At 41.8% G+C, this 72,089-nt stretch overlaps 2 protein-coding genes across 3 annotated transcripts in view; both read left to right on the top strand.

Annotated features, from left to right (window-relative positions):
- Positions 1-296, top strand: part of LOC144025847 (uncharacterized) — a 3,932-nt gene extending 3,636 nt beyond the window's left edge. Inside the window, exon 7 of the mRNA XM_077532210.1 lies at positions 1-296. This exon is cut by the window's left edge and continues 120 nt beyond it. Coding sequence (XP_077388336.1) covers positions 1-16 — 16 coding nt within the window. The 3' untranslated portion in view covers positions 17-296.
- An 18,064-nt stretch (positions 297-18,360) lies between these two features.
- Positions 18,361-50,406, top strand: ankrd50 (ankyrin repeat domain 50). Of its 2 annotated transcripts, none has more exons than XM_077532155.1 (4): positions 18,361-18,680; positions 21,397-22,359; positions 32,742-32,974; positions 45,519-50,406. In XM_077532155.1, exons 2-4 carry the CDS (start codon positions 21,821-21,823, stop codon positions 49,019-49,021), a joined length of 4,275 nt encoding a protein of 1,424 aa, XP_077388281.1. In that variant the 5' UTR covers positions 18,361-18,680; positions 21,397-21,820; the 3' UTR covers positions 49,022-50,406. The 2 variants fall into 2 exon arrangements, with proteins under 2 accessions (XP_077388281.1, XP_077388282.1); XM_077532156.1 differs by lacking the exon at positions 18,361-18,680 and adding an exon at positions 20,164-20,488.
- Positions 50,407-72,089: the final 21,683 nt, after the last annotated feature.

Raw genomic sequence — 72,089 nt, 5'->3', positions numbered from 1 at the left:
GATTTGCGAGAACTGATGATGATTTGTGGCTTTACACCTAACCCATTAGACTTAATGGATACCTCCTGAATGAGTGCATCTTCTCTTTGTGTTGAATTCTTTCAGACTGAATGCAAAATGATGAAACTTTCTTGGACTTTTTCCCCAGTTCTATTTTAAAGATTTGTATGTGACAATTGAAACCTGTTTTGTTTGCGCAAATCACCCTCCTTAGAGGCTTTTGCTGGCGTTTGAAAACCATACTCTGTTTACCATGGATGTAAATAAATGTATACAAGGTCTAGGACTGAAACACAGGGTTGAATCTTGATGATTTACTTTTAATTGGAGTTGATTCATAGAGTAGCTGGCTATTACCATTTAGAAATGAATCCTAAACATTAGAGTTATAGCCTGTACTCTATATGTACAGGTGCATAATATCCAGGTGACTTATTCATTATTAAAAAAAAATTAATTTTTTTTTTTAATTTAACACTGACAAACAAAGAAAAAATGGGCTTCAACAGAAAGGGAAGTTTTCACTTCCGGAGAAAAAGGGCAGGTGCTTGATCACTACCAGGGCTCCAACTGTGCACGATCACCAATATGGTTGGATGGTTCAAAAATATTCTCCCGTGAGGGTCATTTCGGGTGTGGTGGCTGTCAACCAATAATTGGACTGAGCCTTTTCATTAAGTGCAGTCCAACGCGTCACTCCCCCACAACCGCCTTCTATCTCCAACCTTGAGATGAGAGCCAGTGGGTCCCCGAGGACACAGCAGAGGAGGGCTCCTTATCTTTCTTTCTTTTTTTTTTTTTGGCACCGCTCCGTGCAAAGCGCAAAAAGGCTCCTCCATATTCATCAGTGGTGATTATATGCTGACCTCTGTCTGCCATCAATCCCAAGCTACCGGGCAGGCAGGCAGGCATGGAGGAGGGAGCGCATACGGATCTGACACAGCAGTCAGTGAGGTGACACCAGAGGTGGAAAGTAACAAAATACAAATTTGAGCTTAAGTAGATTTTTTTTAAGGTATCTGTTATTTATTTATTTATTTATTTATTTATTTATTTATTTATTTATTTATTTATTTTTAAGCTTTGACTTTACTTCCTGCATTTTAAATCAGGCATCTGTACTTCCTATACTTAGTCTCTGGGAGCCTGTTAGCTTGTGAGCTAGCTTGTGCGCTTACTAGTGGCTAGCGCATGTCTATAGGACTTGGTAAGCCCAGCGACGAGTATGTAGGATATATTCCAACCACCGGAGGCTTTAAGCAAATTTATTTTTGCGGCTCAAATGTAGGGATGTGTAGGCATTAAAAGAAAGATTTGTGGCATTTGAGTGACATTTTAGTGGGGAGTTTAAGGCGTTTTAGTGCATCCAGCAGACACCACAGCATTCGAGAGCAGAGAATGTCTTGATTTTCCCCCTTTTGAAACCTCGCTTTACATACTTTTGAGATTTGAGCATACTAATTTGGTAGACTTGTTAACAGCATTCTTCTCTGTGATGTGAGACATTTACAAGACATTTTTATTTTCGCTTTACAGGGACTTTTAAGTCAAGGGGTTGAAGCAGTACTTTTGCCAGATTTTTCTTTTTTTTTTTTAAACAAACATCTATACTTCTTCTAAAGTACACTGTGAGTACTTTTGCCACCTCTGTGTTTCACGTCGGTTGAGTGAGGCGGACATTGAATATAAAAATCCACAACGCAAATATGCACAAACAACTATGTGGGCGTCCAATTCCTAATTTTGGAAGCTACACCGTGTTAGCGCAAGGGGGAGGTCTCATTCTGTATTAAATTACACAAGGCGGCTGCAGCGTCGATGCGGCCGCCGCGCGACGAGATCAATTATGGTGATGTGAAAGGGCGTAATTAGTGGTGTTGCTTTAGAAGGTGCCACTTAAACACATTGCCAATGTTCTTCAGACTGTCAGTCAAAAGTACAAACGGGTCATGGTTATCGCCATGGATTGAAAATGGAAAGCAGATGTCAAATATCATTTTATATTCAGCAGTTTAAAAAAAAAATCCATGATAAAGCCATGCTTACTTGCTTGTTTCTAGCCAATCATCTTGTCAGCCTCCCCCTTGTATATTGTGGTTCTCTCCCTGAAGGTTTAAATAAGTGACAAGAAACCAGCACTCATCCAGTTAAATCAATCATTCACTTTAAATCGATACATTTCTTGCCTTTTACATTAATTATTTACTGGTAAGAAAGAAACAGGGAAGGCTTAAAATGCATCACGTATCTGTTTTTTTTAAGTTTTTTTTTTGTTTTGTTTTTTAGTTTGTTTGAAGAAAAAAAAAAAAAAGATTCAGCACCATAAAATAATTCAACAGCATCTATGCCATATACATCATCTGGATCAGTTCGTAATTAATATGTAGATAATACCAAGATGAAAATATCCATCTATTCATTTTATAAAACAATTCAATAAAATAGAGTGGTGCTTTGAGATAGGAGTGCCTTGACTTCTGAATCTCTCAAGGTAAAAGCCATTGTTTGTTTGATTTCTTCGTCTTGAGATAAGAACATAAAAACCTGAGATATGAGTACACTTAAGACCCCCACCACTAGATGGCGGCAGCAACCTTCACAACATCCAGCCACCATCAGTTCAGATTGGCTTCTTTGCAGTGGAAAGACAATTCGAGTTGTCGGTGGTCATGCACCATTACGTTAGTTCGCCAGATACACACAGTTAACCTTGTTTTAATTCCCGTGCTATCATCACCGTTCCGCACGCCTGACTTTCTCTCCAGTTTAGCAGTTACGGAAAAAGCCGACCTGTGTCTCCGTGCTGATGCAATCTGACCCTCGTTTAGTCAAAACAAACAAGCAAACCCAGCGAGAAGAGAACGAGATGGCAATCACTGGTGCAGCAGACCGCCGCATCACTTAGCCACAGCGAGAGTTCGTATCAGCTTCCGACACGTCGCACTGTTGCCATTGACAACATGAACCACTCATCTTGTTGAACGAGCACTAGAGGGACACTTGGGCTGGATTCACAAGAGATGGCCAAAGTACTCACAATCTGTCCTTAAGTATAAGTACAGATTTAAAAAAAAAAATACTGTGGTAAATAATTGTATTGGGAAAATTGGCCAACCTACCTTGAGTGATATTTCTCTTTCACTTTTATGAATGGAAAATGAATGGACGGACATATATGTAGGTAAGCATAGAGAAGGCGTTTGGGTCTGTGGTACGAAATAGTTGAAACTAAATTCTCGCACCACAATGTGTTGGAATGATCATAAAAGTAATAGCCCAATCAATGCAGGGGGGATGAATATTTTGCCAGAGTTTCATGTTGCTGCATGCAATAGTTTGAGAGTAGAAGAGAGCATATGAAGAGGAACCATCTGTAACAATGAGGAAAGCCAGCGATGATGGACGACCATAAGCATGCCTTGTCGTGCGGTCCAATTTTGACACATTTTCCATCGGAGCTTTTGTTCGTGTCCTTTTCCACCGCATGTGCTTATGTTTCACTTCAAACTGCAGAAAATTGTTCCAAGGTGGTAAGTCTTCCGTAAAGCTGAGGATTTGGAGACTGATCGCTTCTTTGGCAAGCGCGACGACGACGACGACTGAAAGGTTGCAGTAGCACGGAACGTGTGCCTCACAGTTCTAAAGTTCAGGGTTCGACTCTTCGCTCTGGTCTTCCTGTGTGGATTTTGAGAGTTCTCCTCATTCTTCCTGGCTGTTCTCACTCTCTTGATGTCAAGAAATTGGAGGTTAGTAGGGGAGTAACAAAAACCGGTTTGAATCGAAAAACTCATTTCTTTTTTTAAATTTAAAACAAGCGCGTGCATCAAACCAAAACAAATTATTCTTATACTTTGAAATATGTCGAGATACATATTGAATCGTCTTTTATTGGAGAGGTGTGTCTTAGAAGGAAATGACACAGTACTCATTCAATACTACGTAAAACAAAAAACTAATTGCATCATACCCCTCTCAAACTGAGCCGTACCGCATCAAATTGAATCAAAATTCCACGTGTATACCGTGCTGCCATGGTTTACGTATTAAATGAATCCGTCATTGTCTCTTCTGCAGCAGCGCTTCTCTACGGCATGAGAAGGCCTTCATACATTTGCTTTCCAGTCCATTTGTAACTAACGTGATTTAACTTGGGTTTCCCAATAATCCAGTTATGCCAGTATGTTCTGACATAATTGCAATATGTCGCCCGTATCGTCTTCATCCAATGTCCTCACAGCACGCGTTTTCCACTCGCTCTTCCTCGCTGCTGTTTGTGGTCGCTAAACCGCGCACGTCACGTTTGAAGAAATAACAGCTCTCTTAATTGTATCGCGTCAAAAAATATACAGCACTCGGATCATTTTCTCCGTCTCGGGAGCCGGGTAGAAAACTCCGGTTTCGGTTTGACAATCATCGCCACGAATTAAGAGGATGGGAGAGTCTGCCAGGTCGGTTTCTGTTTCCTCTGACGCACATGGCGAGTCGCTGGAACCTGGCTGGTTTTCGCTTAGCATACGCGGCCCAACGGATTAGTGCACGGATGCAGAATTGCTGCTAAAGCAGTGATGTGAAGAAGATGTGTCAAAGAGACTGTGGGAGCAGATACACGATAGAAAATACAAGTTTTCATAAAAGTCTTACAGATTTTTACTTTTTGTATTTTTACACCTGTAGGGTGAAGAAGGCCAGAGATCCAGATATTCTTATAAACCTTTTCATCAACTTTTGAGTGACGAAAGATGAAGCCTTCTCTGGTGGCACCATTAGTACAAACAAACCCTTCCATGTCCTTTGACCAAGGCAGAGTAATTTAGAAAATAGGATAAACAGCTTGAATGAATGATGATTCTAACCTTCTATTCTACCACCGTAGTCGGAATGTGTGACATGCCAGTTGAAAAGAAGATGTTACGTGAGGTAAATACCTTGGCAGGAGACAGAACACCAGCCATAATTTCTAGTTCAACTAATAGATGGATTCAAAAATAGATATGGTGAAAATTCTGTCATAGTTAGTCATTTTAGAGACGAGAGTTACTTTTCATTTGCTATTAATAGCATAGATATGCTATTTTGATGGTGAAATGGACAGCGCTGACGTTAGCTATCAGGTTTGCCACAATGCGGTGCTAAATTACTCAAAGACCCAAATTAACATTTTATACAAACCTGTGAGAAATACTGTATGTTTCATAAACTAGATGATGGAAATTTGGTTCCCAGTCTGCCCTTTAGAATTGGCTGCTATCTCACCATATTCTCCTTCCAACCAATTGGTTCTGATGAACTAATTACTTTTTTTTTTTTTTTTTTTTTTTTTTAAGGGAAATTGGGGGGAAAAAATTATTTTGGGCAGCAGTAGTTAATCACTTTTCTACCAACTGGAACTACCCTGAAGCCTGTTGTTTAGAAACTAGTTATCAAATGGTCTATCCAAGCCATTAAAAAGTGCAATATCCTCTTTCTTTAGCTTTGTAATGCTGATGGCATCATCCTAGAATCTTCTACCAAAGTTGTACTCCAGACAACCTTTCCCAAACTACCGGATGCACTCAGAATAACCGCGTTGTGCTAAACAAGTACTGGTACAATTTCGTCAACATTGATTTCCACACGTCAGCCCTTTTTCAGATATTTTGACAGCATTTTTTTTTCTTCTTCGGCTTTTCCTCCTCCTCCTACACAACCGCACCGGCGGCAACATAAAACAGTTTGCTCGGCGATAGATGATGTTTTGTTACACTGCTCGACAGCTAGAAGAACGAGACGAGGACGAGGCCGGGAAACGAGCACCAAGACGAATTTGCACTGCGAACGTGGCCTAGAAAACACTCAATCACACGGACGAGATGCATCGGCTCCAAGTTTGTTTTTTTTTCAGCAACCCAACCAGACACATTATGTCTGGCGTGCATGGATGTTTGCAAAACAGCGTCTCTTCCAGCTGCCCCACTTTAAATTGGCTAAGTTAAGAAAGAGGCACAAACATACGGAAGACTCAGTTTGCTTAACTTTCCAAATTAGGGTATGGGGTTTAATTTTTCTGAATCTAGAGCCTCTGTCAGACTGTCACATTTCTCATAAAAAAATTCTTCACCCCATTAATTTAGCTTTTTTTCCAGCAAAACCACACAGTACTGATATTTATCATTTTTGTTCACTAGTTAAAGATAAAAAAAAATATATATATATATATATATATATATATATATATATATATATATATATATATATATATATATATATATATATATATATATATATATATATATATATATATATAATTTAAATTAACCAAAGGGCAGCTCACACCAAATTGAAAATAAAAGAGTTTAAATGTTGAGCTCCTCTCACATGTTCACTGGATGATATCAAATCCAAATTGCGGTCTACAAATAAAATGAAGAAATTAATCTCAGTATTCCAATGCTTATTGAGTATATTGTAATAGAGAATGCGGTGGAAATTTAGAATAAGTGAGTTGGAAGTCGAACGGTGGGTGACTGGTTAGCACGTCCACCTCCCAGTGCAGAGGACGTATGCTTGAGTTCCCAAGTTTGCATGTTTTCCCTGTGCCTGCCTAGGTTTTCTCCGGGTTCTTAGGTTTCCTCCCACATTCCAAAGACATATGCATGTTAATTGATCACTCTAAAATTGTTCCTGGGTGTGATTGTAAATGGTTGCTTGTCTCTGTGTTCCCTGGATTGGCTGGCAACCAGTTTGGGGTGTATGAGCTGGTATAGCCCCCCCCCCCAAAAAAAAACAACAACAAAAAACGCCACGCGACCCTTGTGAGGAATAAGTGGTTCAGAAAATGGATGGATGGATGGAGTTGGAAGTCTTAAATTTCATGGTTTCCAGGAATGTGGCACAAGTCATCGCGGTAACTCAAGAATCACTAAAAGACAAAACAGCAGGGGATGACCCGCCAAGTCTTGGGGGGTTCATCTGATTCCATCAACATCGTTTACGCTGTAATCCCCAAAATTGCCCCCACAGAAGATCTGGCATTGCACGCCACCCGGTGAAGTGGGATATGCCACAACTGAGTGTGTTTTCACTCAACAACAAGGCATCCCACAATTAGCTAATTAGATGACGACATCAGATGAAAACAATATTGAAACACATCCACAGGCCATGCCACCTCAAACCACAAGTAACTTGGTCACTTTACAACACTACAGTTGATGTATTATCATATATCATATTATTTACAACGATAAAGCCCAAAAGTCCCAAATGAGGAGTGCCACAGGGGTCTCTGCTAGGTCCACTTTGATTTACCGTCAAAAATCCTTCATATCTGCATCATTTACATTTGTCACCCCAAAGCACAACTGACTTGGTCACATAACACTAGCAAGGATGTTGATTTTAGCAGTTGACGTCAATAGCATCACAGTCACGACAATAAAGAGGCAAAAGTCCTTTGAGGAGTACCACAGGTGTGTGTGCTAGATCCGCTACAGTTTCATCGTCCACTATCCCCCACGTCTGTATAATTAATTTTATACAAAAAAAAGTTCATTGGATGACATGATGGACTCTCAAATTTGATGCATCTGATGTGGTTTGTCACACAGTGAAAATTGCGTGTTGATAGTCACATCCATGTCCCGGTATTGCAGCATTTCTCATACACAATACCAGGTTGAATTCTTCCCCCAGTTTTATGTCGGTGGCATTTATTAAAAACTGCGACATTAGAAAAAAAAAGCGGAAAAATCTTGCCTTGAATTTATAGTCTGCCTTTTCCAGACATCTGCTAACGTTTTAAAATGTTTGAGTTCTTTGGCGCTCATGTTTGGCTTTGGTTTCAACATTGAATCAAACACCACTTTCTCTTTTTGACATTAACATGCATCATATTTTCAGCACCAATTCATTGCCAGTTGTTTGTAAGGCTCCAGCTGACCAATTGTTTCAGTCAAGCCGACTTTGCACAGTGTCAAACCAAGCGCGAACATGCCTGTCATTTTCGTTAAAACCACTAAACACATCACAACTTCACGCTGACCTGTGCAGGCATAAAGGGAATTTTGATACAGCACTATAAACGCGTAACAGCGCCATTTGTCTCACCTCCGCCGCCGCGGCACATTCATCGACTGCTGCGCAAGGCTCGGCCACAAACGTAATTAACTCGCATCCGCGGGAAATGGACACGTTTGGTGCATCGGCAGTCGGAGATTTGAAGAGGCTTTGGCGGCGTCACCGCCAGGCATTCTGAGGAAAGATGCACCTGTCGCAGGAGACCGGACAGCTTGCTGCAACCCGGCAGCAGCAGGCCAATGATACACTTGACTTCCTGTCTATCGGAGGATGAAGCCTGGGGAAAGCTTCACAGTGGCCATAATGCTCCCCTTTAAGGCTGCTGCATCGACTTTATTTGTCCTTTCGTCGACAAACTTGTTGAATCCTCAGACACGAAAACTTCCGCATCAATAACATACTGCCTTTGACCCAACATTTGAATTGTGCGTGATATAGTATGATACAGCATGTCTGTCAGGCAAGTAGTTTTATGCTATTTTGTTTTATTATATAGCAGTTAACCTTTGTTAACACTTACAGCATATACACAATAAAGGTTTCCTGAAAGCAAATAGTAAGTAGAGCTGAGTAGGTACCATGCAGTGGAAAAAGTGGCATAAACTGCAAGAAAATAAATAAAAGAGGGTGATCCAGGACATTGTCATGGCAACAACAAGCCCATACACAAGATGTCAACGAAGGAAGCAAAAGATGATGACGATTCGGAATTTGCACATTCAACACTGACAGCCCGCTAACACTGCCCCCATCTTGTTCTGCGAGAAGGTTCACAGGCCATATGTCCTGCTTCTGCCTCCACCTACACACACACATACATATACGCACACGCACACACACCAGCAGATGGTGTTTGGAAGTGGCAGCTCTTCCATGACTTCCACGCTCGCCTTGCAGCCTTTTCCACCCGAGCAAATCCTCATGCATGTGTCAATACACCAGAATACATTTATGATTACAACCCTGCTGATTGACATGTCAGAAAGGTAATCATTTGGCAATACTTTTTTTTTTTCCTGAAAATGTTTGTAGTTGGCGTGCCAATGTCGAGCTTCATTCTACCCTTCCATTTTAAGGCAGCATAAGGGCCCGATTGATTGCCGGGTGTCTCAGAAACATTATCCTTAGCAGGGATCGTGTGGGGTGTGTCGAAAGTAATTTTTGCGATCAAAGTCAGGAAAGGCCCAATTGCCTGATGTCTCTGAATGATTCATTTATCAATGATTGTGTGGTGTGTACTAAGAACTAGGGCCGATTTGGAGCCCAATTTCACCTTTTGGTGTGGAGTGTGTTAAGAGTAATTTTTCTGATTAAAATCAACAAAGGCCTGATTGACGGATGTCTCTAAAAGATTATCCTGTGTGATTATCCTTTGCTGTAAGGTGTGTTGAGTGATGTCTTTCCGTGAAAAGTTAACAAAGACCAGGTTGACGGACGTCTCAGAAAGAATATCCTGAGTGATTATCAAATCACCAAAGGCCAAGAAAGAGTGGGATTAGCCTGAAAGATTATCATTTGGTGTGAGGTGAGTGATGAGGTTTTTTTTTGGCTTCTGATCTAACTTAGCAAAGGGCTGATCATGGAATGTAACTCAAAGATTATCCTGAGTGATTATCTTTTGGTGTGCTGTGTGTAAAGCTAAAGAGTGATTTTTCCAATCGAAACCAACATTGTCTCAAAGGATTTTCCTCAGTGATTATTGTTTGTTGTTAAGACTAATTTTTCTGGTGAAAATCAACAAAGGCACGATTGACGGATGTCTCGGAAAGATTATCCTGAGCGATTATCCTTTGGTGTGGGGTGTGTTACGGGTGATTTTTAAAATCAAAGTCAGCAAAAACAAAAGTATCGGTATGTGTGTACCCCGCTTTATCTAACCGTTGACACCAACCACACAAGCATTTTGCTCTAACATACTGTAGAATCATCGCTTTGGATAACTTGAATTAGGACTACTTTGGAAACTAAAAGACATATCCGGGACTGTCCGATGTTAGTCCCGTTGCCATGGTAACCACCACCTAAACTGCTTCTACTCTTCCAAGGCACAGGAGACTTTATTGGCTCACAAAATACGAATGTCAGCCATCAGTTATGCTCAGCTTTGTGGGGGAGACTTTATTAAAACATCCTATAAATCTTGAGCAAACCATTAGATTGCTTTTCCAGTTCTACTGTGTGAAATGTGCAAAACGACCCAACATGGCGGTCTCTTGAGAGCCTTTCATTTGCATGCTATAAACATTTACAGTGCTGTGAAAAAGTACGTTGGCTCTTCCTGATTTGTTGCTAGCATATGTATCACAAACTAATGTTTCCAATCAGCAAACCAATTTCAAAAAGTCCAACTTTTGCCTCATCAGTCATGAACGCTGAGCTTAATTGAGACGGGTGTTTGCAATTGTTGAGGCCGAGCTGACGCAACACATTTTCGCACCGTGTTGCTTTTGTCTGGCTTCAATGTAGCGCGAAAAGAAGCTTTATGATGCATTTTTACGGCACCTGTATGCTGAGCGCTTAGCCATCTTTTCACCCCCGCGGCGGTCGTTAAGCCACCAAATTGAAGGGAAAAAAAATAACAGCCCCAGCGCTGTGTGCGGTGAACTTTGACCCCTACAGCCAGTGCACACTTAAGTGTGTGTGCGTGTGCGTGCGTGTGTGTCAGCATGAAGGGTTAAACAAGGAATGCGTGCAGCCTGCTGCTATACCTCACATAATTGGACCATTTGTTGCAAGGTCACGCAGAGCAGAAGCAACAACACCCCCCAAATAAAAACCTTGACCAGGGGACACTGGCAAAAAGGCTTGATTTTGACCTCTCTCATATTCTTTGTTTAAAGGAGAATGATGTTTTTTTTTTTTTGTGTTTTTGTTTTTAAATAACGGGCTTTATAGCTACATTACATTGAGACAAAATCTTCATCAGTGAAAAATAACAAAAAAAAGCTTTTTTATTTATGAAAATCTGTTAAAACTAAAAATACATTTTTTTAAATTATTTTATTCATAATGTATTTTTATTTTTGTATTTGGTGTTTTTAATCATGCAAAATTAATATAGGTAATCAAAATAATGGAATGAAATGAAAAACAAAATACTACAAATAAATCAAATAAAAAATGAACTGAATAAATAATTCAAATGTTAATGAAATAAAAACTTGAAATATATCATAAATTAGCTGGATTGAAACTACTTCTTTATTACTGATTCCATTTATCATTTTAAGAAGTAACCAATTTATTCCACAACATGTTTCTTTTATTTCCTAATTATTTAATCAATTAAGATTGTTTCAATCAATATTTAATTCAGGACCTATTAATCAATGTGTTTGTATTCCATTCCAAATAAAATGAATGTATTTATTCATTTTATGGCCAATTTATTTATTACTTGAATGATTTTTAAATTTGTAAGTAACTAATGACTTTATTTCATCATTAATTTCATGACTGATTTCATTTTGCCGGAAAGTGATTGAAAGTTTAATGGCTGCAATAAAATATGTGGCCTTTATGTACAGACCCCTTCATGGCCTACGTCACAATGACGTCACGGTGTTTACTGGAGGCAAAAACAACCGCTGGAGGCAACGAAGTGCAGCTAGAAGTAAACAACGCTGGTTGTCGTTTATTCTATTCTATTTTTATCAGTTTACTCACATATTAACTCAAATGGCCATTTTGCGCGTCCTTTCCGATGTGAACTTTCTGTGAAAATATGCTGACCGGTGTTAGAACCACACACCACTGAGGTGTTTTTGCCTCCAGCTAAGCCCCGCCCTTTAAATTACATCACATTGTTTACAAACTTTTAAGGGGTCTATATCTTGGTGATCAACATGGCAATGCTTACTTCCTCAGAATAGCAACACTTAATGCGATGCCAGTTCTTGAAGATTACTGCCAAACTAAACATAAAACAAGGTTTTCGTTAAATTCCTAGTTACTGTAGTTTACTAAGTACAGTAGATGTGTAAGTCTTCTTTTTCGTGTCATCTTGACTGTATTATACTGCCTCCCAGTGGCCAAGCTGTGCACCCTAGAAGGAGACACAATGAATGACTATCATGCACAAATGGTTTAATTATTTTAATTCTATTTATTTAGTCATGCCACTTTTATATTTTATCAAGTAAATATTGTATAGCATTAACAAAAATATATGGATTTTTGTAGCGACTGGAACGGATTCATGGGATTTCCATTCATTTCAATGGGGAAAGTTGATTTGCTGCTAATAAGTTGAGGGCACGTGCTTATATTTTGGATGTGTTCATATATGTATTTCTTGATCACTTGACATTTTGGGTCATCCAGGAATCTATTTGTTGACTGAAGAAGGCGGGCGTGCATGAATAATGCAACAGGGAGGCCCCACCGAGAGGAAGTAGGAGCTGCAGGGAGGATGGACGTGGCCCTTCGCCGACTTTATGGCTTTATGCAAACACAAAGTGTGTCCTCAGCTGAGTTGCTCTTGTTCTTAAACAAGCTTCTTGGCCATAAAAGCACAGGAGGGAGCTGGGCCGCCAAACAACAGGAAGCAATTTTGATTGCAGCTCCGCAAATGTGAAAAACAAATACTATCATCCATCTAGCCATCCATCCCCCAAAAAATAAAAACAAAATAAAATAAAATAAAATAAAATAAAATAAAATAAAATAAAATAAAATAAAATAAAATAAAATAAAATATTTGTAACATGTACCTTCCTTAAAGTATGTGTATTTTTACTTAAGTGTGAGTGCTTTTGTCATCTCTGCACGCACGCACGCACACACACACACACACACACACACACACACACTTCACCTCATGGGACATAAATATTTCAGAGTTGTTGTTAGTTCCAGTCTGCTGGCTTTCGTCAAGCCTGCAGCTGAGCAACAAACAACACCTTCCGGACTACAATGTCACAAGTTCACAACTTGTTAAGACTAAATACTTGAAACTGATCTGACTTCTGCGTGAAATCTGCGGATACATGCTTTGCACGCTAACCTTGTTACTCATCCTCCAAAAATATTAGCGTGAAGCTTCCCTGGAGCAGTTTGAACTCGAAATGCACACCTACACCAGTATTTATCTTCCCATTGCAAAGTCCAAAAGGAAATAATAAATAAAAACACAAAATATAATTAAATATGTAAATTTGCTATATTACAGTTATTTTGAACTTGACAGATATAGTGCCTTAGAACTGAATAGAACATTAAATATAATACATTTGATGTAGCTATTGTGCATTAGAGTTGTACAGAACATACAATCTGATGTATTACAGATGTATAGAATTCCATGTAGACAGAATTAAATGGGCTTTTGCACCTGCAGCGTAAATGCAACTAAAGTGTCACTAAACTTTAGATGTCTAATACAACACATGGCCCAAAAAAATTACACGGCTGATGACAAACACTCAAGATGTGAACACTTTGATTTGTTTGTTGCCACATTTCATTTGATCCGCTGTCAAGTGCTGACAACCATTAGGAAATATTCCATTCATCAATTAGGCTGGTGAGAGCAATCCATCAAGCAAAAATAAGAGGGCGTATGAGTTTGACGAAAGGGAAGACAGTTGGCTGTGGCAGTGCCATTTGTCAACGAGTCATAAAAGTGTCTAAAATTCAATGAAAGGATCTCCAATTTCTTGCAAGTTTTTGCCCGGCATCACATTCCCAGCATTCGAATTCTGCGCAGTCACTCATTTTCGTCTGAATTAGCAAATGCTCCCCATTTGTCCCGAGGATACCGAAGAGCGAGGGCTTGTCAAATGTGACACGAGGAACAAAAATAAAGAAAATTGCAGGACTTTGGGCTCTTGGCGAGGCAATTTGGTAAATGGCACAAGCGGGGAAACCAAATAGCCTAAGCTCGTGTCACGACTCGTCATTGACTTGAGAAGGAAAAAAAAAAATGTCCTAAAGCATGCCTTCCCACGCTTTTTGAACCCTTGACACCCCCCTTCAACATCCCGACAGATATGTCGACTTCCCTCAGCACTTCGTGGTTTTTGACATTATAGAAAACAGTGCTCATATTTAAACATAAAAGAATCAAATCTTCTTCCCCCATTGAAATTAATGACAATGCTATTATTCTGTCCCAACCCCCACGAAAAACAATAAATGTTCTTACCTGTTTGTTTGTTTTTAAAGAAAATAAACCTTCATGTTATTTATTGTACAGAAGCACTGAGAAGAGACTTGTATGTTAGCTTCCTGTGTTATCCTCTTGTGCTAGCCAACAGCTATTTCAGCTTGATAGAACTCTCAGCCGAACCTGGTATACAAGCAGATCAGTTTTTGTATCATGATCTCATGCATTAATCCAATAGACCATATATGTTAGCTTCTTGTGTTAGCCTCTTGTGCTAGCTGCTAGCTAGTTTGGCTTGATAGGACACTCAGCCAAACCTAGGTACATCCTGGACTGGTTGCCAGCCAATTGCAGGGCACGCAGAGACAAACAACCATCCACACTCACAAGCACACCTAGGGACAATTTGGAGCGCCCAATTAACCTGCCATGCATGTCTTTGGAATGTGGGAGGAGACCGGAGTACCTGGAGAAGACCCACACAGGCACGGGGAGAACATGCAAACTCCACCCAGGAAGGCCGGAGCCTGGACTCAAACCCAAGTCCTCAGTACTGGGAGGCAGACATGCTAACCAGTCATCACCGTTCCGCCGTATTTGGATCATGATTTCATGAATTACTTCAATGGGCCTCCTGTCGTGAGCGCCCACTGATCTGAATATATGACTGGATAGCTGATAGACCAAAAACACTCGTGCCAAATCTGTTGAAGTCACCAGGCGGCCATCTTGCTCCTCCCATCTCGCGAGCCTACTACTGTATAAAGTTATAAACTATACGGTATACGTACAGATTAGATATATACAGCTCACAGGCAGTTAGTATAGGGCAAAAAAATAAAAAAGACCATCACATTAAACTGAGACTGCCCCCTCAAAACAGGTTAATAATTTAGTTAGGCTTGAGAAGAGGATGGAAAAAGGTGCCATAATTCCTGATTTATGTGGCAAAAGCATGTTATAGACATGTTCATAAGATATCTTGTGGCAGGAGTGAAGGCAAAGTGAGGGCAGATTTTCATTTATTCAGGCCACACCATTGTCAAATAGGATAAAGATTATTTGTCGCCATCTTGTGATATCTACAGGCAGCTTTAAAAAGCTGTTGCGGGAGTACAGTATCAATCACTTAGATTTTCAGTATACATCCAATTAGCCTATAGCGAGTGAAGTTTCAACTGAAAATGAAGACTTCAGTCATGCGAAACTTTTTTTTTTTTCTTCAAATGTACTGAGCTGCCAAGTTTCATTTTGTTTCCCCGCAGCTTATCGTCACACGAATGGGAATTTTTGGAGGGGAATTCTCACAAGTGAGAAAGTCGAAACATTCACGGATTCTTGAGGCGCAACCAGCGGTGTCTCATGATTGCAGGAAAAAAAAACAAAAAAAAACAAAAAACGAGCGCCTGCCAGCCCATGGCGTTGCAGTTCCGTGATTACCAATTATGCTCAGCCTCCGTTGGAGTGTGGCGTCGGGATTTATCAGCCGGCGTCCTCATTGTTTATTATTACTCCATTATCATTGTGGCTGGTGGAATATTGATTTTTTTTTTTGTGCTTGTCATTGTGTAGAAGTCATTCTATAATGGGACACTTTGATTCCTCTGGGATGCTGGGAAGATCCACAAACTAGTCAACATCATACACCATGTATGCACACACACCCGAATAGTCAAAATAATCTAAAGCCTTGTGAACAACTGCAATATTGGTATTCATATTAAATTACAATAATTAGTGAAATAAGACCTGCCACAAATAGTTAAAAATCATAAAGATACCCACCCTAAAAATGTTGTTCATTAATAGTGAAGACCTTAAAGGCCCAGTATGCCGGTTTCACTCAGGAAAATGCACTTTTTAAATACAGGATGTACACATTTTCTCTGAGTCTACACATCTGGGTTTATGTTAATCTTTGGTGGTGATTTTGTCCTAAAACCCCACCTAAAGCCTGTATTTTGTCATTTTGTGTTTGTTTTGTAACCAGCGGGACGTTTCTGTTGAAAGACAGTATTTACACCCCTCAAGCCAATCGCAGAACGGGGGGGGGATCGTAAACGGGGCCGGGCGAACGTGTCACTCACTCACAGAAGCTTACGTGTGTGAATGAGTGAGTGAAGAAAAAAAAACATCCTTGCGTGCTTTCAAATTGCCGCGGCAGTGACATCACGCAGCCGACAGTCCACCCGGCCCCGTTTGCGAACACGCCACCCCCCGCTCTGCGATTGGCTGGAGGGGTGTAAACACTGTCTTTCCACACAAACGTCCCGCTGTTTACAAAACAAACAAAAAATGCCAAAATACAGGCTGGGGGATTAGGACGAAATCACCACCACACGTGAAGAAAAGCCCAGATCTGTAAATTGAGAAGTAGATTGTTTGTTTAAATCCTGTATTTAAAAAGTGCATTTTCCTGGTGAAACCGGCAGACTGCGCCTTTAAATATACGACCCCAAAACACTAATAAGATTTCAAACCATCCACAAAGGATTTGAATGAAAGTCCTTTATGCGCAAAAAAGCTGCTCAATGCGCTTCAGTGCCTGCTACAGTATACTTTTGCGCTCGACCAAGTATTGCAGCCAGCATGACAAACACATTTGCAGTGATTATGGGAATTGGGCAGATTGTATACGCACACGGTACACAGTGTGAAAACGTCAGAATAAGCAGCAAAATGCGTCTCTACGGTGTTCCCGCAGGGAGGAATGTGCTCGTAAGTCGGTCGGCTTGTGCTGACAGACGAGCGGCAGGGCAGCTTGCAGAGAAGCCGCGATTTGCTGAGTGCGCTACGAATTTGGCAAGAGAACGCATGTTAAAATTCAACGGGAGACTCTATTTACATGAGCACCGCAGGCGAGCACAATTGAATGAAAAAATAGTAACGTATTTTTAACGCTTCTCTGCCTCTCTGCTGTCCTTGTTTCATGCAGAGAAAAATAAATTAAAAAAAAGTTACGGTATGTTAAAATTTTCATTATAAGTGTAGGCGTGGGTTTGGATTTTTTTGCAAAACATTTTGATTTGTATTGCTCTGGTAGGCTATTCCAACTTTTACGATTTTGAAAGATAGACATTTTTTTTTTCGATAGAAAACAAAAGAATTTCATACTTTAACAAGTTGAAATATACTTTATAGCTAGCTAGCAAGCCCAATACCTGAGCTAAAGAACCCTCTAAATATATAGTAGCTGTAGCACCATCTTATTATTTAAATACATATCAATGCAGATTACATGATGTAGCAAAGATAATAGTAACCAAGTACTTTCCAATAACAGTATATCAAAATATGTACCACAATTTCAAAGTCATTAGCCCTGTTGAGGGACATCATTCCATTCCCATCTATTGATAGTAGGGGTGTGCCAAAAAATAGATTCATAAAAGAATTGATATTCTCATTTATTAATCGAATCGAATCAATTTTAATATCCAAAAATCAATTTTATTTAAATCAGAAATGAAGAAGAAGGGGAAAAGGCAGTTGTAGCCCACATGCTGTTTTTATGGAAAAAGGCACTTACAATACAAAATGAATAAATGTTTAAACAAAAAAACAAAAAACAAAAAAAAAGACACTTTAATGTCTCTATTTGTCCTTTTGTCTTGCAAAGCAGACTGGAGTAGATCATGACAATGTTGTGCATATCTGTAAATTGAAGCAGAAATCATTTGTCAATCAAATAATTGTGAATCGAAAATCGTTTGAATCGAGAATCAAAAATTGATTCTGAATTGATTCGTAGACCCAAAAATCGTAATCGAATCGAATCGTGAGACAGTCAAAGATTCCCAGCCCTAATTGATAGAGTAGCCTACTATGAAAAAAGATCACCTTTAAATAACAATATTACATTTTCAAATTCACTGGCTCAACACTGTTGTAGAAGGATAATATTAGCTGTCCACTAGCAAAGGTTGACTTTTTTTTTTTAATTACATAATATTAGAAAATTAACACCAAACAAAAATAATGCATGTATTGCCAAGACGGCATTTCTAAGTTTGACTATGTGTATGAAATGTTGGACTTCTTCAGCATTCATACAATGTAAAAACAGCGCTCGATTTGAGACCATTATGTATTGTTAAATTACCATATTACGTGGGGAAACCAACGTTGGATGTAAAGACTCCATCTCCCAGCATGCCCCGCGGCCGGCGTGGGTTTTGCATGCGGCGGACTGAAAACGTTCAAGAGTGTTTGGGAGGCGGAGAGTCACAGTCGGCTCGCCGAGGGGAGCTGTGTTGTGTGTCGGCCGGGCAGCAGGAGGAGCCCGCACCGACCGGAGAGAGCGAGGAGAAGAGAAGACGACGAGAAGAAAAGAGAGGAAGGGGTGGAGAAAAAAGAGAAAAAAGAGGACCCGATTGAAAGGAAGACGCGAACGCTGCGCGGATGAAGAAAGCGGAGCGGCGACGGTCGAAAGGCTCGCGTGAAGTTTGCCGCTTGAAACATGGACAGACGGGGTGTCGACTAGGGACAAAAACACGGCAGAGAGACACGTCGGCGGGAGGTGAGCGACCGTTTCTGGGTTAAAACAGCAGCCGGGGGGACGCGAGGAGGGACTGAACGGAGGGACGTTGTTGGAAACCTCACATCTGGCTTTTGTTGAAGTTCGCACGACGGGTATCGAACATCTGGACCCGATGTTTTTTTTGTTTTTTTGTTTTTTTTTATCCTGCTGATTGCTCGCATTATGTGGCTTGTTTCTTTAAAAATGAGGTGCAAAAATGTGGTTATGCATGGATGAGGTGGTCATACAAAAGATTGTCGTCTTTTTGAGTTCGTCTTCCGCCCACTTAACAAATCTGACCATTGACTGTACAGTGTAGTCATCCTTGAAGAGGTGGGGAACCTGAGGCCCGTGGGCTGTAAATGGCCCAGAAGCGAGTTTGAGCTGCCGTGCAATTCTAGTCCAAAATATGTTTAAATGCTCATAAAATTTACTTCTTGTCATAATGACCCTGAATGTAACATAACGTGTATTTTTTTTAAATACTTTCCAGGGATTCTCAGGCTAATGCAGGATGTCCATGGGTCCCGCCCAAAAAAGTCGAATATTGTTCAGGTCTTAAAATGCACACATAAAAATATGTATTTTGCTGCTAGTACATTTAAATTTTCAGGCAAATGCAGCATCTAAAGATCACACCTAAACAGCCTAAATATTTTTTTTCCCTAAATGAAGCCCCAATTATCGTTAAAGAGTTGTTCAGGTTTTAAAATGCACAAAAACATGTTTGTTTTTTTTTATTTGCAGCTAGTAAATGAATACTTTGCAAAATTTGATACAATGTGCACGTAATTTTCCTAACATCTTAAATTCTATTATTACGTAAATAAATGTCTCATGTGCACTTAAAATTGATATTTGACCCTTTACATTCATCATTCAAAGGTGGTGAAATTCACAAAATAATCCACATTTTCTATGAAAATGTAATAAACTTGTTACTAGCATTTAGCATGTTAGCATATAGAGATCAGAATGATCAAAACCACATTTTATTTTGTCAAGAGACAATTTAGGTAGTTTTGCCACATGCTACATTACAAAAAAAATAAAATAAATGAATAGTGACATAAAAAAATAGCCAAAAGTGGTATTAAATTGGCATGCTTGCAACTGCAGCTACCCTAAATTTATTGTTATTAGGCAGAGTAACAAGTCTGACAATCTCATCCCAAACAAGCACATGTGCGCGGGTTAAGTACACAAACAGGTTTTCCTCATTTTGGACTCTGCAGCTGAGTGCGGATGTGAGCTGTTTGGGATTTAAAGGCGCATAGGAAGGAAGGAAAGGGGGGGGGATCACAGTGGACGTGGACGAGAGAATCTGCAAGGGGCGCTTGCCAAGAAATTCAGCTTGTTGTGAGCCAGGCGTGGATGTTTGCAGTGGAACAGGGTGGAGGTGGGGTGGGGGCAGTAAAGACACTAACAACAAGCATCACACTTAGTCATGTTTAAACTGCTGTGTTGTCTTGTGGTTATATAACACATTGGGATCAATACAGTGAACAGAAAGGTCTTTTATCCAGTTCAACTCCCTTGGTGTAGACTACTACTTATGTTAGCTTCTCATGCTAGCCCCTTGCTAGCGAGCCGGTTTGATAGGACTCGCGGCCAAAGCCAGTATCGACCAGGTTTTTACAAAAGTGGGACTTTGGATCTTCTGTGACGAGTTTTGTGTGTTCGAGTCTGTTTGTGCAAGTTCCAAGGAACACAGTCGTGGGGATGATTGAGCCTGAAAATTGGTTGTGTTAGGTAAAACCAACTTTTCGAGGGGAAAAAAAAGGACTTATTTGGATCTTCTGTTTCAGGTATCGCACATTAAAATATGTTTGTTTTACAACAAGTAGAAGTACAGATTTCTACGTTAGCGGTTAGCCGCTATAGTGCGAGTAGTCGTGCGGATGACTTTGATAGAATTCTGAATTGTTAGTAGTTTTATTTTGATAAGTTTCTACTTTCCATTCCTGTTGGCTTTACAGTACTGTACTCTACGGTATTGTCCAGCTTCTTCCTAACAAAGGACCTTAATTTGTCTATGTTTTCTCTGACAGGTGTTGTGCATTTCTGTTTATTTGGTTTGACAAGGAAAAGCACAAAGGACAGATACTGCTATGTTAGCTTCCTGCGCTAGCCAGGTTGATTGAACTTTCAGCCTCAGCTTGAATGTATCAACCTTCATTTTATGTAATACTTTTTTTTATTTGGATCGTTTATAAGATGTGTTGTGTGTTTTAGTGTGTTTCTGTTTGTGCAGTTTGACGAGAAGGAGCAGTGAGTAGTAGAGACCAGCATGTTAGCTTCTTATGTTAGCCTCTTGTGCTAGCTCGGCTTGATAGGACGCTTAGCCGAAACTTTTTGTCAGTTCACGAGTCACGACCGTAACTTAGATCTTCTTTGACTGGTGCTGTTTGAAAAGAAGGATGCTGAGTAGAGTTGTAGACTACTAGGTTAGCTAAGTAACACACTATCCGCTGACTGGTTAGCCAACCAGTGTCAGTAGTCAAATGGCTGACTGAGCTAGAGTGTTGGTTCTGTGAGGTTGTATTAAGCACTGATTATGTAAGTTTTACTTCTCATTTATAGTGGTTTGAGAGGATTCTCAGCCACTGCTAACTTTTTGTGATAAAAAGAGCTTCTCTTGTTAGCACTCCACCGACTTGTAAAGCACTGTATTATATTAACAAAGCATGTGTTTCTGTTTTCTTTTTTTTTCCAGACACCATTGTAAAAAACGCGCTGGCAACCTGGTCCATGTTAAAGTAATGGAAAGACTACGTTTGGTGGCCACTGCCACGCATCTGTGGAAATACCCTAGCGGCTCGAGTGGCTAGTCGTGTCGAGCCTGTCAGCCGATATCGCTCAGGAACGCCATGCTAAAGTGGCGCGAAAATAACAATCAGGAGCGCGCTGTTCACGCAGAGGGAAAACGCTGGAAAAAGTTGGTGGAAAATCTTGTTTTTTCGCCTAGTTTTTGATCCCCTGGTTTTTTTTTCTTCATTATTTTGACCTAGATACTTCTGCGAGCCACTTACATTTTGGCCAATCACATCTAAATGCAACCTACTTTTCTGTGAACAGTAATGGATGGAAATGACAGCCTGGCTTAGTGAGGATGTAAGTGGCAAAAGGATGGAAGCCATATGATGAGAAGGAGGACTAGCTGGAACCAGCCGAGCACAATGGCCCACACCAGTTTGCTGCAGGGGAAACGCTTTTACTGCCGGGAATGGGTCTTCCACAAGATCCAGCATTGCCTTCAGGAGAAAAGCAGCAACCTGAGCGGGGGGACCGGCACCCCCAGTAAGCAGCCCCCTGGCGGAGGCGTGGCCAACCCCAGCGGCGTGACATCAGGCTCGGTGAAAAGCGGAAACGCCTGGGGGGTGTTGCTGGTCGGCGGTCCCGGCAGCGGCAAAACGGCGCTGTGCACAGAGTTGCTGTGGCCCACGTCTGCGCAGGGAGCCCAGCGAGGGGGCCTGCACCAACAAGGCCTCGCCTTCCACTTCTGCCGGGCGGACGACTCGGACACGCTGTGCGTCGCCGGCTTCATCCGCGGCCTGGTGGCGCAGATCTGCCGCAGCGGGCTGGTGCCGGGATACGAGGAGAAGGTGCGCGACCCGGCCGTGCAAGGTGCGCTGCAGCCCGGCGAGTGTGAGAGGAACCCCACCGAGGCCTTCAAAAGGTAACATAATACTGCGATCCCCCTCAAATATATTACGATTGCAATTTAAGTACTTTTCTTTCTTTTTTTTTTCTTTTTTTTTGACAAACGAGGCCAAAAAATTGCCTCAGATGCTTCCAGGTGATATTGGAAATTTGCTTTTGCCTCCCAATGTACAATTACAAAGACAACCCTTCCCCCTGCCACCTCCTGACCCTGATGCACCCTTCCCCCATTTTTTTTTTTTTTCTTTTCCCGACTGCCACTCACACTCATTGCATAGCTCCACCTCAGCGGCCTCATTGCATGTCATGCCTGAGTAGGTTTTTCTCTCCGGTTTGGCATTCCGGACAGGACTATGCCGATGTTTCTGTGTCGTTTGGGTGCTGTGAGTCTGCTAACAGATTCACCAGCCAACCCGAGTGACACCTTGATCATAATGACTGCAGGTCCGGACAGTGGATCCGTACATGAGTTTGTATACGGCTTGTCGTACTGTAGGTCAGGCGGTGTGTGTGCGCGCGCACTGAGCACTCACATTTCTCGTCTAGCCATCTGCTGACGCTTGTTGCGCCCTCTGAACACTTCACACACAGAGTGGAAAAGTAGGTCACGGCAAGGTAAACCATTTTTTAAACGCTCACCAGAGTCAACACACCTTTTATTTCCCGCCCCCACCCGTCACCCTCCTTCCCAGGGAAGCACTTGTCATATGGTCATAATCGTGAGGCCGCAAAAGGCAAGTTACCGAAGGGGCTAAAATAGTTTGAACTCGTGCTGCACTAACAAATATTTTTAGAATTGATTAATCTATCAATTATTCTGTTGATTAATCAACTAATCGAATCACTTTAATTTTGCAATAAAGTGTACTACAAAAGCAATCTTCCCTGATTACTGTTTATTAACCAGGGATTGATGTTTATTTCATACTTTGTATTCAGATAGCGATTAATAAAAAGGGGGATTGGAATGATTGATGTTACCAGTTTGGTCATTGTTTTCCAAAGTAAAAACAGATGTTTGCAAATGTCTTATTTTTATTAAACACAGAAGATAATCAAGTCTTCTTTAAGTCTTTTTTTTCATGAAGGACTACAGAAATCAGTAAACAATTACTGTTGATATGCTGAAATCAGAGGATTAACATAGCTGTCAATTAATTTGATAATTGATTATATTTTGATGTATATAAGTAATACAACTTCAACGGGAAACAGTAGTAGTGGTTAACATGTACACTTTGCTAAATTAGCAACATTGTTTTGGTTATACACATTGCCGACAATTTACAGCATTCGCTCGGAACGAAACTTCCACTCTTCGAAGAATTCCATGTTCATGTTTGGGTTACTGCATTTTTGTTTTGAGTTAAGACATGTGTAAAGAGCCCCTATAGCCAAAGACAGCTCATCACAATTGATTTTGTATTGTTTTTGAGCTAAGTGATCATTTCATTGAATAATGTCTAAAGTGTAAACATAAAAATTTGGCTTGTCATACACAAATAATAGGATCAGTCTCCCTGATGTCATAGTATCTGGATTTTAGGGTACGGGGAGTGTTTTAGGGTGTGAGGACTGTTTGGTTCTATTATTGTTCTGAGTATCACCTACAGATGTTGCACATAATCATACTGAATGTACATCAAGAATGTTACTCGTTTTTGCAGTCCACCATTTCATATATAACAATATTGTTTACAAAAAACAAACAAACAAACATGTGAGCCGATTTGATCCATCCTGAAGCGAGGATCCCCCCCCCCCCCCCCCCCCCAAAGTACTTCATTGAATAATATCTGATGTGAACACACCTCGGGATCATCATACATAAATTATCTGATCATTCTCCCTAGTGTCATATTAGCTATCTGTTTTCAGGGTGCATTGGCACTATTTGACAAAAGAATAAAAAAAAGAAAAGGACGGGAGTAAAACTTTATCATTACTCTAGCATGACAAAATTCACAAGGGGGTGCGCTTGTTTTGACTACACACTTCCAAGGCTACTCAGTAAAAAGTTATACAGGTCGCATTTAGTTAAGGGTGTTGTTAAACAGATTTTTTTTTTTTCCTTTTCTTTTTAGGAGCATTTAGCCTCCGCCGACCCCCGTCCAGCTGTGACTTTCAGCCAGTGAGTGCATGCGAGAGGCCCCTGCCAAATTCTTTGTCCTCCTCAAAGGCAAACAAGTCGGTTTGTTGATAGTAATCGCCAGTCGTGTGTTAATGCAGAGAAACTGGTTCAGACACGGGTTTGACGTCCGCGCTGTACAAGACGACCGCTGCTTTTCCCACTGTGTGCGCTTGCGGGCAAGCTAGACTTGAGGCATTTTGAGCGCAGATTTGAACGCTTTGTTTGTCCAGTCTGTACACATTTGCAACGTACCTGCACATTTCTCTTGTAAATGTCGTATTCTAGCTATGTGTTTTTCTTTTGACACTGGTGGTTTGATGGCTTGGGAACAGGTTTGCGCAGTTGCAGGAGCCGGGTTACTCACTGCTGACTCACGAGCCATCAAACACAGAAAAATAGATGTAAGAGTTGTCACAATCGTCATTTCAAGGAATAAAAACCCGATGAATGATGGCAATGAAGGAAATGCGGTAGCTGTGACAGGATAATTGCTATCTCAGGGCCTATTTAATCACTTTGTGTTCAAATTATGAGTTGGTTAACATAAAATTAAAATCACATTGTGTCACATTGTGTACACTACAAAAATAAAACGACATTAATCACTCAAGGGTAATACTGTAAGCATGGGGATCCTTAAAAAGTCTTAAATTTTACTTTCCGAAAGGCCTTAATTATCCAGAAAAAGTTGAGCTGAAAATCCGATGTTTAAAAACTAACTAACCAAATAAATAAAGGAGTGTTTGGAAAATTTTTCTGTTGTTTTTGAGAAATTTTAATACTTAGCACTTCCGTGTATCAGATAAACTTATGTGAATGAGGCCCGGAAGTGTTAAGTGTGGCTTCTTTAATCATACTCCCTTTTTGAGGGGTATTTTGTCCAAATTTGCTCAAACATTCTGACAGGGCTTCACAATTGTTGTGCAGACGTTTGTTCAGCTGTTGTAGTGTTGCATTGCCACACGACCTTTCCGTTGACAGTCTTCCTTTTGAAGTAGTGTACGAACTGATCACATTTAGGAGTGATCAGAGGATTGTTAAAGACAAAATGCCCTGAAGCACATATTCCAATTTTTTAAAAAAATTTTTAAATAATCTTTTAATTAAAAAAAAAAAAGTTAGTGTTATTTATGTTGATTGTTTGCATGAAAACAGTGTTTCCGAGCCAGCAAATGACTTTTTTCAGTATATGTTTATTTTTTTAATTTTTTTTTTATTTTTTTGAGTATTTCACAACTGTGATGGTAAACAGCAATGGCAGGCAGATCACAACTACACGACACTACTGTGTTGTACTACATGTACAACACTGAGCCAAACCAGGTTACATGACCTTAAAAATAAATAAATAAATAATATCTATATATATATATATATATATATATATATATATATATATATATATATATAAAATATTTTATATATATATATATATATATATATATATATATATATATATATATATATATACAATTTTTAACATGATTCGGTGAATTAAAAAAAAAAATACACCAGCAGTGCAGTGTAAATACAAACACGGTAAAGACTCTCCATAGCTTCCACTAATAAACTAGACTAAATTTAGCTCCTCCCTGCCACACAAATTTCTTAGTCTCTCACTTGAGGTGTATCTCTTCAACAATCAATTCCTGGACATCAGTTACTACTTTCCTCTTCGTCAGGCCTTTGACACCATCTTGTGGCGTCGTAGGGCACCTAAGAATTCTAGCCTGGCATGCACGGTGCAATGTTTCCAGTCATTTTTGTAGCTCTAGCTGGGATAGACTTTTATAGACAATAATTACTCATTCTAAGATAGTCATGTCATGTTTAGGTTTTGTGCCCTGCGATTGGCAGAAAGTACTTTACCACTATCGGTATTCGCACAATTTCAAAGTAAACAATTACAAGCAATGATACATTTGTCCAATGATCAAGCTTTGACAATGGAATGGGTTCCCCAACTAGTTGACTGGATTTTGTCTGTCTGTTTCCACCAGCCGCTGGACCTACGGGCCTCCAACATGCCTTTTCCTTCAGGACAAAAGAACTGGCTTCAAACGGGGGGTAGGGGGAATTAACGCAGTCATGTGGGCCCAATGAATTCCAGCACTTTTGTTTTTGCTGATGGCACTAAAGTGTTTAGTTTAGTAGGTGTGACCTTATCTGGCTGCGCGGTTGGGCCCGGTTCAGCTTTTGCTGCAGTCCCCATGATGAATTGCCAGAGATTTAAGTATTGAACCAAATGCTTTATACCTTTTACCGTGCAAGAAATAGGCCGCAGTTAGGATTATATACTTCAAGTAAATAGATTTATTATGTATTCCTGGCAACAACATCAAACACTAACAAGCGGCTTTGTTCCAAATGAGCTGTTGATATTATGTGTCAATTTATACCGGCTCAGTAGTCTCTAAATAACATTTAACAGAACGGGGAAGTTTTCAGCTCATGGGAGCGAGACTCTCGAGTGGCAAAAAGCCAGAAATGAGGAAAAAACATCTAACATGTTTCCTCTTGGGCAATTGTGGGGAAATTGGCCATGTCACATGTTTTATTGCAGATCCTAAACAGAATTCAAGGCTGAGCACGTTTCAGTTTCATCTGAACTAAACCAGGGCAGATTTTAATGGCCAGGCGTGGGCGCTTTGTGTATTTCTTTTCCACTCGTCTGTTGCCTCCTTGACTGGGCGGTTGTACTTTTTGAGGTACAGTACTGTATAAGGAACACTATCCATGCCTTTCATGTGGTGCGCGGCAGCAGACGAGTTGCTGAAAATTAGGGCCACATTTTAGCAAGCAAGCAACAGCAAAAACTTCCACTTCCACTTCCATCCACCCCCTTCTCTTGTGACACATCAAGTCCAGTGGAGCAGAAGAGGAGAAACGGCAGCAGCAACGGTGCAATGATGACTCAGCACTCTGTGGCTAGCCTCTGTCTCAACATTACAGGGGGATATTATGTGAGTGAAAAAAAAATACAGCTCAAATGTAGTGTACAGAAGAGTTCAGTCCTCCTCATACTGCAGCGATGTAAATATAAAACTTTACAAAAGAAAGTTGAATTAGATCAAATTGGTTTTAGTTTGTAAGCCAACTACGACTTCTAACAATTGCCTCCAATTACTTTGGTCCTCATAAAGTCACTGACCTGGACAAAACTTGAAGGACAATCAAGATTTGGCAGGAAACTTTACCGGCCACTCCAAAGAGTGTGTCGGGTTTGCGGGGATTCCCATACGCCGCAGTTGTCGACAGGGAAACGGGCGGAGGTAGTGGGTGTGTTGAAGGGGGATGAAATTTCAAGATTCAGTTGGCAGCATTGGCTAGCTCATCAGGAATGCGAACCTTGCTTGGACTTGGAAGATCTTGAGGGATTTGCACGAGTTATCTGAAGCATACGTGCTGGCTAGAAAAAGTAGCATGTGTATATGATTGGAAATCATTAATCAGTGTAATAAATTGTATGTCAGATAAATAAACAGAGGTAGTAACAACATACTACTTCTTCTGGAGCGCTTTGTCAACGTTTCGCATGCAACTCCGGTTTGACCTACTTTAGCTGTTTTGTTTTTTTTCCAACTGTCATTGAGAAGCTAATTTGGGATGGACACCATTCCAGATGCAGCCCTCAGTGTTGTTGCCGCAGAAATAAAAACAAAAACACTGCGGTCTCTTCTATGTTATGGGTCCCATGACTGAACAATTAGACATCATGAGGTTTGATCTCAGAAGATCGCCAGACATGAATGGTAGATGGTAAATTTGGCTTCTTTTTTTTTTTTTCTTTTTTTTTTTTTTTTAAGTAAGGCACAATCATGGTAAACCAAACCTTCATGCGTTTCCCTCTTGACCAAGAGGACTTGGACTACGCTAGGTCCTATTTGAGAAAGCATTTGAGGGCAAACAAGATCCCTGTGAAGAATACAGTTACAGCATTCTTGTGATGGCATTCTATGTAAAAATACAAAATGAAACAATCTGAGGTGACTGACTCCCTTTGGATAAGGTGAAGCATTAGTCAGCAGGTGTTTTACTGCATCTCCCTGACTACGTACGTAAAGTCGCTCCAAACTGAATACATGGTTGAATCAATTACCTAATCATCGTTGAACGCTTTCTCCCCAACTCTTAAGATATATTGTTCTTATGAGATTGTTAGTCTGTGAAAACTCTATGAAAACTTTGGATATGTTAGGGGAGAACATTCATGAGAATGTCACTAATGATATACAGTCCCAGCAGAGTTGCATTAGTTACATGCATTCAATTCTCAGAGCTGCAGAGCATTAGCCAAAGAATGTCAACATTTTGAAAAAGATCTGTGAGGACAAGTTATGCGTATCAAGTTTCTTTACAAAGGGACATTGAAAACACCGTAACACGAATGTCAGACAAGACTCGTTGTCAAGCTGTCCAAGCACAAAACTTTTCAAAGACTCAACAGTATTGCGACCATAGACTGGCCTTGAAGTCAAGGTCACATTAAGCAAGAAAAGACAGACTTTGAGGAGTTCAGTCAAGTGAAAAAGCACGTCAAGGCATGTAGAAATCTGCAAGACGATGAAAATTGTATAATAAACTGAGAAGTTTGAAAAATAAACATGAGATCGATATGAAGACTAAGCGCTGCTGTTTTCTCGCAGTTTTAGTCTTGACTCATCTTGAGAATAAATGTTGTGTTTTTGAAACACAGACCCCCAAAGTATTTCTTGAAGACCAATACCCATCTCAAGTACAATGGGCTCCTTGGCTTATGACTGGACCGGGCTACATGTTTTGAGGTTATAAGCTGCGTTATGTTAGTTATAGATGACAATGAGACAAGACTTGCGTACACTTTGATGTTCTGCCACTCTTGTAATAGAACTAAGTCACTACCAGACCGATGACCAGCTTGATAGTACATATTTCCCCCTAATTTGTTATGTAGCTCCTGCTCAGGGTCATCCTTGTAATTTCATTTTAGTAGCCCCCTTCCAATGAGTTTCCTTATTGCTTGATGCTGCCTTAACCTTGCAACTACCTCAGTCGTCCAACAGCAGTGTGCGAGTGCAACATGACAGATGGTGAGTGCATTAAATGTCTTTCACACCATGTCTTCTGTACAGCACTTGGCATCAACGCAGACATATGTCGAGGACTCGAGCGAGAGGCGCGCACTCGGTCGGACGTGCTCGGCAAAGTGGCTTTTGTTGCGCTTACTTTGCTTTAATATCCCACAGAGTTGTCTTTTTGTCTGTTGCTCTTGTCGTTTGACTCTTCGACAGCCCAAAAGTAGCTGAATTGCGCGAGAACAATGGCCCTTTGTCCGGCCCACTTGCTGTCACTGTGGATTTGATTGTCTCGGTAGGCAACACAGACGCGGCTATTCACGCCCAGTCATCCCCGTGCGTGGACATTCCTTTTGGCAACGCTCCCAGATGGCACTGCAGGTTCTCCGCGGGCTGCAGCCATCAGGAGAGATTAGCCGAGGAAGACCGAGTAAGACCACAATCAAGCGGGGAAAATCGTCTTAAGGGTGTTAGGAGATTTTCAAAAAGGGAGCGCCAAGGGGGTAAAGATGTTTCATTTAGCCTTGTTAGGACTGTTTCTAGATCAGTGTTCCCAAACCTTAAATTACATAAATCTCACGGCACACGTACAAAATAAAAGTATATATTGTTGGCGTACCATCGAAATGATCACTTATCAGGAGACTGTCAACTGGAATCATTTACTCCCACTGACGAACACACACGTTTTTGAACAGGTAGGCATGCAAGAGGGTTTCACCCAGCTTGAATGTGAAATTCAGGTTTATAAAGCAATGTAATAACTAACAGATCCCTATAGATGGCGGCGTTGCGACTTTGAGATCAGTGCAGCTTTTGAATTGAAGATAGTGGTGAGGATTGAATCTCAGTTTGTCTTGAGGATTATGGAGAGAAACGTCAACATATTGGAAGTCGAACAAGTTTAGGCACCTCACACTGGAACGAGTATGTACTGTATATGTATGGTATAAACAGCATGTGGCACAGTAGTTAGTTGATGGTATGTGTTGCGTTGTGATTGTGCGCAAAGATGACATCATGTGAAAAAGCCATATTGGAGCCATACAGTGAGTCAGTATCACTCATTACACGTTTGTTAGTTGTATATCTGTAGTTCAAGATTATTTTGACATTGAAAGCACTTTCTTAGTCATGGTTTTTATTTTGAATAGTTTGTGGTGTCAAAAAAGCAAAATATTAGGGATGCACCGAAATTAACATTTTTGGCCGAAATTGAAAACTGAAAATGAGAAACGCGTCGCCAAAAACTGAAAAGAAAAGAAAAAAAAATTGGTCACATATCAAAAATAAAAAGCAATGTTTAATATCACTCAGATGCACCATTAGCTACAGTCCACTCCACATTTTCAACAAGACGGAGAAATAAATGAGCTGGATGAATGAAAATAACCACAAGCATAGAGGAAGCACACAGTGCAGTGTCATGTCATTGCGTTTGTTATTCTATGATAAATAAAGTTGTCAGCACACAGACGGTGCTTTTCTGCACATTGTTGGACATAATAACCTGGAGATGAGGCTTTACTTTTGTTTACTTTTTCGAGTGTCGTCACTCATCAACCTCAATTGATTTAGGTTGCCGCTGGCAATGTAGCTCTCGTCTCAGTCATGAGAAATAAGGACAAAGTTGCTTATTCAACGGGGGGTTTATTCGCATTTCAGCAGCAAACAATTTGCTATGACACTTCAGTTGCAGAATAAAACGTTTGATCGCTCTAATAAGCTAGCGCGTAGCTGCTACATGCACACTTGCCGTGTGTTGCATGTTTTTCTCATTTTCGGCTGAATAGTTTCAGGGGCCAAAAATTCGGTGCATCACAACAAAATATTTTAGTTTTCTGTTGTTCTTGACATGTTACTTCTCACAAAATGCTCTTGTTCTCTGCTTTTTGTTCAGAAACTAATGTTTTGGGTGAAACTAACCACCCATTTTCTACTGTTGATGGCTTTGGAGCAAGTTCTCTTGTTTCACGATGAATCAATGTCGTATCCCAAATGGAGCGCGCGTCACCTTAGAAGGTGACCGATTCTATCCGTGCAATGGTCTCTTTGTGGGGAATAAAAATGTAGCTTTGCCTGTATTGATGAATTGATTTGTTCAACCCTATTTTAAAATGCTTAATTAACGTGGGCCCAGATTAAAATGTCACCAACCTGAACTCTTCAGATCCGTTATCGCTGGCGGTTGAGCGGGAAGTAATTTAATGAGTCTCGGGAAATGACATTTTGTCCATCTTACGCCCGCGGCGCTCACACAGGAACAGAGGAGCTCAAAGAAGACTCTGCAGAGCTCGAATACGTTTGTTGACCGCTGCGGTTCACTTAGCATTCATGTGCGACATTAGCAGTGGAGCTTACAGATTCCATGTCTGGCTAGCAGCTTGCCGTTGCTGGAATGGTTAATGTAGCGTTTAAACAGCCAACTTGTAATGTGACGTCTAATTCCGAGTGTTGTACGTCATGTTTGCTTCAATGCGAGATGCTGTGCGGCTGGGTTGGTTTTAATTCCCAGACCACATTCAGTGCTGCTGTTGCAGCAAAATATAATATTATATATGAATAATAATAGCATCTTGAGACATTAGCTCACAGGCCGGTACAAAATGGCCCAATGAATTATAAATGTATCTGCTGTGAGCCGAAATAATGTGCAATGGACTGAACGTTGACTGGGGAAGTTTTGTCCTTCACATCAGAGCTGTCGTGCTGCACACAAACAGTTTTTGCTCGAGTAAGTTCATCATAAAAGGGAAGCCAGGGGTTCTCAAACTTTTTGGATCCAGAGAAATGTTTTCAAGGACTAAACCAGTCCAGCCTCCCCTATAGCTTAGTGTTGTAAACTCTTCCACATACAGTAGATGCTATTTGTTAGCCCTCCTACGGCGTTTCCCATTATGTGTTTACATTAAGCTAGTAGATTTCAAGTCAAATTTGTGTGCTTGTTTGAAAAAGTGTAATTTGTTTTATGTTTAGTCTGACAGTAAACCTGAACTGGGAGTGGCATTAAATAGCTTGAAGTTAAATTTTTGAGTAATTGTTTACTATCTGCCAAATTGCTGCTTATTATGAAATGAGTTCAGTTCACTCCTGCCATCTAGTTTGTATCTCAAATTCTTGCTCACAAGTCAAGGTCAAAATAACAGCCGGACACCTCGTATCTAGAAAGGCTCCGTTCATGTACTAAAACATGTCCCCCCCATCCTGTCCCAGATGCGTGCTCTTGCCTCTGCTGAGCGCCAAGCCGCCGCCACAGGCTCTCTTCCTGTTGGTGGACTCCGTGGACGAGGGCGGCCAGCTGGGTGAGGCGGAACAGAGGTCGCCGCCGGGCTCCCCCAGGACCATTGCCGAGCTCCTCGCCAGTCATCACGAGTTCCTGCCGCCGTGGCTTCTGCTCATCTGCTCTGCAAGGAGACAGAACAAGGCCATTACTAAACTCTTCACAGGTAAAAAAAAAAAAAAAAAAAAAAATGGATAGATAGATAGAAAGAAAGAAATGCAAGGAGATTTATGTAACACTTGCTCGTCTCGATACTTTCCACCTGAAACCTTATTTGCTGCCAAGACTGTTCAAGTAGTATCTCGAGCATCTCGACGTGCCCGAATGACATCGGGGTCGTCGGTGCGGCGCTTGCCTGATGTCCTGTGACACCAGCTGCTGTTATCTTGTCAGGCCAGCAGCCGCCATCCCATTAATCAACACGCAAGTCTGCCTTTCCAAAAGCTTTCCAGCACCCAGGTCGTTTTTGTACAATGAAATTGAAATAACTGCAGTCATAACCCCTCATGATGGCACCGTTATGCATATTTTATTTTTTGCTTTACAGCCCAAAGCTGGGCATTGTGAAAATGTGTTTGGAATGATACTACATGCTTCCAAGGTGAGAATTTGCAGTGTATTGTGTCAGACGGAACAATAGGGTGACAAGCTGCACAAAGCAAGTGGAGGAGACATCTTGTCTTTTGTCTTGCTTCTTTGTAGCTCGATTTGGGCGCCTTTTTGGTTACTCCACTATTACAGCCAAGCTATGAGTATACTGGAGTTCTCGGTTTATGTCAGATTTCGGTGCCTATAGCGGCGAATATTTTAAATTGAAAAATTATGACACTTATACGTATACACATACTGAAATAAGGAGGATCTTATGTACATTTACTGACAAATTTCAGTGTGTGAAATTGGGGTCTGTTTAAATGGTGGTAGATTGGAACACTGACTAGCAGGGACGGGTGGAGGGGTCTTTGAGGACTTGGTGAAGGTCCACTGATTCAACAATTAGACTGCAGTGCAATCTGGTCGTGTAATATTCACCAGACTTTTTGTGTACCACTCAAAACTCAACACATCTACCCCCATATTAGCACATAACTGATTATATTCTGGACGGCCATCACAGCGCAAAGAATCCTCACTATTTCGCATATGGTTTTTGACATTTTAGATTACATTTTGTCTGTTTAATTTGGCATTTTGAGTCGCACTATCCAGTGTATTCAGGTACCTGCATCAAATATTTCAGGGGTCCATTAAATATGGCAGCCCCTGCAGACTACTGAGTAGTACTCAAGATCGCTGCCCGTCTGTTGCCGTTTTGGAGTGTTTTTCATCTTGGAAAAATTGTGCTAAACAGTTGCTATCTACCTCCTCTTCATTCTCGACCGCCTCCTTTCACTTTTCCTTTTTAGTGGCTCTTTGATGGCGGCTGGGCCTTCGTCAAGCTCTGTTTCAAATTGCCCGGCAAATGGTTGTAAACAATCTTGGCGGCAGGCTCCTTTTGAACACAGGAACTCACTCATCACATGTGATTCCACCATTTTGTAAGGAACGAAGGCCATACATTTTTATATCAGCCGTCTTTCTTCCGTGTGTTGCTATGTGAACGTTTGCTCCTGGATCTGTTGAAGCACCTCATTTATTTTCGTATTGAGTTTGTGCACTGGCACGTTTCCGCATTGCATACAATAGCCTTGGCTTTCCTCCTTTGCGGATGCTTTTAGCAGCACTTTTGTTTTGTCTGGTTTCAGTCTTCCTCTTTGAGTTGACTACAATGACGACTTTACTTCTTGCAGGCATGCACACAAACAAAATAGCGTAACCCATTTATGTGGCCTGCCTTCCTTCATTTGTATCAGGAGTAGATTTTCAGTACAGGGGGTCCTCGGTTTACAGCAGCGTCATGTTCCTTTGACACTGACATAAAGCTGCTCAATTTTGTCAGAACACATCATTATTGCTAAAAGACAGTTGCTTATCAGTATGTCACAACAGTACCTTGATTCTTGTGGTTGGCTTACACCCAGGAAGTGGTGCAAACTGATTCCATGTTGTAGGTCGGAACCATCGTAAACCAAAGACCCCCTATTAGTGCTACCGCCAAGGTTGAGCACAATTCATTCAGTGAGTGGCCCGCCATTCGATTTGGTCGACATTTACAGCGTATGTTCCCAGAAAATGTTGATCGAAATGTTCCACATTTTAAGGGCGATAAGGCATTTCACCTTTGAGTGTCCCCTCCAGAAAATGTTTCACAGAGGCCAACTTATTCTGGGTTGGTGATGGTTTGGGGTTTTGTGGATAAGGACTGCATAAAACGTTTAACCACGAGACCATGACCATAAGAATCCTCGTGAGGAGAAGAAGCGCAGTTGTCTGTGGGAGTCTGACCAATACTATCAAGCTTTACTCGGAAGTGACTTTTCCTGACCGAGATGACGTACCCTAGTGGAGCACAACTTTGGATTCTTCTTCCCTTGCTCAACTGTTATTCCTTGTGTCCATCTCACACTTTGGAATGTGCTCTGGGAACTTTTCAACACCTCTGAGACCGGAGCAGGAAGGAGGAGGCTTTTCTGAGTCCTGCAGCAGTAGAATGCCTCGCTCGCATCCGCTCGGCTTGCCAACAAAGACGCTTCTGTTTGTGACGATTAGGGTGCAAATTTGGATCTCGCGGGCACTCGCGTGTTATGATCACTCATTTATGATAAAGCGCCAGACTTCCCCCATGTCGAGCTTGGAACTTTCAGACTGAAAGACTAATAGAGTGTAGCAAATCTATGGAGAACATGCTGCTTTTACAGCACCTTCTCTTCAACTGAGTGCAGCGCTACTGTACAACCTCGATGGGGGCAGCAGAGTGGAAACACTTAGGTGGCAATTTTGGTCTGGAGCTGAGTAGAGTGCACAGCAATTTCACAAGGCCTCGAGGGCAGAAGGCAGAGCAAAGGAGAGGGCGGGGACATGCAAGTGGGGCTCGCAAATGAGACGGTTTTTGAAATATAGATCCTTCAAACCGAGTGGGTGTGAGATTTAAAAAAAAAAAAAAAAAAAAGTGGCGGTGAACACAGTCCAATTACTCGAGCTCCTCCCAACTGTTGGGATTTTTCTTTGAGACTCCGGGTCTTTGAATGTCCCCAGTTGAAGTCAGGAACTTGAGGAAAAATACCATCCCCCCCCCCCATCTTTTCCCCTGCCAGTTTTCTCTATGTTTGACTGGATAACAAGAGCCCACAGGTATAATTTGTGCAAAATGTATCTGATTTTTGGCAATTATTAAAAAGAGAAGGACATGAAATCCTTGATGAAAAGTCTTTTCATGTTTTCAGAGCTGGCTATGAAGCATGGGTGGCTTTCAGGTACTGAAATGAAGAGATGGTAGATACAAAATGAAAAGGCATCCACCTGAGTGAGCAGAATGCACAGGAGCTATTCATACAACCCCCCGTTGAAGCATTTGTGAGCAATTTGTTCGTTTGAAAGTTTACTTCCTGCAACGTAGCACCCTGCAGGCTGTTATCAGTGCTCTTTAAACCTTGCATACTCTCAGATGGATAGAAACTGTCTTGTTTTGGAGACAGAGCATAAACCTTAAAAATAGTACCCAAAGTGGATGTTTTTAAAGAGCATTATTGTGTCAGTCTAAATGCTGAAAAACATTTTCACAAATAGAGGATTGATCAATTTTTGCTCGTCTTTCTTATTCACCTTTAACTGAGCTCTCGATCCCCCGTTTAAGTCAACCAATCCGAATGGCAAATGGACGAATACTGCATAAGTGACGTAACATAATCGATATGTAACGTAAGTAGCCGGTAAACAGGTGAAACCAGTAATTATGTACGATTAGTTGATACACTGCAGCCTGGTAGAGATTGACCAGATGGTAATTATAATATAATCAAAACAATCAAATGTTTCATATCAGTGAAATTAATATGAACATTGTTGACTGCAGTTAGCGAGATGAAGTGCAACTGGGGCTATGAATAAGAACCGTCCCGAAAGCCTCTTCACATGTGTGAGTATTCCAGCTTTGCACTGTTAGAGCGAGTTCAACGAGGTTAATTTCCCCAATCAGGACATCCATCATTTGCTTTGTTACGCCAATATGATCCTTGCACAAACTTTGAACTAGCCGCACATTCATATTCACATTAACTCACCCCCCCTACTTGCCTCCCACCACCACCTCCCCCTGCAGTAATGAATCACAGCTGCAATTAACTCTGTGATATTCCAAGCTCAGGCTGGGGAACGCTACAGAGAGCGTGCGGCCGCTACTCATCTTGTGAGGCATGTCGACTGGGGAGGGGTTCCTAGGATGACAGTTTATGGCTGTTTGACCCAAAACTAATCAGGTGGTCTTCCACCACATGTCATGTTTTACAGCTCTTGAGTCATCCCTAGGAGGAGCCATTTTAAATTCCTATCTATTGTGCTGTAAAAACGGAATGTGACTCAGAGCTGGGTCTCCTCTCAGAGGGGGATTACTTAGCCCACCCTGGGAACAGCGTGAATCACAGCGCTCACCTCGCCGTGCCCGCCGCCGTGAATGGCGTGTTCTTTTTCACCCAAGCTGCCAAGAGACACAACAGATTTACTGCAGACAATCACAAAGGAGAAGAGTCTGTTTAAAGCGCCGCTGTATCTCCCAAAGATGTCCTTTGTCATCGAGGCCTGCAGCGGACGCAAGACAGCGCCACCGCTGTAAAAAGGTCAACGTCATTTTTAACATCCCCCTGTATATACATTCTTGTTTGCAATTTTTTTTTTTTGTCAGCTGCCTCATTTGGAAGTCACCACAAGAGCTTCTGGCACACTGACAACACAAACAGTCATAAAGCAACAAGGTTGTTGCACGTCTTGTCGACTGCAGGAATGCTCCCCCAAGAGATGCGTTTGAATCATCTGTAAATCACTTGTTTAGATGATGGAGACGTACCAACACGAAAGAAAGACAGACCGCATCTTAACAAATTGAGCACTTCATCAGGGAATACGCAGACTTGACAAATTAGGAGATGGGAAAATAATCTACGATGTGAATTTATTACTGAAACACCAAAAGAAAATAGTCTTGTAAGGCAATGACTTTCTTATCTTCAAAGATTTCTTAACCGGCGTACATGAATACCGAATTTTGTCATCCAAACTATTTTTATTTTTATTTATTTTTTTAAGAACTGCTAAGATTGTCCTTACTTGATACAAACACTCAACACACTACAGCCAGTTCCTCTCTATTTTGGTCTGGCAACAGCGCAAGCTTCCTAATTGTCTATCGTTCCGTTACATGTCACAATCACCGAGTCCGTTGGTCGGACCAACTCGCCACACACAAGGATTTTATGAGCGTCATTTTTTTATCTGGGCCTTTTCCAAGCAGATCGGGGAGGAAAAAATCACTTAGGATAATATCGTTGGGACTTCAGATTATGGGGACTTTGTTGAATTTGACCACAAGGCAGGGAAAATGCTTTTGGTCAAATTGTCCCACTTGTTGATGTGTGTGTACAGTTTACTGTGAAAACGTAGTACAAATGAGAAATTTGATTATGATTCAATGAGTCTCCTAACATTTTAAACACACAATAACCCAATCCCCAAAATGCCATCATAGGGAAAAGCCATATCCGACAAGCATGCTTCCATCCAACATTCAAGCACGAGATGTCGTTTTCCAGGCTACAAGTTGACTACCACATGAGATGATCTGAAGACCGTAATCCTGGCTGAATACAGTAATTTCACCAGCATGCAGTCTGACGGCTGGTTAAATTACAGGTCTATCTTCTCCACCAACGCCGCTGCACTGACATGGCAGACCAATCTGTGTGATGCCCCTTCGGTATGTGGCATCTCTCTGCCAAGTGCTTAGGCTGAGCGTTTTTATGTTTCTGAGGCTCTGAAGCAGTTAGACAGAGGTAGACTTGTCGGATTATGCTTTAATTAAAGGGGGTTATAATTAGGTCTTAATTAGACTTTAGCATAGATAAATACAGAGAGACTTCCTGGCACGTGCTGTCTGTTCTTGCTCTCATTGCTTTCAAGTAGATCTTTTCTGCCTTATGACTTGCCTGACAATAATAATGCTACACTGTTTAATTTTTGCCTTAATTTTTGTTTTCTCGATAGATTCCCCATAAAGCATCAAAAAGCTTCCAGACTTTCCCGGCATTTGTTTGTCCTTATAGAATGAATAAAATGCAATTTGCATTTTGCATTTGCATTTGTTGTGCCGATAATAGGAAACATGTGGCGGAACACTCTACACCAGGTCGGTGGGAAGTCAGCGAGTGCATTGATGAACAAAAACACTAGGCTGAGTGGTAAGAAATCTGATCCTGCGTGGGGTCGAAAGTCTCAGCACTCGAAGCCTTTTCACACCTCGAGTGAGAGAGTTGCCTGTTGCAAGTAAATGCTACATCGACGTCTTATGTCAGATTTCTATTGGTTAGCTTGAAATTTGCTGCATGTATTTGTAGTCGCTGGGTTTAGTCAGCACCACAAACCGATCGATAAGCTTGTGCCATTTTAGTACAGGGATCATCGGTTGACGATGGTACCAATATACATGCTTAGTTAAAAATTAGGACATTTATAAATGACAATACGTACATATGTGTATTATCAGAAATAATGGAGTTCAGTTATTCATAGCAAAGTTGTTCTTCATTAAACTAGTTCAAAGTGAATAAACACAACACAACAAAATGAGAGTGACATTCCAAATTTCATCAACCATCAATCAACATTTCAAGATCAATTAATCTGTGATTACACTTTACATGCTGTAATAACATCAAGCTCTACAATGAGAAATTTGTTTTGGCACGATTCCAGTCTAAGATGACGGTGTTCAATTGGAAATTAAAAAAAATAATAATAATTGCAAACCATCCATCATGTTTAATCGTTTCAAGCGAACAGACAGTTGCGTTTTATGAAAATACCGCCTTTCAAATGGAGCAAGACTTATTGGCCTCGCAGGTTATTTGAGTACTTGTCAACTTGCTCAGCTGTGCTGTTGAAAGAAGCCGTGTGAGATGCGGCGATAACGCCGCAATATGTTGGAGGGACCAGGTGCACCCGCCTTATAGATCAGTGTCCCGTTGCATCGTAATGAGCCTCTGTCACTCAAAAGTCACAGGTCCGGCCGCTGAACTGTATGTTGTGCTTTGTGTACCCCACCCCCAAAAGCCCGTCCCTCAGACCTGTTCAGTTACACCACCACAACAGGTTTGACTGGAACCGGGCTTGTAATTTAGCACAGGGCATGTTTGAGCATGAGCGTCGCCTGCAGCGCGACATAATTAATTAAGTGTAACGATTGTGACGCAGTGGCACCAAAAAAATGATTTTTCTCCAACCGTCTCTGCAGAAACAGCCGCAGAGAGATAAACAGAGCGCTTAGCAAACAAAACAATTGCTCTTCAATGAAATAACCACACTTGTCTGCAGTCCCTTGTGGACTCTGGTCCTCATACTTGTGTCGAGGACTTTTGGCGCTTTGGTGTTCGCTGGAGCGGCGAGCGGCGCAGCTGTCGAGCAGACGTTGTCGCGCGCGGCTTTGCCGGAGCATCTGAGGGCAGCCGGGCTTAAGTTTCTGTTTTCTTTGCTGATCCGCTGACCTAAGACGCCGTCCCACAAAAAAGGAACACTGACGATTCGAGACGCTACACCTCTTCTTTAAACACTCACCCGTGAGCTCACACCGCAAGTTTCTCCGACACACACATGCCCTCGACCTCGTTTGTAAATCTGAAATCATCTCCAATGCAAACAGTCACTCTTTTGTACGTGGAGCTGTGTCTCCTGTGGCTGGTATCCAGTTCTGTAACAAGCAGCAGCTGGCTGAGAGGCCTTTTTTACTCTGGCGCTGCATCTCGCACACTGATGAATGTGGCATTTGTTGCTTGTTTCGCTGCCACTATTGTTCGAACCAAAAGACGACCACACAGCTACTACAGTCGAGGCTTTGTTGACTGAAAAAGTTGAAGTTTTTGGAAGACTTCTTTAGCCAAGCTATGCGTTGCATTCCTGGAAACTGTTTAACTGCGTTTCTGTCAAAAATACAGTCTGGACTGGCATAATCTAACGCAGGGTTTCCTGCCTAAAATAGGTCACTCTTTGAGTAAAATGTTGTCAGCAAATCCACATGCTCCTTGGTTCTTGGTTTTCGCAGGTCCTGACATAAGCGGTTAGGAACAGTGTGCAATGAACTACATTACCACAAATATTGAATTGTTTTATACTGTATTTATGGCATATTTACTAATTATGACTTTACTACTGTATTGTGTTTGCATACATTATAGCCATGTTAGACTACGGCACATTCTGACTTGTGTTCTGCTATGTGGCTGCTGTAGGAATGGAACAAGGTCATAAACTGAGGACCATCGGTCTATGGAAATCCTTTAGTATTTTATAACACCCTAATACTTTCAAAAACCAACATTCTTGCACTGTTTTAACTGGCAAACTTTGTTACATTCTTGGCGAATACAACCAAATTTAAAGTTGTCCAGATTTTTTATTTATTTATTTTTTTGGTAGATCGAAACAATCAGGCACAGAGCATTTAAAAAAAAAAAAAAAAAAAAAAGGGAACATCCTGGTACCAGGGGGAAAACACATTTCTAATTTGGATACTGAGCTGAAAAAGTTTAGGAAACACTGATTTTGTATATTACGGCAAAATCAACAAAATCTTCACAGAAGACAACTATGTAAAGTGACGGTCAACTTTCATTGTTCAAGAACTGTTACGGTGTAAAATAAAATGCTATCTTTTTCTTCTCCTGCTATTAAATATATAACAGTGTCTTGACTTCACAGTGGTTTCAAACTCCCACCTCTTCCTCCCTTCTATGATAGTTCCAAGTGACTGTCCTCACAGTCAGTGACCACGGAATGTTTTGTCTGCGGCAGAAAGGCAATTTTATTTTGTTTCGCTGAGGAGATATCGCAGCTCGCAGAATTGCTCCATAGCAGACGGTGTGCTCACACGGGAACCTTCGGTGAATAAAACCAATTAAAATCCACTTCAAGGCAAAACATTACTTTTCATCTGAGCCTTTTAATGGCTCTTCGCCTCGTCTTAGCTCGTGGCTTTCCTAGCTGGCACAAACCCAGAATGTGGCCAGAAGGCTGTGGTCCAGAGAGTTGGCGACATCAGAGTATCACAGTCGGACTAAATTCCTATGTGGATCACAACAACACAATCTGCAACCGTTTTTTTTGTTTTTGTTTTTTTTGTTATGTGTCTTTCCGTATTTCCCGCTATTGTGATTGGATTGATTTTTGGAGTTGGAACTGGAGCAAAAAGTCATGCGGCTGAAGAAAAGAAAAGGAGGGGGCTTCGGGAGGAAGAGGCGCATGGTGCAGTGCAACAATGAGCTGAAAGTGGGTTGGGGTCATTGGGTTTGTGTTGTCATCAACACTCACTGTTTAGTAGGGGTGTTAAAAAAAATCAATTCGGCGATATATCACAATACTACATCGCGCGATTCTCGAATCGATTCAATTAAAAAAAATCGATTTTATTTTATTTTATTTTATTTATTTATTTATTTATTTTTTTTAAGAGCTCAGAATTGTTCATTCGGTAGTCTTACCGATTCAACGTCTTATCATCATTGCCTTTTTTTTTTTTTTGTGTGTGTGTGAATCGATTTTTAAACTTCCATTTTTAATGGAAAAATATTCAACAAAACGTCTGACTTCGGGTTAGGATTCACACCTTGAGCATGGAAGAATGTTATATGAACGGAACATTAAGCCTTAATATTTTATTTTAATGCCGTTCAAACATGAAACAGATTACAACCTCTATAAGACTGAAATTTCAGATAAATAAATAATACATTTTCATATAAATCTTACACTACAAGCTTACTGATTAGTATTTTCTAAATTTGAATGAAAAAAAATCGCAACAATCGACTTATAAATTCGTATCGGGATTAATCGGTATCGAATCGAATCGTGACCTGTGAATCGTCAGGTACTAGGCAATTCACACCCCTACTGTTTAGTGTAGGAAAGTTCTTGATATAACAATAGGAATGTGTCCAGTAAATTTTTGCATACACTCCAGCATAACAAGAGCTTGAGTTAAGTATTATTATTATTTTTTTAATCTGTCAGATGAATAGGTCTCAAGAAGAGACAAGAACACACCCCTCGTCTTGGCTCACTTGTCCTTAAGTTCACTACATGCTTGAGAACTGCGGCTTTGCTCCTCGTGTTTGCTATCCATCCTCCAGGTGTGGGTTCACTGGCCTCGTGGGAGGAAATTCCACAAGCTCGCTGCTATCCAAACAGTAGTCTCAGCTTTGTCAGAAATTTGACTCATGCTGAATCTCCATTTGGGCTATATTACAAGTGGAAAGCAATCACATATACAGATGATGAAAAAAAACAACAACAACTAAATCGGTTAGAAGCACTGACTATCTACTTAAATCACAGTAAATATTTTTTTAGGAAAAACACTCCTGGGCCATGAAAAAAAAAACAAAAAAAAAACATGAAAATTGTTATATGTACAGTGGTAAGTGAACATGCCTCTTTGTGCCACATCTTTTTTACACCTCTGCGCAAATTAGTTCATAGTGCCTGATTTATAGCCTCAAAACGATGTACGTACAGTATACCGGTATCGTTGAAGTAAGGACGTCCTGTACAGGCTTTGCAATTGCCATGAGACCCCATATCACCCAAATACACTATTAGGGACAAGCAAGCGTCTACACAACCCATAACAACAGCGATTGTCCATCATTAGGACGATCAAGAAGTATCATTTCAACATATTTTCTTGATACCATTTACTAATTTACTGTTAGTGCTAACTGTTTTTTTTTGGTGCAATCTTATGGGACCTTAGAAAGCGAGAAATCACACACAAAATGTGAGCAGGTGAATTTGTGAGTAAACTGAGTAGAAGGGTGTTCAGGATAAATGCATCCCCTATTTAAATGTTTATGTTTGTACATGGGAAAGCATTCTTTTCCACGAAAATCCCCCAGTCAGTTCATCCGGTCCCAGTGGCCCTGAAAACCGTGGGAATTGTAAACGAAGGCACGCGGAAATGCTCTCCAGAGTGCACCGATCACAGATGGCTTTAACATGCATCTTGGAGAAAGCCATTGTAGGGCTCTTCTGAACATCTCCACAAAGTAATTATTCTTAAAGACGTTCATTAAGCCTCATCTCTCTCAGCAGAAGGCTTGCAATAGAAGAGGCACACCATGCACAATTAGCGAGGCAATGGGATGTTTCTCCTGCCCCTCTCACTCGGACGTCAGCTCTTCATAACCACAGCTCATGTCGTGCTCTTAACCTTTGCACCGCCAAATAGGAGGCTATTTAGTCAAACGACATGTTTTCTTTCAGCAGGGGATACTTATTTCTACGCCTCAGTCTGTTCTTACTTCATATGACAGTGTATCTCTTGGCGTGTGTTTTGTTTTGGCCTGACACATTTCTCACATTTTATGGCGTTTTTGCGGTCATTCTTCCACTCGAGCTTCAACTGTAACGTATGCGCACGCCGCTGTTAAAATAACCTCCACACGCAGTAAGTGCATCCCGCGAGTTTACTCGGCCCAGATTTGTTTTCCCTTCACTGCTTATTGCCCGAGTTCAAAGCTAACTGCTGCTTGATGGTCTCTCCTGCCAGCAGCGAGAGGGATGACACGCTCATTTCCTCCGAAAGGATGTGTTTCAGTCGGTTATCCTGTGCCTTAGGAAACTGAAGATTAGCTGAGCCTAATTACCCGGAAAGTACAAAATCAATGGCTAAGTACAGGGTATGATTTTAAAGTTAGCCTTAAAATACCATATGATTCGGTATATTAGGCTCACTGATTAATAAGCCACATACAGTATTTCCATTCATCCATTTTCTGTAGTGCTTGTCCTCATTAAGGTTGCAGGTAGGGGTACACCAATCACAATTTTCTGGCCGATCACTGATCCCCGATCTTTAAAAAGTCTGACATGCTGCTTCTGACTTCTTCACAAAAAGCAGCAAACCGCTTCAATGTTCCGATCTTGTTTTATTGTAAAACATTGAACAATACCTGTGAAACAATATGAAAAGTCTACAAGTCAAATTTTGAGTTTTCAATCATTCCTGGAATGTGGAATGATCTAGAGGACCACACAAGCGCACTAAGAACTTACATGAAGACCGAGGCCGAGATGCAAACTCTGAACCTCAGAACTGTGAAGCAGACGTGCTAACCACTAGTCCACTGGCTGCATATTGCACTTAAATTATTAAACAAAGCAAAAATTGCCTTTTTCAATTGATCACCTTCAATTAGAAGATTGCATTACATCGCGTTTTTGGCATGATGATTGTGCAGATCCGTATACTATTCCAAATGTGTCAATACGTGCAGATTTGATTTAAAAACATGAAGAGTTAATTAAAACATGGAACTTATTGGAAAAAAAAAAACGAAGAGTAAATATGATTTTGTTGAGTTGAAAAGAAGCTAATAGATGAAAACGTGACACTCCTGGGAGTGAGAAAATCTTTAAACTGCTTATTTGTGGAAGCCGCAGGGGTTCAAGCTGAAGGAAAAAAAGTTTTCAGTAAAAAACAACAACAACAAAACAAAAAAAACAACTGTCATTGTTTATTTGATTACAAGTCTTGTCATTAATCTCAGTGTGCTTGTTTTTCTTCCACTCAGGATTCCGGAAAATCAGCCTGGACGACCTGCGCAAGGCCTACATCGTCAAAGATGTTCAACAGTACATCCTCCACCGCCTGGATCAGGAGGAGGCCCTGAGGCAGCATCTCACCAAGGAGACGGCAGAGATGCTTAACCAGCTCCATATCAAGAGCAGTGGATGTTTCCTCTACCTGGAGCGAGTGCTGGACGGCGTTGTGGAAAACTTCATCATGCTGCGCGAGATCCGCGATATCCCAGGCACGCTGAACGGCCTCTACCTGTGGCTCTGCCAGAGACTCTTTGTCAGGAAACAGTTTGCCAAAGTCCAGCCCATCCTCAACGTCATCCTGGCCACATGCAGGCCACTCACGGTCAAAGAATTGTACCACGCAGTCTGGACCAAAAACACCACACTGACAATGGAAGAGTTTCAGAAAAAGATGGACATCCTTTCCAAACTGTTGGTGGATGGTCTTGGAAGCACCAAAATCCTTTTCCACTACAGTTTTGCAGAATGGCTACTGGACGTGAAGCATTGCACACAAAAATACCTGTGCAACGCCGCGGAGGGACACCGGATGTTGGCTATGAGTTACACCTGCCGGGCAAAGCAGCTCAAACCTCGCGAAGTGCAGGAGTTCGCGCTTCACCTTGTGAATTCCAATCTGCAGATGGAGCCGTTCAATCTGGCCCTTTGGATGGTCTGGAATGGGACCCCTGCCAAAGATTCTCTGACCACCTCCATACCGAGGGAACAAGAAGTTTTGCAACTTCTAGTCAAAGCCGGAGCGCATGTGAACAACGAAGACGACCATGCTTCGTGTATCGTACAACAGGCCCTGGAGAGAGAGGACTCCATACGGACTTTATTGGACAATGGGGCCTCTGTGAACCAGTGTGACTCAAGCGCGAGAACTCTGCTCTCCAACGCGTCGTACAGCGGCAACCTCGATGTTGTCACCTTGCTAATCTCCAGAGGGGCAAACATGGAGTTGGAGGACAACCATGGACAAACGGCGCTCACTCTCGCCGCCAGGCAAGGTCATACCAAAGTGGTCAACTTCCTCATTGGCTGCGAGGCCAACATCAACCACACGGATCACGATGGTTGGACGGCGTTGCGTTCGGCTGCATGGGGTGGACACTCAGAGGTGGTGTCCGCGTTGCTGTATGCTGGTGCCAAGGTGGACTGTGCTGATGCCGATGGTAGGACAGCTTTGAGGGCAGCCGCTTGGGGGGGACACGAGGACATTGTGCTGAACCTCCTCCAGCATGGGGCTGAAGTCAACAAGGCCGATAATGAAGGAAGAACAGCCCTCATCGCTGCTGCCTATATGGGACACAGGGAGATAGTTGAGCACCTCCTGGACCATGGGGCAGAAGTCAACCATGAGGATGTGGACGGCCGGACTGCACTTTCTGTGGCAGCTCTCTGTGTCCCAGCCAGTAAAGGCCACGCCTCTGTGGTGAGTCTTCTAATTGACAGGGGGGCAGAGGTAGACCACTGCGATAAAGACTGCATGACTCCTCTCCTGGTGGCCGGTTACGAAGGACACGTAGACGTTGTAGATCTGCTTCTGGAAGGTGGTGCTGACGTAGACCACACGGACAACAATGGGCGCACCCCTCTCCTCGCGGCTGCATCCATGGGCCATGCATCCGTCGTCAACACGCTGCTGTTCTGGGGCGCGGCGGTGGACAGCATTGACAGCGAGGGTAGGACGGTGCTGAGCATTGCATCCGCTCAGGGCAATGTGGAAGTGGTCCGGACTCTGCTGGACAGAGGTCTGGATGAGAACCACCGGGACGATGCAGGCTGGACGCCGCTTCACATGGCATCCTTTGAAGGCCACCGGCTAGTGTGTGAAGCCCTGATCGAGCAAGGCGCTCGTTGCACAGAGGTGGACAATGACGGCAGGATACAGCTGATTCTTGCAGCGCAAGAGGGACACTACGACTGTGTTCAAATCCTCCTAGATATCAAGTCGTGTATAGACCAGCGAGGCTACGATGGGAGGAACGCTCTCAGGGTGGCGGCACTGGAAGGTCACCGGGACATCGTGGAGCTTCTGCTTGGCCATGGTGCCGACATTGACCACAAGGATGCCGACGGACGCCCGACGCTTTACATACTGGCGCTGGAAAACCAATTGGCCATGTCAGAGTACTTCCTGGAGAATGGCGCCAACGTGGAAGCATGCGACACAGAGGGCAGGACAGCCCTCCACGTGTCCTGCTGGCAGGGTCATCTGGAAACCGTGCGGCTGCTCATCAACTACCACGCTGACGTCAATGCCTGCGACAATGAGAGGCGCTCTGCCTTGCAGTCGGCCGCATGGCAAGGCCACACCAAAGTTGTGCAGTTCCTGATAGAAAACGGCACACGGGTCGACCACACATGCAACCAGGGTGCAACGGCCTTGGGTATTGCCGCCCAGGAAGGTCACATCGAGGTGGTTCAGATACTTCTGGAGAATGGTGCCGACCCAAACCACGCAGACCAGTTTGGACGCACGGCAATGAGGGTGGCCGCAAAAGGCGGCCATTCCACCATCATCAAACTCTTGGAAAAGTACGGAGCCACGACTTTAAACGGCAGTAATCCGTCGCCAGTGCATACCATGGAAGACAAAATGACAGGTAAATTGCAGTCGCTCACCATCAAATCTAGCAGCTCCGGTAGCACCGGTGCAGGAGATCTGCAGTCAACGGGACGTGGTCTCACCAACGGGCCCGTGCACGCGTTCAGTTCACCGTCGGAATCCCCTGACTCCACAGTGGACAGGCAGAAATCATCATTGTCCAACAATTCGCTCAAGAGCTCCAAGAACTCGTCCCTGAGGACCACATCATCCACCGCCACGGCGCAGACAGTTCCCATCGACAGCTTCCACGGCATGACCTTCACTGAACAAATCCAGCAACACTCTCTGCCCCGTAGCCGTAGCAGACAGTCCATCGTATCTCCTTCCTCAACCACAAAATCCGTCGGTCAGCAGCCACCACCGTCGCCGTCCAACGACTTTGACTGGTCGCTGCTGAAACCAGGTCTCAAGTCAACAAAGGCAACCAAGATCATGAACGGCACAGCAAACAGCAAAGGAGCGCCAGACAAGAAAAAATCCAAGAACGGTGGCTCCACGCAAGGTCAGGTACTTGAGTATGAGATGACCCAGATGGACAAGCGTCTTGCTCTCACTAAATCAGTCGGCAAGGACCCCCATTGCAAGGTGGTGATCGGCGGCTCGACGCAGCAAGACCAGCTCTTCATCCACAAACAGAGCTGTGTTGAGAAGAAGCGCAACGGCATCATGACCAACCCCAACTACCACCTACAGGGTCATCAGGTCTTCCTGGGGAGGGTGTCGGTTCCTTGCGCACCCCAGAACCGAGGCCACCACCAGGACGTCCTGGAGAGCTATCCCGTCGGAGACACGGAGCTAAGCCTTAAACAAGCTCTCAGACTGCAGATTGAAGGATCGGACCCCGGCTTCAACTACAAAAAGGAGACCCCTTTATAGTTGCTGGTGTCAAAGACGGACGGACGGACGGCACATTCACAATGGCTGACTTAAGTCGCTGCTGGATTGCATCTAATCAGACTTGCATGAAGAATGTTCTCCATCTGGACTGTTTGTTTCCTCCCTGAGAAACACTGAAATCCATCCTGAATGCCGACGGTCACAAACGTGCCAAAGCAACTGCGTTCGGAAGATCTCAAAAAGTGGAAACCTTACTATCGGGAGGGCGGGGGTTGTTCGGTCGCTGCCTCAAGGCTTTCTGTGGACTGATACTCAATGTGCCTACATTCTGTTACAGCCTTTTCCATGCAAAACTGTCATTATAATTTAATACAATGCTATTTAAGGAAAAGAAAAAAAAAGAAGTGTATGCACTTTGGAAAGAGTCAAATGACAGACGTGCTTTTATTTTATTTACTCTGGAAGCCCATCCTTATTTTATCCGCAGTCTGTGACTATTCCTTTTCATTGTTTCATTATCGCGCATGTGGCGTTCTAAACCAGGATGTTTTATCAATAGGCCGTTTTTCTCCAAATATTCCTTTTTGTTCTGTTTTCAAAGCAGTCCTGGAGATATGAGAGCGTATTTATTATTTTGGATAAAAGCCACTTTTTGTTACGTTCCGCTCTACCATGGTGCTGTTACGTTCCGACAAGTTGCCTGCAGCTATTTTTGGACTCATGTTGTGTTCTAAGTGTTTCATGACAAAAAGGATAAAGGTAAATTTCTGTCCCCATGGGATTTCTTTTCCTTCTTTTTAAGTTGTGTGTTTATATATATATTTGTTGCGAGTGCATAAGAATATTTAAATATATCCATGGTGTTAGCGTCCGCATTTGTTTGGTGCTAAACTAAAAGCAGTTCTGTTTTGTACAATGCTGTCAAGGGGTCAAATGCGAGAGACACGGGAGCGGCTGAAAAGAGTTTGGATTTTACTCTAGAATGCCAAAGTTGGAAGAAAACAGTCAGTCAAAAAGGGACCGAAATAAAAAAAATAAAAAAATAAAAAATCGGAAACATCTGTTTTTCATTAAGTCTGCAGTTACAGGCTGTGTCATATTTTTGCATCATGCTGTGCCGTTTTCACCAAGGACTACAATCATGGCCACCTATCGCATGTGCAAACACTTTGTCAAGCAAGGCCTGAAACCTGTTCGGCAAAAAAGGAGAAAAACTAGGAAAAAAAAAAAGTTTGCAGTCTTATCAGTTCAACAGCTCAGTGTTTTGTCAGCCATCTTTGGGTGGCCGGGACTGTAAATAAATATCTCATATGTACATTCAACGTTCATTTACTTCCTTGTATTATATGAATGGATTCCCCCCCGTGTATATTGAAAAAAAAAAAGCTTAATAAACATATTTGCTTTACTGCTGGAAAAAACAACACTTGTCTTCTTTGTCCACCTGTTCAGTTGACAGGATTTGGGATGTGGGAAGAATACCCATATAAAACCCACGCACGCATGGGTACTGGCAAACATGCAAATGCCTCAAGCACATTTTTCCTAAATCAATTCTAAGTGCCATTTAATTTCCATGTTTATATTGTAAAATGAGTTTGAAATTAAATTAAACTGTTTTGGGATCATACTTCTACTAGCTATATTTATAGTTCAAACGTGTTAGCCTAATAGCATAATTGGCCAAGTCATTTTTGGGGGGGAAATGGGAAGTGGAGGGGGGCGGGACAACTTTGCATTTATGCGTGACCTTATTATTATTTTTTTGGATGAAAATGTTTCAATTCCCAACGATAGCACCTTCTGCTGCATTTATTTCTAATACGGATGGTCCAAAGTTCCCCTGAGGAGCTAATGTGTCCTTCGCGTCGCACCATTTTCTCTCTGATGTTCCACTTGCTGATTACAGGGCGAGGTGAATCAGCCCCCCGCCATGCTGTCTTTCAGCTGTGTGTGGGGGGCGCACACACACATACACCGATGCGTCATGCGGCACTTTTTGTTCCACCTTGGCCACCCGCTAAGAGTGGATTAAGCTCCAATGCTGCAGAACTCTTTGCTGCAAGGTACAGAGGTGGCGGAAGTACTCACAAGCGACATACGTAAGCACAAGTACGGATTCTTGTGTATATGGGCTCAAGTAGAAGAGCTAATTTTCATTAAAAATAAAAAATACTGTATCTACTGTACTTTTATCCACTTTATTTTAATGCATTGATGGCCTTTAACAAGACAACAATGCCAAAGTGACAATGTAATGTCATTTATAATTAATTTTCATATGATTTACTGCAATTGTCAGTTGAATTAACGTAATTGATGTAATTTTATTAAATAAATCTTCAAATAATTAATGTATATTCAATATAAAGTACTGTAATGAATGAATGTGTTTATTCCATTTTAATACCATTAATATGATTGCAGTCAATTTAATATAATGAATGTAGTTTGCCAAATAAATTTAAGATCACTCTATATTAAATTGAGGAATTAAAAAAAAAGTACTTTTGTTAAATTAATTTTTAATATAAATCATGTAAGTAATGAAGTTTCAATATAATTGAATTTTTTGTTAAATGTAGTATAATTACAGCTAATTTTAATGTAATGTTTGCAGTTAATTTAAATGATTGTGTGTGTGAATCTTATGTACTTTTGTACCATATTTAACATGAATTTTTCTATAACTTGAGTGGTTATATAAAAAAAAAAGTTACGGTATTTGCTAAAAGCTAATCATAACTAATCTACCTTGCTCAAAAGAAACCCCAAAACCCAGTGGGGCTGCTAAACTGATTAGCGTTCAATGATGCATGGTCGACAGTCACAAGCGAGGAGGAATACATGCCAACCGAGTGAACGCAATCCGAGGGCGTTTTATTTGTAATAAATTATGAATGATTAATTATATTACTTGATGCCATTCACTGTCAACACTCGCTTTATAAATAAAATGACCATTATTAATTATTTTTTTTTAATTATCATCATCAAGACGCTTTTTCTCTCCATTTTTATTGGTGGGCAAACCTAAACCATGACACTTTTTGTACCTTATTTATTTCACCACCATAACCCCACAATAAATCCCATTAATGTATTGTGGCCATGCTGTCCCAATGACTGTGAAAGCCATTTGGTGTGAATTTTCAGCACTGACTTCCACCCCCTCCCACTTTGTGGGCTAATAACCAGTAAACCATCTGGAAGTGATGTCATGTCTTTTTTTTTTTTTTTTTTTTTTTTCTTTTTTTTTTGTGCCAGCAGCCACATCTGCTTGTTCTCCACCCAATATGCCCTTTATTGCTCGCACTGTTGTGGATACCGACTGAGTTAACAGCACTTTGCATACCATGGCCGCGCCACTCAAGAAGCACAAAACCTGGAAAAGTGTTTGTTTGTTTTTTTCTTTGGCTTTTTTTCCCCCCACATGACATTTATTTCAAAAGAAGGAACAGCATCAGCGACGGCTATTAAGAGTCTCGGATGTCGATTTGGGTATATTCCCTAATGGGAGTCAATCAAAGTAACATACCTGGAATTTGCCCAAAATGGCCGGCCTCCTGTTCAGCTCCGGACATGGGTCCTTGAGACTTTTTCGTGTGCCCTGTTATTATGGACATGTCCACCAGATTTCGTGTTGATCGGTTTAACTGGTGTTGGGGGCTGATTTTATTTATAGGACATACAATTAAATAGAGAAATGGTGGCTTCAAACCAAAACTGCCAACTTCCTGTTGAATTCTGGGTATGGATCCTTGAGACGTTTTTTGTGCATCCACTTATGATAGACATGTCCACCCAATTCAGTGTTGATTAGGAGTGTGACGATATATCAATATTGCGATAAATTGTGATAATTTGTCTCCCGATAGATTATCAATACGCCTACGCAAGTATCGTGGTATTTGTAGTTAATATGCAGCCACTATAATGGCTCCATTATTCATTACTTATTGAGCAATTACTTGGTGGGCCGCTAGGGGGCGCACCTCTTAAGAGTGGCAGGGAAATGTACAGAAGTCTTCAGGCGAAGAAGACTCATCAGCTTACTTTTTTTTTTACTTGTGGAAGACATTTATCTGTCCAGCTACTGACCCAGTTTGGCATGCATTTCTATGAAAAATATGTATTATATATTCAATTTTAATGTTTTAAAACAATCAACAATTAATATTGATTTAATTGGATTTAATATTTAAGTAATTTTATTTACTTTCGCAATGTTAAAAAAAATTGTTACAGTTTATAAAATGAAACAATTGACTATATGTAACTGATAGTAACTAATAGTGTTTAAGAAAAAATTGTTGACAGAAAGTTTGTCTCTGTTAAGAAGATATTTGTATTTATTAAAAAAAAAAATTAAATACTCACTGAGAAGAAGACACCAGTTTGAATATTGCGTTTCAGTGATGGTACAAAAAGAAAATATTTTCTCATTGAAAAAAACATCACTTTATGTCTTGAGTAGTTTTATCTTAGATTATCGTGGATTTATGACCTGACCAATATATCGAAAGTCACATTATCGTCATATCGTGAGATAATCGTTATCGTGAGCCTTATATCACATATTGTATCGTATCATGAGGTACCATAGGTTCCCACCTCTAATGTTGATCAGTGAAAGTGATTTTGGGAGGGGGCTGCTTTTTTTTTTTTTTTTTTGAACAGCCGCCACTGGCTGACAAATGACTACTTCCAACCAAAATGACATACAGCTAAATTCCAAATTTCCAGGAGGTGTGACTGAGTGAATTTTGAGGTCATTTTGGAGAGCCGTCAAATATTTGACTATTTTCTCTCCTGGCTTTGATTTTGATGGATCTCTCCATCGTTTCCGTCCTCCTTTGCGTCCCCCCCATTCGTCACGTCTGTCACTTTCCGGTCTTTGGACCTCGCTCGAAACATTTTCTGCTTTATTTGTGCTTGCCTTCCTGATGTTTTTTGTTTTGTTTTGTTTATGTGGACTCTTTTTCTCTTCCTTCCTGTCTCTCAGGCAGACCTCAACTCCACTGCTGCCGAGTTCATCTCGGGATAAAACCCGAGTCTCGCTCACACACGCACAAGCGCGCACACGCACGCACACACCGTGTGTTCATTGAATCAAAGTAGTAGGCGTGACGGTGCCCGGGGACAGATGGAGAACAGTGACGAAGAGAAGAAGAAGAAGAAACAAAGATCTTCTCTGATGCGGGACGAGAATTATCGACACGAGGCGTCACATGACATTCCATGTGGATTCTTTCGGGTTGACACTTGACTTTTGTCTTCGAACATAGTTGCGTTTCGGCCAGAGCGCTTCAGAGTTTTGCCGTGATGACTTTTGCAGCTGATTGTTGCTGAACACATGACATCTGTTTTCAATCGTGTCAACAATGCGAGCATACCACGTAGACACAATCAGCACCACCGTGAACATTAGAAATGAACAGAAATAATCCACAAAGTTAAAAAAAAAATCCACAGAGCTCTTGGACACGCACACATATTTATGTTATGATTAACATGATCTCTCCGTGCAGCAGTTAGTCATTATGACCACCATCTTTGAGCATTGGAAATAAACAAGAAAGACTAGAAATAAACCACAAAAACGATCCATGATGCACTCGGTTATGTTTCAAAAGGTCTCGCATTATATGTGTCCTAATGAACGCCTTCTTTGTGCGATGACTCCTCTTGCCAATTAGTTATGATAACTACTACCTTACTGCACAATAGAAATAAACACTTGGGACACTGCACTTGGTAATGTCTCAAAAAGATGTAATGCACGATTAGCAACGCGATAGCAGATATCACAGGTACGACTGCGCCTGCTGTAACTGAAGTTCCTCTACAAAATTCAACGTCCATTTTTTTTTTTTTTTTTTTGTCTCCACAGAGCGCAGTAAACAAGTCTGGCAGTATCCGTGTATAATTGCATGTTGCACTCAGAGAGAGCTTCTATTCTTACCATTGCGCTCGTGTGTGCGTGAAGACAAGACTGGATGAACCAAAATGCTCAGAATATTGGACATTTGGGTGAAATTATCAGGATGAACCTAAAAGCTCGATAAAGATGAACTTTGACCTTGCCTAAACTTCTGATTGTCCAACTCAGGGGCGGAGCTATGTGTGGGCAAGCCATCACTGTGTAAGGCCAGTTTAACACCCGATAGGCTCTGTAAAATCGAAAGCTTACTTTCTACCAGGCACATTTGACATCACACCAGACAGCGATGTCATCTAATTTTCTGACCGCGGGATGCCGAGTCTTTCCAGCAGCTCCTGGAATGGAAAATGTGGCGTAATGGTTCAGTTTGGACACATGAAAGACTGGGTTGGGTTTCAAGATGGCTCAATTATTTGGGTTCAACTTGGGGTGAGGTGCGTCTCGAAGTCGCCTCCTGGTTGTGTGTCATTAAAACCAGGACAGCCAGAAGCATTTCCTCCCTTTGCGGTCGCTGCCACAGCGTCATGATATCATCGGATTAATTCGAGTACACTTTAGGACTTCTCATGCATGCACTGTTAGGTTGGATTTACACTGCGTGGTTTAGATGACACAATGCCGATATGTGCCATGGTAAAAATATACAAATAAATCAAAAATTTGGATCGGTAGAAGGGATAGACCAATTATATTCAGCATTTTGACCAATATTGGCATCGGTCATTTTGAAGAATCATATGCCCAATAATAGATCAATTTGAAAAAGTGTTAACTCCAGGACACTAATTATTAGGGATGTAAAGATATCCAAACGTCACAATACAATATCATCACGATATGAAGCTCACAATATGATAATTATCACAATATTGTGGGGAGGTTGGCGATATTTAAAATAGGTCACTATATTGTAAAAAAAAAAAAAAAAGAGCTCATGCTTTAAAAAAAAGCATAATATTGTGGTTTTGTACATAACAGCAATGTTATGTTATTATTATTTATTATTATTATTGTTGTGTTATTATTATGTTATGTTGTTCATGTATGCACACATTGAGTTCCTCCGCATATTGACTTGCTTCACAGGCATATTACGTTCCCCTTCATCTGACAATTAGTGTAGATTTTCAATATAGAAGGGCCAAAACATCCCTAATAAAAATTAAATTGCACTAAAAAAAAACAACAACACTGTGCTAGAACTGCACAAATGAAAATCAACCTGACTTTTTGAACAGATGTGTTGCATTTAAATATCCGGAACTTGACGACGACGATATTGTGGCAGGTTTAATATCACAATATAATGATATCGCGCTTATAGTTACATCCCTACTAATTATTAAACATTTCAGAGATGCGAACCCCTGCACACTCCACAGTTTCTTTGGTGAGAACAGGGGCAAAGTTTATCTTAACTCATTGGAAGTTATGTCTTCGTTTGTCAACTGTGGCTGTCATTTTAAGATCGTGCACGTACTCGCACGCGCACAATGAACGAGCCTAACACAGATGCTGTTGTTACACTTTGGGCCAGAGGTGGCAGTCGTGAGTAAAAAAGTGACAAACTGCCCAATGATCCTTTAACGAACCATAAATTTTGCTCAATAAACATTTTTTAAAAATTCACAAAAATTTAAGAGCAGGTGTTTGTATTTTTTTTTTTATTTTATGCCAATTTTTTCCCTTTTGGGCAATGAATATCAGCTCTAAATATTTGTTATCGGTGTCCTTAACTACTAACAATCAGTATCGGCTATAAATAAAAACGTAAAGGTCTCTCTCCAATTTGGAGCATGAAGGGAAACAAATTTGAGTATGTTTTGATAGCATGTCCAAGGTTATCACCTCATCACGATGAGTAATATAGATAAATAACAATAAAGAAAAAAAAATCAATTTTTTCAGTTGTGTAAATTACAGATGTTGTACTATTTTACTTAAAGAGCTGAATCAATGCTAAGTCATTTATTTTATACAAGTGTCCGCACTTCTCCTTGTAAGTACAACGTGCGAGTACTTGAGTCACCTCTGCTTCTTTTGTTTGATTTGTGGCACCTTCATCCATTGTGTCGTGAGCTGGCCCACCAGTCGTGGCTGTCGGAGAATGTAGGTCAGGCGCTACAAAGAAGGAGGTTATACGGCGAGTCCGTATTCAGACGGCCTGGTGTAACCCCCCCGCAGGTCAACACACATTAACCTCCTTTGTGTGTACAAATTTGTTTGCGACCGTACCTTAAATAAAAGTTAATAACGTGGACAAGACAAGGTCATGCGCATCAACAATGGGATGGATTGTGAGATTGTGCTAAATGGGGACAATGGATAATGGTTTGTGAACAGCAAGTAGAGACTTGACTACAATGCTTTGAATGATTTTATTTTTTTTTATCATTCTTGTTACACAAATTTGTCTCAACAATCCAGGAAGTTGTGAAACAAGAACCAGTATTTTATGTTTGGTTTTCCGCTAACCACTAAGAGAACCGTGAGATGGAAGTTAGCTCCCATAAAGTTCTGTTTCTACCTCCTTTTATGTTCTACGAGTCTTTGGGGTCCCATCAGAATCTGCGGCGACACCTCGTCAGCGGCGGCCAAAGCCATGACGGCGGACACGAGTCATCGGAAGCGACAGCTCATGAAAACTCAACCTTTCCCCGTCTGTAGCCAGGTGGCTCCGTATTTTATTTATCCTGAAGGAAATTTTGGGATTCAGTCGAATCTGTCAAACCAACGATATTTGCTCTTTGGTCAGATGGCACGGAACTGGCTAGCTAATCACAAGGTACATATCGACAACAACCATTCACACTCACATTCATTCCTATGGACAATTTAGGGTCTTCAACAAACCTAGCTGTGTAGAAGAAATGCTAATGACGACTCCCTTTGGTTGCTTCCATGTATTTATTGTCTTACACACACACAAAAAACATATGCGTCATCTATCCACATTTCTCACGGACCAATTGGCTGCTCTTGAAAGCAATGAACCGTCAAGATCAAGTATATAACCTTTGGCAAGTGCCGTCTATCAACGATAACCACGCTGGGAATAAGGCAATTAAATTATTTTCAAAATTGATTTTACTGACTTGAAGCAAAAAGCAGGAGCTGCCAGTTTAATCATTCCTCAACCAATCAATAATCTCTTGGTAGCTGTCCAAATGTGTTTCCTCAGACGCCAGCCCCACTACAACTACACACACAAAGGCTCACTAGATTGGACAAAATGGAGGATAATTCATCCTTTGTGTGCCCCGCAGACCAAATTGAGGACTTATCAAGCTCCCATTCGAGATTGTTAACAAAGAGGCTTAGGACTTCCCGGCAAGAAATTTATCGGAAAGGTCTCGAAGCACAAAGCGTTCAAGGTCCGACACTTAACGACAGTGAAGTACAACAGAAGATGAGTCAGGAAAAAAGTATTTGTTCATATTTTTGTTTGTGCTGCTATGGGTTTTGCAATGCCAAATATGTTTGTGGAAGTTAGGAGCACTCGGGCTAGCCTCCGTCAATTTGTTACAATTTGATACAATTTGTATCAAACGCCCCATTTGTGAAGAGACATCAAAAGCAATTCATGTACACACAAATCTATGAGCTCACATTGTCGTTGTCTGCCTAAAATGTAAGATTTCCATCGGTCCGCAGTCATATTATACATAAGATTCTTTTTTTTGGAAGAGGATTAAAAGCACCTTGTGTGTGGAGTTGATGTGTGCACGGTTATGCCTCATCGATTTTGAGTTTCCTCAGACACAAAAGGAGGTAGAAGAAGGTTTGACCAGAACATCACCAAGGCCAAACAAGCCTCACGTGGATCGGTAACCGATTGTACACCATCGTAGAAGTCTTGAAAGCGCCCGAATTGTGTCAAGAATATTTTTGCACAGTCACTGAAAATTAGTGTGCAATTTATACTTATAAGTATAAATGCTGTCATGCCGACACCGACACCGGAACAACACACTAACATTGGCAGATTATTTATTTATTTAATTTTTACCAGAACAAGGCCAAACAAGCTTCACCGCCATATCTTGTTGTACACCTTTTGCAGAACCTCCTAAATAATTTAGGAATTTTCACTTAAAACGGAAAATGTCTGAAATTGTCGTTAAACTGCATCTGCACAGGAAGAGCTTTAGTTTTATTGAATACGTACGTATACTGGTGTCACTTCAATATTTAATCAACTGTGAATATTATCTGAAGTGCAACAACACACCAATGCCGCCAAGACAACACTAGAATATTCAATAGAACATCAGTGAAGCTTTTGGGCGTGTCTTTTTCATTCATCTCCCTCATTTAAAACAATGCTTGGGGGGATGGAGATGCAGTGGGAGTAGGGGGGTTGGGGGGCGGCTCCCAGGTGCAGCCATCAGGGCCGTCCTGGCCTAATGGCGTTCTCCGATCAATTACCGCTCAGTCGGGGTGCAGCGTCTATACATATTTCATGACGACTGGCGGATGTTGCCGGAACCTCTCACCTTTTTATGCCGTCACAACACACATATTCAAGTCGCACCCAAGCCAACCAACCACCCCCCAAGTCAACCCTACCGGCGTGGGCCCCTCCCCCACTTTTCTACCTCGGAGGCATGGATGAAAGGGAGGCGCGACTTGTTAATATGCCGGCCGCATGAAGGTGGGGTTCACCCACAGCTCATGTTTTTGCATTGTCTTTGTCTGAATGTGAGCTGTAACTGTGGAGAGTTATATATATATATACATATATATATATATATATATATATATATATATGTAATGGTCCAGGCTAAACACATTATTATTATTAGACCATCTGTGATTAGCAGCCAACATGATGAGGTGCTTTAATGTGGACTCTTTCATTTTCAGAGAGCGGCTGCCGTTTCAGAAATGAGTCATTTCAAATTAAATCCAGCGTCAACTATTTCAATGTTCACCATCTGTCATTAAAAATGAAGAGGAGCCCATCCAGCAAATTAAGTGATTTAATGTAGACTTTTTCTATCCCGAAAAAGTCAACATTTGACTGTTTGGAACAGGAATAAGGAACTTCCAACTGAATCCACCTTTAACGACATGACTTATGACCATATGTCGTTACATTTTGAGAAGAGATGAGCAATTTGAAATGGAAGCCAACTTCAATTATACGATTTATGGCCATTTGCCATTAAAACATGAAAAGATATCATCCAGCATCATGAGGAGCTTTAATACAGACTTTTTATTATTATTATTATTATTATTTCAATGAATGTTTGACCCTTCTGAACAGAGATCAGCAATTTGAAACTGAATCCACATTTGACCATGACTAAAGACCTAATGTCAGAATTTCTCGGGAATTAGAAGGTACTGTACTTTAATGCAGACTTTTTCAAATTCAGAGAGCTCTAAACATTTTACTGTTTTCTAAAGAGTAAGGTGAGGAACTAATGGTAAGGAATGAGCACATTTCAAACTGAAACGACTTTTGTTCATTTGACATACCACCACCAAAGTGCTTTAATGCAGACATTTTCAAATTCAGGGAGCTCTCAACGTTTTACTATTTTGAAAACAGTAAGTAAGTGATGAACTAAGAATAAGGAATGACCACATTTCAAGCTGAATCCACCCTCGACCATACGACATATGACCACAGAAGTGCTTTAATGCAGACTTTTTCATTTTCAGCAAGCTGACAGGAATGAGTCATTTTAGACTAGATCCACCTTTGATTATGACTTATGAACATGTGGCAGTTAAAAAAAACGGCAATATACCATACACTGTGAAAGTACTTTAATGCAGACTCTTTCAATTTCAGGAAGCTCACGATGTTTTACAATTTTGAACTGAGATGTGCAACCTCAAACAAATCCACTTTTGACCATCACTACATCTGATCTGAACTGTATCACTTGAAGTTTGCCATGTAAATCCGGCCATACTGTATAGGATGCGGCGCTCTGTTCTCAAAGGTCTTCTTTTTTTTTTTTTCGTTGTCACAGCACAAATTTACAACAAAAGATGTTGCCAATCAGTTTGGCCGTAAACGATCACATTGCGTGCTAAACGACCGATTGCGTTTTTAATACGAATCAGCGTTGACAGCGGCAACAAATAACACTTCAAGCGCACCAAACAGAAAATGTGAGCGCTCAGTGTCTCTCATCAGTGCAACAATAAAAGCTAAGTGGGGACATGTGCAGACAAATGTCCAGCTGTTGACATAGTGCATGTGTGTGTATGTATGAGTCCCAGAGAAGGGATTGGTGGGAAAATCTTGTGTTTATCCTCACCGTCCAGACAAAAAGTGTCAGCAGCTGTACCGCTCAGCATTCGCCACGGACTTCGCACATCTACACACAAACACGCAGCTGTACTGTGCAGCTGTGTGAAAAATTCATTAGCAGTTGAAGCCCCCCGCCCCAAAAAAAAAAAACAATGATGAGATTTAACTATGTACGACACAAGATGGCGACAAAACACGACAGGAAGCTCTTCAACTCACTTCAACATAGCTCCTTGGCACTGTGATGTGACATGATGGCGCCAAAGCACTACATGACGCGTCTCACCTCTCTTTCGCATAGTTCCTTGACAACAAGATGCCACAAGATGTCAGCAAAGCATACAAGAAGCTCCTTAACTCACTTCAACATAGTTCCTTGTAACCAAGATGGCACGTGATGGCGCCAAAGCACTATATGACACGTCTCACCTCACATTTCACTTAAAGTTCCTTGACAATAAGATGCCACAAGATGTCAGCAAAGTATACAAGAAGATAATTAACTCACTTCAACATAGTTCCTTGCAAAAAAAGATGCCCTATGATGGCGCCAAAGCACTACATGACACTTCTTGTTCTCACCTCACTTCCACATCGTTTCTCGGCAACAAGATGACAGCAATGCAATACATGAAGCTCTTAAACTTAGCTGTATAGTTTCTTTGCACCAAGCTCCTCAACTCACTACATCACAGTATTGTCTACTTTAAAAGAAGCTTCTACAAAGATGTGTGTTTATAGTAGTTGGTGTGCCAGTCTAGTGGCAGGTGGCGTAACTCAGGCTTGACACATCTGCCGCCACGCGGGCGCAAAAAAAAAACGAGCTACCGTGGCGGATAACGAGGCGCGGCAGAGGGGCGTCGTTCTTCCATTTACCGGCAAATTAACTCCTCGACCCTCACCTGATGTTGGGAGCTTTCGGCGTTGGTGACTCGGCAGCTTTACCCCCGCAAATGTCGCATCTCGTTGCGCCCCGCCGAATGCCTCATTAGGTACACCTGCAGCACCTAATGAGCAACACATGCACCTTCTCATAAGCAAAATATTTCAAACAGCTTCAGGTTTTGACGCATTGCGTTTCAACACTGCTGCAAATGACCTGAAATCATGGCCAGGGTTCAATTCTCGGCCAGTCGCAACCAAGCCCAGATTAAAACATCAACAACAACAACAAATGGGTGGGTGGTTTCAGGAAGAGCATCGAGAGCAAAAATGAGCTACATAGCTAATAATGGCTAAAAGTGTCATGGTAAGTAAAGTTATGATTTGAAAACTAAAAGGCTCCATTCCATACGGTCTTCCTAGCAGCCCGTCGGCGAGAACGGGTGAAGGTCAGACGAGCTCTGCAGTCTCCTCATCCATCATGTAAGCGCTCGTGTCAGTTCCTCATTATGGCGACACGCTGTTTTCGCCGTACAGCACAATTATCCGGCGTACACAAAAGGTTAGCCAGATCGAGTGCTAACAAAGTCGCTTCTGTATAATCGCTTCCCCCCTTTTGACCTGCAATTAATAGCTCATCTGCCAAATGATATGCTAAAGAGGCGACAGAGAGCGCAAGTGAAGCACCAGATGCTAGTAAACATTAACGAAGGGGTGGAGACCATTGCATTATCAAGTCCTGTATTATTTGGTGCATTCATTTACACATTTTTTCCCCTCCGTACATTTGGGTTGTTCATATTTTCTTAGCACATTAAATAAACAGTTAATATAATGAATGGAAATGACAAATTAAAATCAGATTGAATTATTTTAGTATTGAAATTAACTATGAAAAAAAACAAGTGGATCTGTAGATTGAGTAAATAAATAAAGAAAGAAATACAAGTAAATGCAATAATGTACATTTAATGTTCAAAATTTAATTGGCCAATTAAATATAATTTAAGTTAATGTATAGAATTAAAATAAGCATGATTATTACCAAAATAAAACAAAACAAAAAAACAGCACATTCTGATTTTGGGGTGTTGTTTTAGGGGGGTTAATTAATGCTAATTTAATTCAGCTTGAATTTTTATGTTATTGTTAAACTATCACAAATATAAACATAAGCATAAAAAACATACTGGTACACATTTTCCATTTTTTGTTTACTGACTAGACAAAATTAAAAGTAGCATTAATTACTATTTTAATATTAAAAGTACACAGCTATACAATATTAGTAAAATAAACCATTTTGGCCTTTTCATATTCTACATTATTTTATTATTAAAATTAATTGCTCCTTGTTAGAGAGCAGCTAAGAGCTAGTTTTGCAAAAAAAAAAAAAAAAAAGAAAAAAGAAGAAATCCTTGAAGAGTTGGACAAGTTTACAGAAGGTCAAATTAAGCCTGCAAAGATTAGAGCGGACTTTAGGTTCAACCGAAAACTTCACCCCAATGCCCGATTATCCTTATGAACTGAGATACTGGAAAACAAGTTGATTTAAAGCATCCCAATTTATGCAGCACAAACAACAACATGACTAAGTAGCAGCAGCAACTCCCACAATTAGTATGCTAGAAAAACATGACTAAACTGGCTCGGGGGCTAACGGCAACCTTGCCAGACTTTTTAATATTATTATTATTATTTTACGGTGAAGGGAGGCAGGCGGGAGGTTATTCTTGCCATATTTGCCCAAGCTGCTTCTAATTAGCCGACGCAAAAGACACCCGCCGCCCCGACACGTCCGAGCGCGAGGCAAACTTTTGGCAAGCTCTCGGCGCCATGAAAAGCATTCCATTACTATCAGTGGAGCCAACATGGAGGAGGATACGGGTTGAGGGTGCAGGGTGTGGTGTGCACGATTTAAAAACTTTAAAAGGCTGCTGTGACCTTTTAAAAAAGACTTTTGGGGCATGTACAGCACACGCGTACGGATTATTAATCTTTTTATTAAATTTTTCATATCGGATCATCACACGGTAAAAAAAAAAATCATCAAGTTTGTCCTTCCTGCTCTTATCATGCGTTTTACCATAGCCCAAACTGGACCTCTGTTGTGTCATATTTCACATCACAATCACTGGGGATTTGAGATCGTAACTATTGAACAGTTTTAACATTGACAATTTTGCCACTGTTTTCTGAGTGGGTCAGGAAGGATTTTATTTTTGTCTTGTTTTTGAATCACTTTTAAAAAGCTTACGCCACTGGATAATCGCTCTGGATAATCTTTGAGAGACATCTGATAATCAGATAAACACCACTCACCAAAGGATAATCACGTAGAATAGATGATGATTATTATTTTGACACATTTGTCAAATGGGCCTTTGTTGACATTGATGGGAAAATTCATCCTTAACACCCTTCACAGGCTCACACCTGAGAGGATAATCGTTCAGGATAGTATTTTCGAGACGTCTGATAATTCAGTCATTGCAGACTTCCGTTGGGAAGGTAATGTATTTTCAAATGTGTGTACTGTGCGTAACTCCTTTTATAGCACGCTTTGTACTTGAGATGATCAGCACAGCGCACCACACAGATCACAATTACCAGTTTTCAAATTTCACGTCACTGAAGATTTTCAATCGTAAATATTGAACAGATGAAACATTCATCATTATCAGCCCCTAACTCTTCTCTGAGCAGATTGGGCATAAAAACCTTTATCACACCTCACATTACAGGATAATAACTGAGGATAATCTTTAAGAATCAAATAAAATGTTTATTGTTAACTTTGACCTAAAAAAAAAAAAAAAAAAAAGATACTTATAACACACCACACTCCAAAGGATAATCACTCAGAATAATCTATCAATTGGGCCTTTGTTGACTTTGATCAGAAAAATCATTTTGGACACACATCACAACCCAGATTATCGTTCAGGATAATCATTTAAAGACACTTAATGATCTGGATTTTGCTAACTTTGATTGGAAGGAAGGGAACATTTTCTAATTAACCCAGATTGCCGGTTTTACAGTATGTTTTGTACTAGCGATGACAGCACACCACACATATAACAATAACTTCACCGATAATCGCCAGTCTCCTCCCCCAAATTAGGTGTCTGTTGTATCGCGCTTCACATCACAATCACAAAGGATTCGTTTTCAACTACTAAACAGGTTTAACGCTTATGATAATCTGGCCTTATTGTCCGAGCAAATCAGAGAACAGAAGTCACTTTTCGTATGCCTCAATCCACAGGGTAATCAATCGCTCAAGATAATCTTTCGGCAGGAGTGCATCCCGCTCAAGAGTGACTTGCCAGCAATGTAACTGTCAAAGACACTCAGAATAAATGAATAATTTCATCGCTTGGGGGCAGCCAGCGTGTCACCGTTGATTGACACGTTAATGACGCACAAAGACCAAAAGAAGAAGAAGAAGAAAAAATGAAATAAAATAAAATACGCTCAGGGCAGCCAAACATATGTTGCATCATTATCATTCAAGGTCACTTTATGCAATACACACAAATATATGTCTATAAAACGCTTCGTACAATTACAGTAAGCCGGGATAGGCAAAGTAATTGATTCAGTCATCGTTAAGATTTCCATCAATTGTGTGAAATTATCAATGAATTAATGAATTAATATTTTTTCGAGCATGTGAGACGATAACATGAAATATATATATGTATATATATATATATATATATATATATACATATATATATATATATATATGTATATATATATATATATATATATATATATATATATATATATATATATATATATATATATATATATATATATATATTTATTTACAAAGTTGTACTATAGTAATATGATGATGATAATTTAAAAAGAAAAAATATTCTTTTTTTGCTTTAGACCAATATGTATCATTATAAATTGTCATTAGTTTTCATTCTAAGTTGTCATCTTAGTAAAATTTAGTAGCACCGGGGAAAAAAAACAAAACACTTTTTCATTAAGCAGCATTTTAACTCATTGACTGGCATCCATTTTCACTGAAGCAACCCACTTCGCTTCCGGCTGTTTGAATGGATGTTGACTTATTTTGCAAGGCCCACAGAATATTGTGTTCTTTTGCTATAAAAACATGGAACCTACCAAAAGAAAGATTAGAGTCTCTTCTTTCATCTGGGAAAAAAAGTATATTTATATCTGTTTCCATTTTGCAGCAATTAGCATTAGTATGTATAGCTAAGTTTTATCATTATTCACAAATCTCTTTAAAACTGTGGGGTAAACAGCTTAGTTGCAACATGGTCCTGGTTGATCTCTTATACTCTGCTGCCACCTGCTGGCCGTTTTTTGTTATAACTAACATTGCCATTACCATTCTCTTCAGTTCAGAGCATGCATCAAAGCCTTCTATATGCTCTAGCATAAAAAACAATATATGAAAAACGTATATACATCTTTGAGAGCATGGTAATATTTAAAATAGAACGTATTTATACGTTTTAATGACATAAGGTCATGTCCCTCTTTCACTGCCTGAAAGACATACAGAAGCCACCTAAAGAAAAAAAAATCTAAAAGGTCTTCTGATTGTAAGAGCTGCCACAATGTCAGGGCTGCTGGCAGGCATGATTGGTGCATGCGGCCCCAGCGCCAACCCATCAGGAGGCGTCGACTGACAATATAGCATTTGTTGAAGAGCTTGTGGACAAGAGCGCTGCTCTTTCACTGTCCTTCTCCATTACAGTGTGGCAGCGCTCCAAATACACAAAAGGCCGGCTGCAGTTAAGTAGGATGTCAAGACAAAAAAAACAAAAAAAAAAACGTGCAAGGTTGTATCGTATTGCATCGCAACATGAAATATGCGTTAGCAATTGCAATTTTCTCTAAAAAAAAACAAACAAAAAAAAAAAAAACGTTTTAGTATTGTTTAAAAAAAAAGAAGAGAAAATCAACTGTTATGGAATGAGACGCAGTGTCTGAGGTCAAAGTTTTCTTTTCGCCACTCGAGCAGCCACAATTGTTACACTGTTTTCTACATAAAGGCTGTTGTTTCTTGTTGGAAATATTCACTTATTAATTGATCTGGACTTATGAAGAAGCTGTGATAAGTTTTCTCCCGTGCTCAAGCAGTCGCTACTCGCTATTTTTTTTTTTATATACAAAATTAATGTATGAGGTTGAAAAAATTTTAAGAACTGAGATATCCGGAATGATATGAGATCAATAGTTTTCTTTACGTCGCTCAAGCAGTCACAACTGTCACAACTTCAGACAGGCAGGAATTCATTTCATGTTTCTCGTTTCAAAAATAAAGAACTTGATTGTTCTGAAGCAATGAGGTAGCCAAGATCAAAGTTTTTTTTTCTTCTTTTCAGCGCTCTAGCAGTCACAACTCCCAAACCACCTTCTTAAAAAGCACAGATTCATTTCATGTACAACTTTAAATTATGAAGAACTCGTTTGTTTTGGAATCACATAAGATAGTGAAAATCAAAGTTTCCTTTGACACTCAATAGTTGCTTTTCTCAAATGGTTTTCTTCAAAATGTTTCTTCTCAGAATGTACTAGGTGAAAATGGAGGACTCTGTTATTCTGAACTTTTCTGAAGTAATTTTATTTTCGTGGCTTGAGCAGTCGCAACTGTCAATTTTCTGAACACTCGCAAGGTTTATTTTCATTTCAAGAAAGAGCATCCTTGTTACCAACGGGGTATATGCCACGGAAGAGGCGGGACGTGATTTTGCACATCAGTTTGTTTCCGGTCCGGGTTGCGAACGCGCAACCGAGGGGCACAAAATCGGAAGCGCAAGTATTTTTGACGCAGCCCACACGTCGCAAACCGAAACGGAAACACCCCGTAGTATTTCATTTTTTTTTTTTTTTTTTTTTTTTTTTTTTTTTTGTGTGTGTGTATGTGTGCGTGCGTTTGCGTGCGTGCGTTTGCGTGCGTGCGTGCGTTTGCGTGTGTGCGTTTGCGTGCGTTTGCGTGCGTGCGTGTGCGTGCGTGCAAATACTTATAAATTTATACTCATTCATTCACCTAAAACCTTATAAATATCCCATTACCCTTCGCCTTAACCAGGTACTTCAGAATCTTGCCAGAGTCGTGAGATTTAAATGGTCAGGAGACCAGAGAAAAGGTCAGAAAAAAAAAAGAAATAAAGAGAAAAGAAAGGTAAATCAAAGTGACATCCAGCACCGACCAAACACTTCCTGCCTTCCCCATGATTACAAAATCAAAGTCTTACGCCAACCCCGGAAGCCTCTAAATTCCAGCAAATTTAGCGAGATCTCAAGAGCCCAGAGGAAAAACTAAAGAGAGGAAGGAGGGAAGGATCGATAAGGCAGAGTGAGATCAATAGAAGCCAGTACATCCAATCCATCAAAGTGAAGTCCAGCACCAACAAGACCCCTCCTGCGTGGTTACAAAACCGGAGTCTTATGCCAACCCCAGAAACCTCAAACTTCCAATAAATTGAGATCTCAAGTGACCAGAGGAAAAACTAAAGAGAGGAAGGAGGGAAGGATAGATAAAGCAAAGTGAGATCCACAGACACCAGCACCCACTGATTCAAGGGGCTGTGGGAGGGAGAGGCAACTTCTGTTTGAGTTTCAGTAGATGCTGGTGCGATGGATCTGGCATGCATAAGGACCACCACCAAAGAAAGAAGCCGTCAACCGCGGTCCAGCAAAGCGAGCACCCCCCCCCCCCCCCCCCCCCCCGGAATCCCCAGGCCGCGGCAGCACCAAGGCCACCCCCAAGCCACCCGAGCGGACACCGGTCGGCGAGCCGACCCAGACACCCGGAACACCCCCGCCCCAGCCCCGGCCCACACCCCCGAGCCCAAGGCCGCAGAACGAGGCCCAGCGGGCCCCCACAGCGCCCCACCGGTCCCCAGCCCCCATCCCCCCACGACCCCCCCGCACCCCACCCAAACCCGCCATCCACCACGACCCAGGCCCCACCACCCCCGACCCCCAAACCCCCGAACACACCCCGACCCCCAGCACCCAACCCCCCACCCACCCATACCTCCACCCGCCCCCCAAACAAGCCGCCCCCCCCCGACGGCCGCCACCCCCCCCCCGCGAACCCGGCCCCCCGCGAGAACCCCCCACCCCCCCCGGAAACCGGCACCGGGCAGCAGCGCAGAGAGGGAAGATGTGCCCACCCCACCTCCAGCCGCGCGAGATTTGCACAGCGGCGGGAGGGGGGAAGCAGAGGAGGAAGCACCAGGGGAGAAGGCGGAACACCAGAACACCGAGCCCGGTGGGGAGAGGCCCCGGTCGTCACGCCAGAGTACAAGTGACACCTAACCCTGTTACTGAGTCCGCCAGCTCGCCGACTGGCGAGCTCTACCCTACACCGTGAATGTGGCCCCACCCAGTGTATATACAAGTGTGTGCGTGTGGTGCATTAAAATTGGGAGCAGGTGAGTCGGAGCAGAGGGAAAAATTTTCCCCTATTCCGACACACCCGTATCCCCCCCCAAAAAATGAATATGTATATGTGTGGTGCATTAAAAAAGGGAATGGAGGGACAAAGTGGTGGGGCAGGGACACAAATGGGGGGGACCACAGCGCTGCCAGGCACTGCAGTCCATCCCCTCTGATGGCTCCCCGCCCCAACTCACCCCTCCCCTTGGACGTGAGGTGCATTAAAATTGGAGGGGAGTTGAAGGGTGAAGACGGTGTTTCCACCCTTCCCCACCCCACCAAGAAATGTGTTGTGTGCCCTATGTGTATATTTACAAAGTGTATAGTGCAAGCTCGTGAAGTGAGTAAGAGGAGCGACCAGCGGGGCCTCACCCAACCCGGCGGGTGTAGGTGGCACGCCCGCCCCCCAGCACCCCCACCCCCTGCCGCCCCCCACCTCATCCACCCGGCACCACAATGGGCGGACAGCCAGCGCAGCAGGGCTACCGGACAGCCCACCGGCCACCGGAGCCCGCCCGGGGCGCCAGGAGTTATACCGGAGTGGGGCAGGCCCCAAACCCTCGCCCGGCCCCCGGAGACCGACGCCCGGGCCGGGGAGGGAGCCCCAGGCCCAGGGAGAGGGAGGGGGAGGGGCCGCAGGGCAGACAGGGAAGGGGGGGGGGGGGCGGGGGAAGCGGGGAGAAGACGACAAGAAGGCGAAAGGGCGGCTGCAGGGCAGGAGGCGGGGGGGGAGAGGAGGAGGGAGGGCGACAAGGGAAAAGGGACCGGGAGGCAGAGGAGGATGGGCGGGAGGAGGCGAGGAGGGAGAGGCGACGGGGGGGAGGAAGGGGGAGGGGAGAGGGAACCACGGGGCACACCGGAGGCCCACCCACCCCGAACCGCGCCGCCGGGCACGGAGCAGCGGACCGCGCCGGGACGGCAAAGTTTCTTTTTGGCGCTCAAGTAGTTGTAACCTTCAAACTTTCATTCATCGATTTCCTATGACGCTTGCCCTTGTTGAATGGTTTTATCTTCATGTGAGTGTTGAAAAAACACTTCGACCCAAAGTGTTTGAAGTTGTTTTTTTTCCCCCGCAATGTCTATGTTCAAAAATAAAAAAGTGATTTTGAAAGATAGGGCAGCTTTGATCAAACATCACAACCAAGAAATCTTCTTCCAACTAAGGATGCATCCTGATCATTACATGTTTAAGTTGGGTCAAAGATTTTCAAGACTGCAAATCCGTGAATCCGCATCAAATTCCCTTTGTACGTAATTAAGCTGTCAAAGATTTTGGGCAGGATTGAACACATTGTCTCGTCTCAATCTCTTGCTGTCTTAATAAACTGCTCGATGCCCTTCATCCGGCGCGCGAGAATCTTCCCTGCTGCTACACGAGCGCTGTAAAACATTTACAATCCCCCGTTGAAGTCGGCGGCGCGTCGGATCATAATGCGACGTGATGGATGGCGCTCCTTTTGTCTTTGAAGCAAATCAAGCAAAAAGCGATTGAGCATACTAATGGGAAGGTTTCATTTGCATTTGTCAGTTACGTGTCGAGCTTTCGCTTGAGACGGAGCGAAGACATGTTTTAGAATGCACTCAACCGGATATGTGGACGTATTATGTTCACCTCAGGAAGAGAACGGTTTCATTTTCTGTCTATGAGATCATTATATATTTATTCACATATGGTCAGATTATTGGAGTCCTCCTGTTTTCACTTTGTTGGGGTGATCCCTAAAAGTTGATTGGAATTCCCGGCAGATAAATCAGTTGAACAGACCCTGGAACGTTGACAAAGCATAAGACATGAAGAGTATCGGTGGCTGACGCTAACTTGGTGCCGAACAGCCAGAGGGCCTTCGACTAACCGCGGCGTCATGCAATACTAGCGATACGATGACCCGCGTCAAAATGGCTGAAGCTCTGGCGGCGGAGTGAAAAAAATCTGCTCGGGTTTTGTCATTCTCTTGCCGGCCAATAAATTGCACACACAGCAGCGAGTGTTATTGGACGCTGGATGTTACACGCTTGCACGCCTGATATACTGCCCGGCTACGCTCTGACCATTAACACCACAAAAGTCCAGATTTACGGCTAGATTCCCGCGCCGGGAAAAGACTGCACAGTAAATGGACATGCGGATGTGCATTAAAGTGATTAAAAAAAAAAAATCCTGACTTCAATCTTAATTGGATTTTGTGGGCGATTGAGTCATACCTACCTCACACTGCAGACCTTAATGCTCAATTGTGACTGACCTTTAGCAAACCACGCCCCCAAACGATCAAGGTCCGTTAAATTCATGTCCGGCCCAAAGACTTCCATTGTAACATCGATCTAGAAAACGTATGTCAGATGGCATAAAACCATAACAAACAACTTTCCAACAAGCTGTGGACTTCCAACAACCAAAATGGTGAAGCGATGTGCCCATGGATTATGTAAATTGGACACCAGGTATCCCAAAAGTTTGTCAGGTGCTGTTCTATTTTTTTCTCCCATTTCTCAAGCCAAAAACACAGCAGATTAAACAATGTGGACGGCTTCACTCCCAGCTAAATGTCGCCAAGATAAACAAG

The sequence above is a fragment of the Festucalex cinctus genome, chromosome 9, assembly GCF_051991245.1.
Source record: "Festucalex cinctus isolate MCC-2025b chromosome 9, RoL_Fcin_1.0, whole genome shotgun sequence".
In the NCBI taxonomy this organism is placed as follows: domain Eukaryota; kingdom Metazoa; phylum Chordata; class Actinopteri; order Syngnathiformes; family Syngnathidae; genus Festucalex; species Festucalex cinctus.
This window is presented reverse-complemented; position numbering and strand designations above follow the sequence as displayed.

Bases quoted from the DNA above. Each gene is read 5' to 3' on its own strand.
- ankrd50 (XM_077532155.1), top strand. From the start codon at position 21,821: ATGATGAGAAGGAGGACTAGCTGGAACCAGCCGAGCACAATGGCCCAC. The intron at 22,360-32,741 runs GTAACATAATAC...ATCCTGTCCCAG, and splicing joins CCCACCGAGGCCTTCAAAAG to ATGCGTGCTCTTGCCTCTGC. The intron at 32,975-45,518 runs GTAAAAAAAAAA...TCTTCCACTCAG, and splicing joins CATTACTAAACTCTTCACAG to GATTCCGGAAAATCAGCCTG.